The sequence below is a fragment of the Podarcis pityusensis genome (assembly GCF_964106645.2).
Source record: "Podarcis pityusensis genome assembly, chromosome: 13".
NCBI classification, from domain to species: Eukaryota; Metazoa; Chordata; class Lepidosauria; order Squamata; family Lacertidae; genus Podarcis; species Podarcis pityusensis.
In genome coordinates, this window is record NC_138038.1 from 48,165,879 (window position 1) to 48,228,600 (window position 62,722).

At 44.6% G+C, this 62,722-nt stretch overlaps 2 protein-coding genes across 2 annotated transcripts; both read left to right on the plus strand.

The window, feature by feature from the left end:
- Nucleotides 1-24,508: 24,508 nt before the first annotated feature.
- LOC308460940 (uncharacterized protein) lies at nucleotides 24,509-39,143 on the plus strand (the record flags this gene model as incomplete). The annotated part of the gene is made up of 2 exons (XM_080977478.1): nucleotides 24,509-24,830; nucleotides 25,749-39,143. The coding sequence occupies 2 exons, from the start codon at nucleotides 24,509-24,511 to the stop codon at nucleotides 38,810-38,812; spliced, it is 13,386 nt and encodes a 4,461-aa protein (XP_080833604.1). The 3' UTR covers nucleotides 38,813-39,143.
- A 3,876-nt stretch (nucleotides 39,144-43,019) lies between these two features.
- On the plus strand, nucleotides 43,020-53,595 carry LOC308460753 (uncharacterized protein). The gene is made up of 3 exons (XM_080977278.1): nucleotides 43,020-43,378; nucleotides 44,279-44,366; nucleotides 45,313-53,595. The coding sequence occupies exons 1-3, from the start codon at nucleotides 43,124-43,126 to the stop codon at nucleotides 52,917-52,919; spliced, it is 7,950 nt and encodes a 2,649-aa protein (XP_080833404.1). The 5' UTR covers nucleotides 43,020-43,123; the 3' UTR covers nucleotides 52,920-53,595.
- Nucleotides 53,596-62,722: the final 9,127 nt, after the last annotated feature.

Consider the following 62,722-nt stretch of genomic DNA (forward strand, 5'->3'; position numbering starts at 1 on the left):
TAAACGTCAGATAGTTGTTTATCTCTTTGACATCTGATGGGAGGGCATTCCAAAGGGCGGGCACCACTACCAAAACGGCCCTCTGCCTGGTTCCCTGTAACTTGGCTTCTCGCAGTTAGGGAACCGCCAGAAGGCCCTCGGCACTGGATTTCATTGTCTGGGCAGAGCGACGGGGGTGGAGACGCTCCTTCAGGTACACTGGGCTGAGGCCATTTGGGGCTTTAAATGGTGCTCGGAAATGTACTGGGAGCCTTTGTAGATCTTTCAAGACTCGTGTTGTGTGGTCTTGGCGACCGCTACCAGTCTGGCTGCAACATTCTGGATTAGTTGCAGTTTCCAGGTCACCTTCAAAGGTAGCACCACGTAGAGTGCATTGCAGTAGTCCAAGTGGGAGATAACTAGAGCGTGCACCACTCTGGTGAGACAGTCCGTGGGCAGGTAGAGTCTCAGCCTGTGTACCAGATGGAGCTGATAGACAGCTGCCCCGGACACAGAATTAACCTGCGCCTGCATGGACAGCTGTGAGTCCAAAATTACTCCCAGGCTGCGCACCTGCTCCTTCAGGGGCACAGTTGCCCTATTTAGGACCAGAGAGTCCCCCACACCCACCCGCACCTTGTCCCCCAAGAACAGTACTTCTGTCTTGTCAGGATTCAACCTCAATCCGTTAGCCGCCATCCATCCTCCAACCGCCTCTTTTCAGTTGCCTGTTCTCCAGTTATTCTCTTCCCTAGATCCTCTTGCCCCTAAAATACTTAAAATTAAGGCCTATATTATGGGTGGATGGATCTTTTAATTTTGCTGGTCTCTGTTTCTCATTTTTACAATCTTAAAATCAGTTCACCACATTTCCCCAGCAATATGCAGATTTTTAAAAAAGGAAAAATCCTTATGAAAATTCATCAGCATTTTAGTGCAAATTTCTCCTAATATATAAATTTTGATATGCAGTTTTGACTAATGAACACATTTTTGCAAGCAGTATTCTGGTATATAATGCATTTTTGCATATTATTTTTACTAATATAAACATACTATGCACACTTATCTCTTATTACAGCATTTCTTCTTGCAACTAAAATATCTCTTTCTCCTTCCGCAGCTTATATGATGATCATTTCCCCAGTCATTGAATATCCCTGGCAAATTCAAAAGTTGTTTCTTTACCATAATTCAATTTCATTTCTATCAGTTGCATTGTTAACATAGATCTGAAGGATCTTAATTTGCCAAGTAATATTCATCATCAGTCTTTATTACGGTTCAGAGACCCAGCAAATCATTACAAAGCAGTACACAATACACAATTCATACAGCCTACCTCCAGGTTAAACAAGCATTTTGTTCAGAATATAGGGATCATTTGTTCTTGCAACCACCGATAAAAACTTTGCCACTGCTAATGTTCTAGCATTTGTCCGGTCTTCCAATAGGAACCTGACATAGTGAGCCTCTGATTTTCCCTGGAAAGGTACCAGCAAGGGTAGTATCAGTTCAGCCCTGGCTTGCTCATATTTCTAATATTTCTTAGCTGCAGATTGTTCCAATTCTTTCTTCTTTTGTCAAATCTCAGTTTAATGTATTTTCTTCCCTATTTGAGTAAATAATTATACTGTATGAAATAACATCCCATGAAAGTTTTAAAGGTTTATTTCTTCATTTTTATTCATGTGAATATATCATATTCTGGTTCTATTTGTTAATGCAACACATAAATACAAATAATTTAATAGACATATATTGAAAGCTGAGTCCCAGCCTGAGTAGGCCACGAACTCTGCTCACATAACATATACACAAAACAGGAATGTAATATTCTTTAATTCTATGATATCAGATGGAGTTGATTAAAAGCTGAGCTTTTTCCTTATTAGTTGCTTTCTGTTGTTCAAGTCAGGTCTCAGGACAATGATGAAGCTTTTAGGGGCAAAGATGCAGCCCAATAACCCAGCAGTGGAGGCCAAGATGGAGAAGATTTCCACAGCCACCATATATTTCCCCTTGGTGCTCAAGTAGGTTGGAACAAATGACAACCAAACAGTGCAAAACATCAACATGCTGAAGGTGATAAACTTGGTTTCATTGAAACTGTCTGGCAACTTCCTTGCCAGGAAAGCCACAGTGAAGCTGATGATGGCCAGAAGGCCCATGTAGCCCAGAACAAGATAAAACATGGTGACAGACCCTTCATTACATTCCGATATGATCTGTGTAGGTACTGACTGCATGTCCAAATTGGGGAATGGGGGAGAAGTTGCTAGCCACACTACACAGATGCCTGCTTGAATAGAAGAGCAGAAAAGGACAATGCAGTTGGCCAATGTTTTCCCTACCCACCTCCTCATGCTGGACCCTGGTTTGGTGGCCATGAAAGCTACAACCACAGTGATAGTTTTTGCCAATACACATGAAACTGCTACAGAGAAGATGATTCCAAAGGAAGTTTGTCGGAGGTAACAAGTCAACTTCTGAGGTCTTCCTATAAAAAGTAAAGATGAGAGGAAGCAGAGCAGGAGGGAGACCAGGAGAGTGTAGGTGATGTCCCGGTTGTTGGCTTTGACTATGGGAGTGTCTTTGTGCTTAATAAAAGTTCCTAACACCATGGCTGTGATGAAGGAAAAAGAAATAGCAACCAAGGCTAAACTGATCCCTAGGGGTTCTTCATAAGACATAAAGACTGTCAGTTTCGGCATGCACCGATCTCTGTCCTTGCTTGCATACTGATCTTCTGGGCATTTGGAACAGTCACCCATGTCTGAAGCAATAAAGAGCAATCATCACAATGCTAATTTTGCACATGAAATGTGTAGTCCACTTAATTTTTTTAAAAGAAATTCCAAATGGTTTACATTAAATACATGCAGCAACCATTTCGCACCATTTCCATTCACCACCCCTGCACACGTTGGCAGAGTGTACATAAGTGTGCCCTGCCCCCTTCCACCCCACAGTCTGCTCCCGTTCTGCCCTTTCCGCCTGTACTATAACACAGTATTTATTTTTAAAATAAAGAACTAGTCAACAGAATAAAATAATACAAAAATTTCACTACTATTTGTCGTATTATTTTATGATTTTGTACAGTGTGTGATATTGGCATAACACCTAATCAGTTACTGTGTATGTTACTACTATGGAAATTCCAATTTTCAGGTGACATAAGAGACTGTGGCAGGTATATGCAGAGATATCTCCTGTGCAACTGGGGGCGGGGGACATCTTTCAGCATGCAAACACTGTGCTTGGAACCATTTCTGCCTTGTCCCTACAGTAAGCAATTTCTTTTCGGAACAATTTTCCCCATATCAACCAGCCTGAGCCCTGAGATCAGTGGGGAGGGCTGTGTGAGGTCAAACTGAGTAGTATGTGTGAAGTCCTTGCACAGGGCTTTGTTAGTGGTGGTAAACCAGTTTTGGTGCTCTCTCCCCTTGGAGGCACAGATAGGTACATCATCACACTGTTGAAGGCTATCATTTGTTTTATTTGATTGCAGCTGCCTTTTCATCTGGTCTTTGTGAGTTTCTGTTCATAGGTTTTTTATGGAAACCTCTTTGAGAACATAAAATAAATGAAAAGAAGAATGAAAGAAAGTGAAATTAATAAATACACAAATCCTCATTGGGTAAAATAGGTTAACAAGAGGGAGTAACTTGGACAGTACTGAGGTTTGTGGCCTACTCAAAATGGACTAAGCTGCCCTTACTCTCTGTGTAGAAACTGAACCTATGGTGCCACCATAACTTGATTAATTCCCTCTCATAACCAAACATATTAACTGAAAGCATCCAGAAGACAAAGACATTGAGACCTACCCTTCTGGGTGGAAATCTTTCCTTCTGGACAGAGGGCGCAACTGTAGCAGCAAAACTTCACTCCTTCCTTCTTTTTCTTCTGATAACCAGGACAGCAGGAGTCACTGCACACAGAGACAGGCATCACCTGCCCATAAAGGGGAATAAATGATTAGTAGAATGGGAGAAATTGACAATCTCTCTGTTCACTCCGTAAGCACATGATGAACATGGAAGAATTCAGAACACGGTACATGCAATATAAGCATGCCACAATGTGCCAAACAGTCCTGAGCATATACAGTGGTACCTCGGGTTACAGACACTTCAGGTTACAGACTCCACTAACCCAGAAATAGTACCTTGGGTTAAGAACTTTGCTTCAGGATGAGAACAGAAATTGTGCTCCGGCGGTGCAGTAGCAGTGGGAGGTCCCATTAGCTAAAGTGGTACCTTAGGTTAAGAACAGTTTCAGGTTAAGAACGGACCTCCAGAATGAATTAGGTTTTTAACCTGAGGTACCACTATAATGCATTATTTTTGCAGTCTATTGTTTAGAACCACACTTCTGAGAATAGTGTAATAAGGTTCTCCTAACAACTCTCAGCACCCTTAACAAACTTCAGTTCTTAGGAATTTGAGGGGGGGGGCATTTTGATTGAAGTGGTCTAATTGTGGTCATAATGTATAACTGTGGCTTGGTTACCAAAGATTGATAACCTTCCAACTACAACAACAGCAAAGATGAATTCTTTCTCAGAAGAAGCTGTAAATTTAGACAACATTTTCCTAAGGGACGTTCCAGTACATATTGACATTCATTATCCATCTGATCTATGTTACGAACTCCAATCCTTTGGGAGACAAGAATCATTTTGTATCTCCATCCAACATGGCAGAAGGCATAAACGTGAAGCTTATCAAGAATCCAAACCTGGTTAAATCTCCTGTGCCACACAATTATGTCTGTATCAATGATGAACTCTTTTCCTTCCTGAAACTTGGCATCCACCCTTCCAACTTTGACTCTCTGGAAGGATTTGTTTGGGAAAGTGACCATGTTCATTATGTCAAATCCACCTCTCCTCTCCCTGTTATCTTGAAAAAAGATTGCTTCTCCAACTGAGTTATTAAACAAAATGCCTTCAAGAAATGGGTGCAGCTAGTGGGAAAAGAGCAAGGGTGGTTAGGAATGGGATCAAAATGTATTGGAGTAAATATACTTTGAAAATTTGTTGACAACATTGCTTATGTAGTTTCATCCTACAAAAAAATCTGCCTAAAATATAGTTTATATTTAAGGCACGAGAACCAGTATGCCATGGTTGTTATAGTTTAATTTGAATAATAGTGATTATTATTATTATTATTATTATTATTATTATTATTATTATTGAATAAAGTTGGAAGATGCATTATTTTTTATATTCTCTTTATGTAAATGAGATTATTTCATTATGAATACACTACCTTCCAGGGCTGGAGATCTTGAAGACTTTTGCCAGTCATCAGTGGACTGTGTTTGTATCTAGAGGACCCTATGGCATGCAAAGCATGTGCCACAGCATAGACGGCATTATAGATACTGTAGCTGTGGCCAGTCATATACATTTCAAATATAGATGCAGGAAGATTCTCCAACCTCTCCTCTCCAGTACAAGTTCCATCAACCTCTATCAGCTCCTGGGAGTCTGGAAATAAACAGTTAAATGCTTGCTCCCAGAAGTCCTTGAGAAAGCCATCTTCTTGATTCCAGCCAGGTTTTGCGATCTGAAGAAATTCCTTGAATCCTTGAATCTCATCAGAGTGAATTGTGAAGGACAGGGCGCCTTCAAACAATTGAAAATCCCATCCATTCTGAAGGCCTGTTAATGTAAAATCCAGCTGGGCTGTCATAACCCACACCTTTCCAAGTGATGTTCTTTCATTGTAGCTAGGAACTCCTATGAGCACATATGTATTCACCCATAGAATGGTCGTAGAATCTCCATAGATGACAAAGGTAGTGGCTTTGCTCTCTGAGAAAGCTAGATAAATAAGAGAGGCTAATATGTTAACTGCATTGAGATTCAGTGCATTGTTTTGTTTTGGAATCATTTGTGTGAAGGCTGAACAGATTCCATTCTGAAAAAGCAATGGCTCCAGGACCTGTGTGAAATGTTCTCCACTGTCATTGTCCACAGCAAAGAGCCCAATCCAGGTCCAACCAAAATGCTTCAGCAAGCTAATGATCCCAATGTACTGGTTCGCTTCACTTGGGACCATATGGTAAAAGGAAGGCAACTGTGTTGTATGACTCTGCTCTGAGGTGAATGAACCGTATGTGAGCTGAAGGGAAAAACAGAAATATTTTAAGAGGAGCATCTGAGCCTGTCACCCTGTGCAAAACAGGAATATTTATCAGAGCTGTGAAAAAACTCCTTCACAATTTTGGGAGCAGGCCAAAATTGTATTAAAGGTCTCTGAAATGTAGACTTGGGAAATGTGACATTTAGTAACTGGTAAAGGAGGTGTTCTGATGACTAGCACCTCTCATTTAAAATGAAGTCATAGTTCATTTTAAAATGAAGTCATAGTTCATTTTAAAATGAAGTCACAGTTCATTTCCATTTCTTTCTTTTTCTTTTCTTTTTTTAAGGATATTGCAGCTGCTGCACACTTAGGAAATGGCACCACTAAGCTTCAGGGGAACTTAAGCATTAGGGAAGATTTTGATTTTCTCTCATCCATTCCTTTGCTTATTCTGACCCTCAAAATTACTCTCAGCATTCCAGGAGAAGAATGAACTTAGTGACTATCCCCCCTTCATCCATGGATAAATCCTACCTGAGGATACTTGTATAGGCTTAAGAGTTCTGCCATGTGGAAGGAGACATCAGAACCAAGTCCCCCAATGACAGCTATGAGGTTTTTCTGGGTGTTGCATTTGTAACTGGGGACAAATCTTCTGAATTTGAAGAGCAGATCCATAGTGGTCCGATAAGTCATCCTTGTGTCGTAGTAGCTGTCATAGATGTGGAACCCAAGGGTGACATTGGGCAAGATGCTGGGATTCTCGTTGATCTCATTTACGGCAAACACCAAGGCCAGGATGTGCTGGTAGAATTTTAGCACCACACTGCAGAGAGAGATTGAGTGCTCTTTCAGCCAAGAAGCACTTAAGGCAGCCAAACTCTTTAGAACAATTCTGCTCCATCCTGTCCATAACCAAATTGCTTGCCACTGGGACATCAGTCATGGTGATTATGATGATACCTCACAGCGACTGAAAGTACCCTGTTACTGCTGTTCCTGAGATAGTAAAACTCTTCCTTTACAGACAAAATAACATGTGTAAAGCATCATAACACTGACAAAGGTTTTCCTGCCTTGAACCAACAGTGAGTCCTAAGCTTTCCAGTCCAGGAGTTTGCTTCAGAAATTTAATCCTGGGGACATTTTTTCAACCAGAACTCAGTTCCAGCACCTCTTAGGTAGGTGTTCAATGTGAGTTCTGGCACCTCTTTTACTAGGAAAAATAGCACTGGGTATAGTTCTGAAGAAGCCATTGTTTGAAGCACACATCATTGTAATACATTGCTTTTCCTCTCTCTCTAAGGAGCCTAAAAAGAAGAAATACATACATACATGACCATGTACCTAAAGCTGATCTTTTTATTGCAGTATTTTGTGCATTTCTTTTTTAAAAAATTGATAACAGGTTTTGTAATGATTTATTGTATTCATTGAGAGTGGATTTCTATGAAACTATTATTTACTGATATTTGGAAAGTTTGTTTTATTATGTACTATCATATTCCGTATGGATCGTTGAATATTACTTTATTTGATATAACTTTACTTTAAAGTGATCTTTTCTATCACTAATTTGTTTTGGATCAGATTGTTATGAGGTGTGCGACCTTCCTTCTATATTTTGTGTTTTTCCAGCTTGTACCATAGGAAGATGGTATATAAAAGTAAAAGCAAAATCAGATCAAATCCTATCACTTGTATGAGCAACAAGCTCCGATGAAGCAGATTAAGGGGGGAGGGAATGCTTACTTTGGAACCTCGAACAACTCATGATTAGGAAGTATATTGAAGAGTAGTTCGTGGAAATGGTAAGAGATGTGAGAAGTTATCCCACCAATGATGAGGCTCCCGGGCTGATACCACTCATGGGGAACAGGCAGGGGATCATTCATGTGGCACTTTCTGGTATCTGCTTTACATTCTTTGAGACGCTGAAGCAGCAGCAACAACACATGTAGACCCACCATCTTTTCAGCAAACATCCTCTCTAGCATTCTCTTGCTCCAGCATCCAACCTTACATTAATGCCTTACTGTGGGTGGTGCCTGACTCTGCCAATAAAGGAAAACAACACACTTATCTTTAGCGTCAGCAGAATTCAAGTGCCTGCCTCAACAGGCTAGTAGAGACAACCAATACAGACTCTGAAGTTTGCTCTACAAAATGGCAACACACATCGCAGCTCAAACTGGCAGAACCTTACCCGCATTTTGTCACTCATCAGTGACAGGAGGCTTGCTGGTTTTATATATCTACTCATAGAGCTAGTGCTTTTACTAAATGTTATCATTTTCTGAAACACCACTAGGGTTTTGGGCAGGTGAACAAATGACAGTAATTTGGATAGCTGCAGGGGGAGATAACTTAGCAAAGTCACTGTGCCAGAATCCTTTTAGATAGAAAACATGTTTGTCTCTACTTGAATCTGGCCACAAGATTGTTATGCTCCTCAAAGAGACTACAAGTAGATGACAGGTCCCAGATTTCCAAGGCGAGCAAACGCCAACAGGAAAATAATACCTTAAAGTGAAGCCATTGGCTTGACAGGGGGACAGGATGAAGTGCTATGTTCGATCATTTATTGAAACACATTTCTATAATTATGAAAATTATGAGAAGATAATCAGCACTGCCCGGTTCCAGTTTTATGACACACACTAGATACAAGGTTTGCTGTGTAGTTTGGAATTGCCAGTGCAAGTTGCAATAAGACACTGGTGAGGAGGACTTTGGAGGTTTGAAAGGCCCCTCTAGATTTTATTCTTATTGAGTTTTGTTCCTGATTCACTTGCCCCAAACCAAGCTTCCATGGAGGTTAGATTGTATCTGGTCTTCACTGAGCATTCGTTCTGATTAGTTTGTGCGGAAGTTATAAAATCATGAGAATTCATCCTGTTTTGGGATGGATAAGAAATTTGACTCAGTTCCCATTTAAATGCAAAGATAGCAAATCCACACTTTCCAAAGCAATGTGAGAACTAAAACACAGACATCCCCTAAAATTCAGAAATTTATCCTACTTTTGATGCAGTTCTCCAATGAATGTCCAGAAAAACGCATAGGTTTGCAGAAATGTGTATAAAAATGGAAAGACCACTGAAGATAATGCACACAAAATTACTTACCAAAATGTGTACACACAAATTTATTAGCAGAAAATTTTATTAGGAGAATTTTGCACTAAAATTCTGGTGAACTTTCATGAGTTTTTAAGAAAAAAAGATATTTACAAATTACTGCAGAAATGCAAATAACTGAATTTAAGATTGGGAAAATTAACAGATCATTCCGTTCCCAGCCCTGGCTTGCTTGCATGGTGCTTATATATCTACACATTAAAAATTAGTTGATCCCACACTTTTCCATTCATTTCCTTATCACTTTCCTAACAGCCAACAGTACAGGTTTATTTTAAAGTGGATATGTTGCACTAGGGCAGCAGAACACTTTGATCTATTTTAAATGCACAAACCTGTAGTTCTGCAATGTGATGGAATCAATACTGACAGTACCTCATCCCTGTGCCCCCACCACAGTCCTGATGGGACTTAGTGCCCCTGATATTCTCAGTGGGACGAGATACCATATTTTTCCGTGTATAAGACAAGCTTTTTTGCCACGAGCCCGAGATTGTAAGTGGTGATTGGCCGCTTGATTGTTGTGGAGGGGAATGCCGGAAATTGCTCACTCACCAGAATGCAGCACACAACCGCTTGTGTTGCTTACAATTGCTGCTTAGAATCTCAGGCTTGCGCTTCATTCCGGCGGGTGAGCAGTTTTCAGCATTGGCCGCTTGATTGTTTGGGGGCGGGGAATCCCGAAAATCGCTCACCCACCGGAACGCAGCAAACAACCACACACGTCGCAGCTGCCTGATCTCCGCCATTAGCCCTCCTGTTTGCCGCTGTGGCAGCCAATAGACAGCTGCCCTTGTCGCAACAAGCGGGAGTATGATTGGTGGCCGCTGGCAGCGATCAGGAAGCTGATAGGTGGTTTCCGCTCACGTCGCAGAAACCACCTATGAGCTTCCTGGTATTCCCTTTCTATCTGGGCCATCTCTTCAATATCATGATGAAATTGCTGCTGATCTTGTTTTCCTTGGAGGTTATTCAGAAATGTAAGGATGTACTCTCTGGGAAAATCAGAAATGCCAGTTTGGTCAATTAAATGAGTTGCAGCCGACTGTGCCCAATGAAATTTATAGAAGTAAGTTAATCACCCTTGTTAACATCACTGTGTCTATTCTGAGTATGCTTAACCTTAGGCACAATCCAGACCAGATTTTCCCATCCTGGTGCCCTTCAGATATTTTGGATTACAGCTCCTGTCATCTCCAGATGGCCCAGCTGCACCCCTATCTGGACAGAGATAGCCTAATTACTGTTAGGCATACAAGGGAAAAAGAATTGGGAGGGAGGAGGGAGGGAGAAGCTAATTTCAAGTTACAAGCCTGAAGCTAACACACTGTTAGATAGTTTTGTCTTTGCAGATTCTGCCTGTCTAGCAGAAGAGCAACTCCTCAGACATGGTTCTGGTTGTCTTGCCCTTGATAAAGAGCAATGCCTCCCTGCAGCAATCTTTTCCCCTAGATCAGACTTAGAGGCCGAGCAGGTGACAACACCCAGGCCAGGAGGACAGTTCCTACAGCTCTTCCTTCAGACAGCTGTAGTGGCAGTTAAAATACCAGGGGCGGGGCCAATACACAAAGACGTCTCCCTCTCCTCCATATCTGAATTTCTGGAGGGGGCTTGTAAGCCTCTTTTATGCACAGACATATGAAAATACATAGGCAACTTCCTGTTTAAATCTGCTGTATTCACCGCAACTACACAGCCCTGCTTGCCTGGGACCACTTTCCAGACAGTCTGTCAAAACTTATGGGAAGTGAAATGGACATGGTGGCTATAGTTTGTTATTCTTGCAGTCATCTTCAAAGGTATTTTTTCATCCTGATATGGTGCAATAGCAAGTGTGGAGTAGCAAGTGTGGAGTAGTGGTTAAGGTACTGATGGAAGACCCAGGGTTTGAGTCCAGGAGGGAGTGTAAAAAGTCCCAGAGAGACCCTTAACATTTCCTGCCAGGGCTCTGGGTTCACCTTCCACAGCTTCCCCATGCACTGGGTGAGGCGGGCTCCCAGGAAGGGACTGGAATGGATTGCCTTAATATACACTGACGGGAACAAGCAGTTTTATGCCCCCACGGTGAAAGGATGCTTCACTGTCTCAAGGAACCCTTCATGCAAGTTGGAACTGGAGATGAATAACATGAAACCCGACGACACAGCTGTCTATTACTGTGTAAGAAGCTTCCTGCATTACCACAGCAATATATCACCCATCAAAAACCTTAGTGTGGTAGAAACTGGCTTGAATAGGTGAAATGATGGCAGAGGGAACTTTTATATTTACCGTATTTTTCCTTGTATGAAATGCCCCCTTGTATAAGACGACCCCTATTTTGGGGGACTCAAAATTAAGGAAATGTGGGGAGATTGCCCAGAGTTATTCAGCTTTTTTATGGGGGGATTGCCCAGAGTTGTTGAGCTATTGGGGGGGTTGCCAAATATCACTCACCCAACTAACCACCACTGCCAATCTTACAACTCACCAAAGTTACCCATCATTTGCTCACCAGCCACAAGCAACCACCAATCACAGATTGTTAAAGGTATTTAGCTGAATCCCTGATCTGGACCTTGTTTAGCTATAAATGAGCTTTCCATCCCAAGAATAAGTTTCAGTGCTTTACTACAGAACAGTCTTAAAACTATCTACATATAAACATTGCTAAGAACAAAGTAACACATTGCAATCAAGCAGCAGGCAATAAGGTTCAGTCCTTTAATTACTTTTATAAAGTTCAGGAACCTCCCTCTGATCCCAGAGAGAGACTGCAATATGCTGGGAGCTCCTCGCAACATGCTGGGCTGGCAATCTCTCTTCTGGCTTCCAACAACACAGAGAATCTGACTTCTCAGGTTTCAGCTGTCTGCTGACCATAGCTGCTTTACTGTATTCGCTATAATAAAAGCTCCTGCCTAATGTAAACTTCTCTTTACAAGCACTTTAAATACAATGCATTCAAACACACATTTTATGTACATTAAAATGTAGTGTCTTTAACATAGATTATTTGGCCAATTGAGGGCAAAGGGATAAAGCTCCTTATCCCAACACACATACCCTAATGGTACATCAGTCAACAGTGCACTGGCTATTAGTGAAAGATGGCTTGCACCAGTAGCAAACTACATGGTTAACATCACATGTAGTTTTTGCCCTAACTCCCACATGGAGCAGTGATCAGATCTGGAAAAACTGTTTGTACTGAGGGAGATCCTCTGAGACGAAACCCTACAGAAGTAATTATCTTCCCCTGAAATTATCTTAAATGCACTCCCTGTTCAAAGGAGAAGCTTCTAGAAAAGCAACCAGGAAACAAGTGTGAAAGTTATTTACTTATAACCAACCTCACTGTGTGCCATTATGACCGGGGGCGAGAGGCACATGAGGTTTGGTCAGTTTGGGCTCTGATAATCTCCCCCTTTCCTTGTATATTTCTGGCTTGAAATCAATGGACATTTACTGGCACATTCAAGGCACGTTTTGCTAGCCTAACTGATTTTAAAGATAAGGCTGATACACTTAGATATATTTATATATTTAATTAAGGATCTTGGCTGACTATAGCTTTTTCAAACTTTCTGATGCCAACAATGGCATTGTAGATGGACAAAGAAGGACCTGCTCTGGTTTGCCATCAGATGGTGTGGTTAGTGCTGCTGCTTCTGCTACCTCCTCTAGCGTGCAAAGCAAATGCTATGAAGTGCCGTCCAACTGATCCCCTCCCTGTTCCCCATGAGTGGTACCAATCAGGAGACCTCCTCATCGGTGGGATTTCCTCTCAGATCATTTACGTTTTCAACCCAGTTTCCTTCAAGGTACACCCTTCACAAGAGCTGAAATCTGATGTCCCACTGTAAGGATCCCCTCCTTCCTGCGTCATGTGAGCTTTGAAACCTCAGCATTTGTAATGCAAGGAAAGAGAATTTTGGTGTGGCGTGTCCACATCATCACATCTCTTTCTCATGCTGTGTGCATGTGTGAAGAAGAAGCTAGTAGTTAACAGTTGCATAGGAAGCTGTCTAAGTAAACCACTGGTCCATCTACCTCAGTATTGTCTACAAGGACCAGCAGTAGCTTTCCAGGGTTTCAGGCAATTCTGATTATGCATACAGTAGGCCAAAATACGCATTAAAATACACATGCTAATGAAAACGGCATAAAAATATATTGTGTTAGGGGAAATTGGTTTGTAAAATGTGTGCGTTCAGGGAAATTGCATAGAAGATTTTGTACATTTGGATAAATTTGCATCAAAATGCTGATGAATTGTCTTGATGGCTTAAAAAAAAACAACCCATTGCAGACAGATGTGAAAATGTGGAGAAATGTGTTAAAACTAGAAGAAGGAGAAACTGAGAGAAACCAAAATTAACAGCTTCATCCATCCTTATGAGTTGATTATCAACTAAACCATTGCAGAAAGCCTACAGTTGTTAAGAGGGCAGGTGGACTGGATCTAAGGCAGGTGAGGTCAGGTTGATTGTGGGGGCAGACTGAAGCCATGGGATGGACTGGGAGGACTGTGCATAAGCCTTATTTTTATGCACATCTTATCCTAGTAAATGCGTGTTTGTATATATTACATTAAGGAACGCGGGTGGCGCTGTGGGTTAAACCACAGAGCCTAGGACTTGCCAATCAGAAGGTCGGCGGTTCAAATCCCCATGACGGAGTGAGCTCCCGTTGCTCGGTCCCTGCTCCTGCCAACCTAGCAGTTCGAAAGCACGTCAAAGTGCAAGCAGATAAACAGGTACCACTCCGGGGGGAAGGTAAACGGCGTTTCCGTGCGCTGCTCTGGTTCGCCAGAAGCGGCTTAGTCATGCTGGCCACATGACCCGGAAGCTGTATGCCGGCTCCCTCGGCCAATAAAGCGAGATGAGCGCCGCAACCCCAGAGTCGGTCACAACTGGACCTAATGGTTGGGGTCCCTTTACCTTTACCTATATATTACATTGCAAAATTCAGAGAGGTGTGAATTTTAGCAGCATTTTGGTTTGCATATTGTTTCAGATAGTGCAAATAAAGTAAGTTTGCCCTTCCCTAGTCGTGATGCTTGTAGGAGTTTGTTTCAAAAATAGATTGTCTTATTTAAAGCCAATGTTAGCCAAGCTTGCAACATCTGCTTCCAAATAAGCAGGTCTCTCTGTTGGCAGTGTGATAACAAAATTCTACCAGCATGTCCTCGCCTTGGCATTTGCTGTGAAAGAAATCAATGAAAATCCCAGAATCTTGCCCAATGCTACAATGGGGTTCCACATCAGTGACAGCTACTACGATGCGCAGAGAACTTACCGCACCACTCTGGACCTGCTCTTCAAATCACAGAAATTTGTGCCCAACTACAAATGTGGCAGACAGAAAAACCTCATGACCATCATAGGGGGGCTTGGCTCTGATATCTCATACCGCATGGCAGATATCTTGGATAGCTATAAGATTCCACAGGTAAGCTCTGTGCATGGGGATTTACGGAAATTGCAATCGCTTCATGCTATTCTGGAAGTGGTTTTTGTTGTTCAGAAAGGCAGGAAAGCTACACTTAATTTGCCTGATATTCAAAAGTGAAATGAGACTTAGCCCAAGGAAGAGAACAGGATGGGAAAATATATTTATTTATGTAATGCAATTCGTATATTTATTTAATGCAGTTTGTATGCTTGCTCATAAATATCTCAATGCAGTTTACATAAAATATACATTAGAATTAATGATTTAAAAAGTTAGTTGATAAAAAAAACAAAGTATGCATAAAATCAGTTATTATAAATATATTTACATATTAAAATACATATCTGGGTAATATACAGTCAATAATTTCTACCAGATATCTTTCCAATAACTAGTTCAAAAATATTACATTTTCACAGGCTGAGAAAATTCAGACAAAATACGTCTTTAAAATTCAGGTTTTCTGAATTCATATCAGGTTTAGCTGGAAAAATACTCATTGCCCAGACTGAAAGCCCTCATATGCAGATTCATTCAGGCATTCCTCCTAAAAAATCTATTAAATCGCTACATTTTATTTCAGCTCACTTATGGCTCATTTGCCCCAGAGGAGAGTTATGCAATGCAGTCCCACTCCTTCTACAATATGGTCCCCAACGAAGCCCGCCAGTACATTGGGATTGTCCGCTTACTTCAGCATTTCAGATGGACATGGGTTGGGTTCTTCACTGTCAACGATGAGAGTGGAGAGCGTTTCTTGCAGACCCTGGAGCCATTGCTTTCCCAGCATGGAATCTGTTCAGCTTTCACAGAAAGGATTACACAACAAGCCCGGTTAAATGATATGTTTGAAATTAACAACCAGGTCCAGAGTATTTATAAACCTTTCACATTTAACAAAGTCAACACATTTGTTCTCTATGGAGAAACACTGTCCATTATGTGGCTGAGCTATTTTATTCTTCTGGGAAATCCTGAACGTAATAATGACACATCTCACGAAAAGGTGTGGATTCTGACAGCCCAGATAGATTTTGCATTAACTAGCCTTCAAAGAGGCTCAGATCTGCAAGTGTTCCAAGGGGCTATTTCATTCACAATTCATTCACATGAACCACCCGCATTCAAGACATTCCTTCAGACTATAGAGCCTTGCTGGGCAGAAGGAGATGGTTTTATCAAAGATATATGGGAGCAAGTCTTTGACTGCTCAGTTCATTGTCCAAAAGAGGTCGATGAACCATGTACTGGAGAGGCAAGGCTGGAGAGCCTTCCTGCGCCTCTTTTTGAAATGCGCATGACTGGTCATAGCTACAGCATCTATAATGCTGTCTATGCTGCTGCACATGCACTGCATGCCATGGACTCATCTACACCCAAGCACAGAGCAGCTGTGGAGGCTGCAAGAGTTGTACTCCACCCTTGGCAGGTAATGTCTACACTATATAATTGTATTTTTATTTGCCATGAAAAAGCTAATACAATATGCCTTTTTCCTAATGGTAAAATTATGTTAGACACACCAACACATTGATGGAAATTTGTGGGTTCACATTTTCTCCTTTTCATGGGGCTTGGGGAAGGGAAGCCGTAACTTTTGAGCATCCCTCACTGAAAAAAATAGCTTCATTTTCAGGCTAGGTCTTGCTGCATGACAAGAGAAGGTGTTTGCCAAACTGAGTTATCCTGTTGGGTGACCTTTATGGAAGACGGGACAAGGGGAGTGTGACTTTGCTCCTGCTGCTTGACCTTTCTACAGCTTTTGATACCATTGACCAGGGCCAGCTACATGGAATGGGAACTGGGGGCATTTGGTTACTGGTCCTATCTAGAGAGTAGAATTGCATGAGTGTTTTGTGGGGCCCAGGCATTTAAGCTGGGGGGGGGCATGGGGCACTGTTTTATCCTCAATGGTATTGAGATTGGAGGCAAGATGCTATCAGTATGCTGATGATACTGAACTCTATTTCTCCATGACATGGATAAGGAGAGGTCATGAGAGCCCTGTGGTGGGATGGGAAAATAACCTAAGAAGGATGCAATGTGGGTGAGTGGCTACCAGTTGCCATATTTCCAAAATTGAAAATCCAGACAGAAAAGTTGTTAAGGTGGTTATTTTGTTACGCTTGTTGAGTTTTTTTTGCGGTGGGCAAAAGCTCAAAGAAAAATGAAGTTCTAGAATGATTTGCTATGAAAAACATGATCCACAGAGCGAGCATAAGAGGAGAGGAGAGCCCTACACTGCCCCGCCCACGCCCCAGCACTTACCCAATGTAGGCGTGGCTGGGAATGGTTCTCTTCCCTTCTCCAAGTGCACTGCCCTTTTAAGTGACGTCTGTGCTGGCATCTGGCAGCCCTAGGCTACCCTCTATGGGAAATTGGTTGATTGCCTGCCCTTGATGGGGTTACAATCCCCCCAAATGAGCAGGTATGCAGTCAGAGGCGATGAGTGTCTGGATCCAGCTTTGTCTCTGGAGACCCAGATACCTCAGTGGGTAGAAGCACCTTTTACCAACTGTAACTGGTGCATCAGCTAAGACTGTGCCTAGACCAGGAGAGCTTCACCACAATTGTTCAGGCATTGGTTACTTCAAGATTAGGTTACTTCAATGCACTGTATGTAGGGCATCTCTTACTTTTCTCTGGGAAACTGCGGTTGTAAAAGAAGTGAGACCCTATCAGGACATAACATAACATAACATTTGGCAGGTACCATCACTTTGCTAACTATGGCACCTGCTTAAAACAATTTTGTTTAGGCACGCCTATCCAGACCCATTCAATTCATTGGGAATTTTCATGAACTCATGAATTCAATGTCATGAATTTCCAGCGATGCATGTCTAACTCTGGATCTAGCCTATTATTTTGCTCTCCCCTTGTTTCTTTTTCTCTTTCAACTAGCTCCACCTGATTCTTCAAGACATAACATTCAACAACTCAGCTCAAGAAACAGTGTCCTTTAATGACAAAAGAGAAATGGAAGGCGGATTTGACATCATGAGCATAGCCACTTTCCCAAACAACTCTTTCCAGAGAGTTAAAGTCGGAAGTGTGGAGCCCAGAGCTCCTGAAGGAGAAGAACTAATCCTTGATGATGATTTAATTGTGTGGCCCAGTGTATTTAACCAAGTATGGGTGCTAGGATATTGATTTAAGACCTAAGAATTCTCTCTTCTGTATCAGTTGACGATGAATGATCTGTCTCTATAATAAAGACAATACCACCTATTGCATTAAGAAAAAAAAGAGAGCTGTAACCTTAAAGTGCCTAACAGTGGGAAATGTGCAATATTCTGTTCAAGTGAAATAAAAAATAATATCCTCTATAACAATAAACTTTGATAGGGGATTTTGAACCAGTTTTTTGTTTTTGTTTTTTACAAAAGAAAATGAGACACCAATAGACACCCCTCTTCCTATGGAATGAGACACTGGATTAAGTTATTAAAATACCTTCTCTGGTACCCACATTTTGGAGAAGGGCCCTCAGCTAGAGTTGTAAGAAAATACTATGAAAATTAAAACAGAAGTGGAAATAACCAATCTGGACTAATTTATCCTACATCCAAAAGGAAAATAATCCAGGCTTTTATAATATTTGTTTTGTTTTGTTTTCTACTCGGAAGCAATATGTGATTGATTACTTCTGCCCCACTCCATTTAGATTGTGTGTGCCTTGCACTGAAATTAATGGTGTGGAATTAAAAGTGTTTACTTATGTTAAATTCATAACTAGCGTCAATAATTATGTGAATTACATTAAATAGTGGACAGTGTGACAAATAACATGGTGTTTTGTGGAAACCAAACTGCAGTGGAATGGAAATAGTTCCGATTGTGAGATAGGATAGAAAGGAATGGAAATGACTGCCTTATTGCATCCCTAGCCATAGTTCGGTAATAGAGAATCTGCTTTGCATGCAGGTCCCAGGTTAAATTGCTTGCAATTCCAGGTAGGGCCAGGAGATGTCCCTGTCTGAAATCTTGGAGAGCTGTTGCCTGTCACTGTGAACAATACAAAGCTGGAGGAACCAAGGGTTTGACTCAGTATTTAGCAACTTCCTATGCCCCTATGTCAGCCAAGCAATAGATGGCAAAAACAATATATTCTGGAAAGCATTAGCAGGAGATGGGCGGGTGTATGCATGAATGTGTAATGTTCCATTTAAGTTCATTATTCCATGTCAACAGTTTGCTTATTTACTTATTTTGTACGTCAGCTTATGAGCAACAAAACATTTCTTCTTTCTTCTACCCTAAACTCCAATGATGTGTACTGAAAGGTGCCACCCCTTTCTGTGTGTAGTAACTCTTGCCGCCCTGGTTATCAGAAGAAAAAGAGGGAAAAGGAGAAATTTTGCTGCTATGATTGTGTTCCATGTCCAGAAGGGAAGATTTCAAACCAGATGGGTAGGTGATGTATTGCAATTATCCCCTCACTTAATTTTCGTTCAAGCAGCAAATAATCATTTGCCCCTGCAGCAATAATGAAGAAACGAGACATGGGGTAATAGACAACTTAATTCACTGGCAAGATATGTAATAAGCACAGGAATGCTAGGCTCCAATCATTCCTAACCTTGGCTATTCTAGCCAGACTGATGGGAAGTGTAGACCAAAGGCTTCTGGAAGGCACTACCCATAATGTATGTGAGCAGCAGCTTCCATCTTGCTTCCACACATAAGGTTTATTTTATTTATATCTTAAATATTTTTATATTCCACCATTCCTCTCTTCTGGAACAAAGGGTAGCTTACAACCCAGGATCAATAAAACAACCATGCAAAAGAAGAAACCATTAAATCAGAATACTACAATAAAATACAGTAAAATAGCAGTGATAAATATCTGTAGTAACAAACTCCGAAGCCAAAATGTACTCCTCATCAGATGTGAATTCCTATTGAAATGAACCTTTCTTCTTCTTCTTTTTCCAGACATGATTAACTGTGTGAACTGCCCAGATTATCAGTATCCAAGCAACAACCAAGATCACTGCATCCCCAAAACAATCAGCTATCTTTCTTATGAAGAACCTTTAGGGATCAGTTTAACGTCAGTTACTGTTTCTTTTTCCCTTATCACAGCTTTGGCACTAATAACTTTTATTAAGCACAGAGATACCCCCATAGTCAAAGCCAACAATAGGGACCTCACCTATACTCTCCTCATATCCCTTCTGTGCTGCTTCCTCTCTTCTTTGCTCTTCCTTGGCCAACCTGGGAAAGTGACCTGCCTTCTCAGACAACCCACTTTTGGCATCATTTTCTCAGTGGCTGTTTCTTGTGTGTTGGCCAAAACCATGACAGTGGTTGTTGCTTTCATGGCCACCAGGCCAGGGTCCAGCATGAGGAAGTGGGTAGGAAAAAGATTGACCAACGCCATTGTGTTTTCCTGCTCCCACATTCAAGTTGGTATTTGTGCCATGTGGTTGTCTACCACTCCTTCCTTTCCAGATTTGGACATGCAGTCACTGACTCAAGAGATCATATCAAAATGTAATGAAGGCTCTGTCACCATGTTTTATCTTGTCCTGGGCTACATGGGACTTCTAGCCATCATCAGCTTCACTGTGGCATTCCTGGCTAGGAAGCTGCCAGACACTTTTAATGAAGCCAAGTTCATCACCTTCAGCATGTTGATGTTTTGCAGTGTTTGGTTGTCGTTTGTTCCAACCTACCTGAGCACTAAGGGGAAATATATGGTGGCTGTGGAGATCTTCTCCATCTTGGCCTCCAGTGCTGGTTTGTTGGGTTGTATTTTTTCCCCAAAATGTTACATTATTTTGCTGAGGCCTGAGCTGAACAGCAAAGAACAGCTAATGAGGAGACAAAGTTAAGAATTATGTTGCAGTTCCCTTTACAATTTCTTGGGGTAACTCTTCTGGAACACAATGAAGCTTTTTTTCTGAGTAGACATTTGACTGCACTTTAGCTGTCATGTTAGAATCCTAGAACTGTAGAGTTGGAAGTCCACTAGAAGTCCATTCCTCTGCAATACAGGAATCTCAGCTAAAGCATCCATGACAGATGGCTATCCAACCTCTGCTTAAAAACCTCCAAGGAAGGAGAGTTTGCCACCTTCCGAGGGAGTCATTTCACAGTCAAACTGCCCTTACTGTCAGAAAATTCTTCCTAAGGTTTAATTGTAATCTCCTTTCTTATAACTTGATGCCATTGGTTCAAGTCCTACTCTCCAGAGCAGGAGAAAACAAGCTCACACCATTTTATGCCCTTTTAAAATGTGGGGTTTGGGGAGGGTTGGGTTGTTTTTATTTTGATTATGTATTTTGTAGTTTTATGTTTTGATTTTATTCTGTGAATCACCTTGAGACCTCTGGGTATAGGGTGGTATATAAATTCAAGAAATAATAAAATAATCTTCCATATGGCAGCCCTTTATATAAGTGCAGATAGCTATAATATCTCCTCCTAGTCTGTTCTTTTCCAGGCTAAGCATACTCAGCTCCCTCAAGCATTTCTCTTAAGGCTTGGTTTCCAGATCATCTTGGTCATTCCACTCCACACATGTTGCAGGCAGCTTCTCAAATTTGTCTGCTCCATTCACATAATGCTTGAGTTCATTATCCTGCAAGAGAGTCACACTGCTCACTTATCCCAGAATGAAGACATTAGAGAAATAGAATTGTTATTATTATTACCTGTGTAATGCCACACAGGAACCATGAATGTATGAAGCAATTGCATTCCTGAAATTAAGATAAATTACCACAGAGCCTAGGGCTTACCAATCAGAAGGTCGGCAGTTCGAATCCCCGCGACGGGGTGAGCTCCTGTTGCTCGGTCCCAGCTCCTGCCAACCTAGCAGTTCGAAAGCATGAAATGCAAGTAGATAAATAGGTACCGCTCTGGTGGGAAGGTAAACGCCATTTCCGTGTGCTGCTCTGGTTTGCCAGAAGCGGCTTAGTCATGCTGGCCACATGACCCAGAAGCTGTACGCCGGCTCCCTCGGCCAGTAAAGTGAGATGAGCCCCACAACCCCAGAGTCATCCGTGACTGGACCTAATGGTCAGGGGTCCCTTTACCTTTACTTACTACAGCATTTTACAGCAATACATGCAGCTGAACTACACACAGTCTTTCCTATCCTAAGTAAATAAATATTAAGCTTAGATTACAAGTTTCTGGGTTGTGTCCAATACTAATCCACTCAGAGCAGAGCTGTTGATGTTAATGGATATGACTAACTTAGGTTTATTGATTTCAGCGGGTCTACTCTGAGTAGAACTAACTTTAGATGCAAACATTGTTCATCTCTCTGGTAGTGTCTATCTAGTTCTTTAAAAAAAACAAAAAACCATAGACTCATGTGTTTTTGTATGGAGGTGTATCACTGTGGCTTCCAGAATAACAAAGAAAAAAGCATGTTCTGAAGGACAGTGAAGAAGGAGGCAGCAGCAGCATCCATGGCTGGAGAAAACCCAGGGTGTTCCCAAGGTTCTTTTGTTAGTTCTTTGTGATATTCTTTGGAATGCTGCTCTAAACCACTGCTAACTGCCACTGCCTGGGGGATACATACCATCTCTTGGGTGCAAAGACTGCATTCAGGTCAGTTTCACAAAGATGGAGCTGATTTCCCTCATCAATCACTTTTCCCTTTTGGACTGCTACTTCAACTTGTACACTACTCTAGCCCTGGCTCTATTCATCAGCCTCTTCCAAATGATCCAATGTAGCACCTTTGCATAGTACAAGAGACTTGACCAAGCATAGAGAAGCATCTTGTCCTTTTCAGTCTTACCTGAAGTCGCTGAGAATCCCCACTCGCTGGAGGAACAGCTGGGCAGTTGGTTCCCCTTTGAGACTGGCACACCAATGGTGAGTTTCAGTATCCCCTTTGTTCATGTCTGAATTTGACTCAGCCCCCCCCCCCACCACATTTGGTTTTCTCAACTTACAACAGCAATATGTACTTACAAATTTATTTACTTTATTACAAATTGACTCGCGACGAGACGATGGCGAAGAATGAGGCCAGGGAGAGGCTGGCGCTGCAGCATAAGGCTGCTGAACACGCCCCCTCCGAGGCACCTGGTTGGATGCCTGCAGAGGGGGCGTGGGCGCCAGCCAGGTGAGATGGAGGCAGGGGGCAACCGCCCCCTGCTAGGGGCGGTGCTCGGGCTCCCGCCCACAACCACTCCCCTCTCTTCCAGGGAGGAGAGTCTTTACAAATTTATTTAAGAGATTTCCTACCTTTCCTTCAGCACAAAGTCAGGGCAGGTTACAGCCATGTAATCAAATAATTTGTTGTTTAGTCGTTTAGTCGTGTCCGACTCTTCGTGACCCCATGGACCAGAGCACCCCAGGCACTCCTGTCTTCCACTGCCTAATCAAATAATAGCAAAATCCAAAATAAAACAATTATATGACAATACAGATGATCTCACAGATATGGTGCAGAAAATGAGAAAATGATCATTCATGGGGATGGATTTTCATGCTTTAGGGAAGAAAGCACCAGTGTGGTGCCATGATCATAGTGAAAATGGCGTTTTAACAGCCTCTGTTAAACTTTGATATTGAATGAACTTCTAAGTGAGATGGGAAGAGTAAAAAATGACCTGAGAGTATTGCATGCTTTGGCCACCAGGAGGAAGTAGCCTTATAAAGATCCAGACTGCTGGTCCATCCAGCTTGGTATACTCGAAGCAGACCAGTGGCAGCTCTCCAGGGGTTCAGACAGGGATTTTTCTTGGTCCTACTTAGAGATACCCTGATGAAACTTGGAACATGCCTCTTTCTGCCTGGTGGATCTGTTCCCTGTTTCGTAAGGTGGTATTTCCAACTGGTTGTTCTTCCTTTTGAATAACTTTGCTGCCTCCTCTCTTCCTAGAAGGAACATGTGGAACACAGAAGTCATCTCCAAGCAGCTGTTGGAAAAGAAGAAGGCAAGCCATCGAGACAGGAACCAGCTCATTCCGGTGATTTATTATTATTTTTAAGAGCCAAGCTCAATGTTGACATTTGATCATTCACATGGTCTTTCATGGCATCCATGAAAGTGTACATACACACATTTGTTTGTTGGTTGGGTTCATTCAATAAGATAAGTTCAAGATAATAAAACCCAGATCCAAAATCTTTTAAAAAACAAAAGAAAATGTATTCAAAACTTAAAATTATAGGAGGAGACAGAATACACACAGGAAAACTAGCCGAGAATCATCTAACAAAAATACTTAGAGTTGAGTTGAGTTAGTCAATGCAATGCAATCTAGAAGTTGGCTTACAATGCCCATATAATCCCTGGTCATTGGACATGCTTGCTAGGGCTGATGGGCACTGCAGTCCAACTACATTTGGAAGGCCACAGATTCACTGCTGTTCTGAAATAAAGTCAGTGCCATTGAGACAGGAACCAGCTCATCCCGGTGATTTGAGAGAGAGAGAGAGCGTAAGAACTACTGCTGACATTTGATAATTCACATGGTCTTTTCTTAGCATCTATGAAAGTGTACATACACACCCTTGTCATTTGTTGCTTGGGTTTCTTTAATAAGATAACTGCAAGATAATAAAACCCAAATTAAAAATCTTAAACAACAGCAACCTTATTTAAAACTGAAATACACCCAGGAGAACTTGTAGAGGATCGCCTAACAAAAGTACTTAGAGTTGAGTTAGTAAACGCAATCTAGAATGCTTTCAATGCCCATTACTCCTAACCATTGGACATGCTTGCTAGGGTTGATGGGCACTGGAGTCCAACAACATTTGGAAGGCCACAGGTTCACCACTGCTGCTCTGAAATAAAATCAGTGCCTCTTGGGTCTCCAAATTGGTATATATGTTTTCTAATACTTCTAATAAATATATAAATGTGCCATGAGTGCTGACAGGGAAGTATCAGGCCCCTGCAGGTCAAAAAGAGACAGGACCCTTGGAATGCAACTGGCTTTTTATTCACAGAAAGTAACAAGTGAAGTCTTCCCTGCTCAACTCCTTCAGCTTGAGAAGTTGCAGGAAACTGAGCTTCGGATCTGCCTTTCCCCTCTACAGCTCTTCCCAACAGATGGGGACTGCAATGTGGCAGTGAGCTCCTCCTCTGCTTCTGCCAGACTCATTGCTCGACAACATGTAGGACACTCCAAGAGGGGGTGTGAGAGGAGGAGAACCAGCAAGACTGGAATTGTCCTGCTGTGGAATGGTCAGTGTACCCTCCATCCCTTCTCGCCTCCCCTCTTTCTCATTTTGCTTTGAATGTGCTTTATTTCTAAGTTTAAATTTCCTCTTCACATTTCACAAATATTTTCAACAGGAACAAAAACAAACACTTTACAAATCCAGTGTACTTTCCCCTTGACTTCCTTCCCCTCCTTTCTAGTTTTATTTATTTTTATTACTGCATATCCAATTCATATCTATTTACTAATTTCCCCTTATGTTCTCCCTAGCTTTCTCTTACTGCACTTGCTTATGTCAGTCCTGATAATTTTTTGATTTCTTTACAATGTATCTTCAGATGGTCAATAATTCCCCCCAATCCATTTTAAAAAGTCTTTATTCTGGGTTTCTTGTTCTTCTGGTAAGTTTCACCATGTCTGTGTACTCCATTAGTTTTAATTGCCAACCTTCCTTTGTTAGAACTGTTTCTTCCTTCCATTTTTGGGCATAAATTATGGAAGGGCCTTCTTCCTCTGACCCGCTCCCTCCCTTGATTACTCCACCCTCCTGCTTCTAGCACCTCCCACCACCAGGACCCAGGGTCTAAGTCCTCGTCTTCTCTGTCTTCCCTGGGCAGCTCCTGGGTGGGAGGCTCCTGCCACCAGTGGCGGAACTTCATGCTCTGGCACCGGTGGGTGGAGAGCAGGCAGGAGCAGGGGCAGGGCTGGTGCGTGTCCTGGGGGTGCCCAGCACAGGCAGGGGGGCAGCCACAATGGCACCCTACTGGGATTGCGCTGCCAGGGGTGGTGCCCCCCCCCCGCACACCTCTTCCTCCGCCAGTGCCTGCCACTCCTCCTCATCCAGCCAGTTCCTGACAAAATATAATTGTCTCTATACCAATTGGTTCCATACCATCCTGGAGGTGAAGGAAAGGTCACCAGTGCCTTCATTTGTCTTACAGGTACCAAACACCAGGAGATAGACCCACAAAATGGAGGCAGTTGCCATTCCTCCATCCGCAGATTGCTATGTGACAACGTGACCTGTGCCATATGTGACAGGGCAGCCAAGGAGGCTGAGGAAGTGCTGCGTGTCTATGCATCAAAACCTGGGCTTCCTGCTTTGCAAATGCCATCACTTCCCGTTGCCTCTTATGTGGGGAGCTCCAGCCTACCAGCCATTTCTGCTCAAAGAGATGACACAATTTTTCCATGGAGCAGCAGTAAACCTGCCACAAACTGTGGCCATCCAGAATTGGGCCCAGAAACAACACCTTCATCCAGAAAGGATCAACACATTCCCAAAGGCAAGAGGCAGAAGGAGAAGCCACTCCATTCTGCTCAGCAAGATGTTCCCATCTCCAGGGAGAATGACATAAGTCCCAGCTGTTCTGACAGCCATTCCATGTTTAGTATAAATGAATGTTATGACAGCTCTGAGGACAGCAGTGGGGAAATGAGTGATCCCTTTTGCTTCTCTTCTAGCACATCATCAGAGCAGTCTTTCAATAGTTGGGAAGATTACAGTCCCCTTTCTGACCTGTCCGAGTTATCAAATTTCAGCAAAAAGAACCACATGCCTTTGAGGCAAAAGAAAAATGAAGGGTCCTCTCTTAATGAGAGGAAGAACCACCAAGGCATGAGATTCCACCAAACAGGAACAAGGCATTTCCCCAGTTCTTTATCTGTGATCTCCCAAGCAAATATGAAGTCTCCTAGGATTGAATTTGCTACCGAGGACACTCCCTTTGTGGCTAAGGCTGTGAGAAAGACTTTGGAGTGGCATTTGGTTGTGAAAAGTATTCAACACAAATTGGGTCTTCCATCAGTCATCACCAGGTCACTCAGGGCCTTTTTGCCTCTTGGTATGGATTTCACTTGCCCATACCGTCCAAAGAGGGAGCTTACTGTGTTGATGAGGCCTCGGCTTCTTCCTTTCATGAGTGGGGCAAAGAGGAGGACACTAGAGAAACACATGAAAAAAATGATTCACATGCAATGCCGGGTGTTGCCAAAGCAAGTCCAAGAGGCCCTCAAGCACATGAAGCTAGATTATCACCTCACCACAGATATAGCATCATCTGCAAACAGGAAAGGAGGCCGAGGAGGAGTCGTCAAGGGTGAGAGGGAAGGGAAACTTCATAAGCATGTTCTACATTTGGAATCCACAGCCAGGGAAACAGCCCTCAAATCTCCCCCTCCTTCCAAAGCAAACCCCCAGACTACAACTGGGAAGAAGTCATTTGAGGCCAGACATGAGATGCTACTTCAGTCGCAGCAAAATGTTGCGTTTGTCCAAGCAAGGACAACTTTTCTTCCTGCTAATGAGCAGCAGTGTTTGGATTCCCATGTGCTTAAAAAGAAGGTGCAGCACCCATGGGACCAGCCCATACTGATACAAGAGATCCCATTCATTGAGCAGGAGACTTGGGAGGATCTGGAATGGCACGTGAGAAAAAAGAGGTTGCAGCATGATTGGGGGTTGCCAAGCCTTGTCCAGAGATCTCTCCATTCTGTTTTCCCAATTGTCCCCCAATCACAGCAGCACCGGACATTGCAGCACGTGGAGGTGAATGTTCTTCTGGCTGAGCTCTCCTTCCTTAGTGATGCCATCATCCAAGAACTAGAGCAGAACTTGCTGAAAAGAATCATGCTTCACCGATGGCACTTACCCCCAAGGGTCCTTGAGTCCCTCAGGCTACTTTCCCCAGAGATGGTGACTGTTGCAGGGAGACAGGATGGAACTAGGATAGGGAGGAGGACAATGCCAAGTCAGCCTTTGATGTACCCCACACTTCAGTCTGAAGCAACAGAGAATAAGATACTCCACTTGGATGAAAAATGGCTGGATGGTTCCCCAACCTTGGCCATGAGTGCAATGAAGCCCAAACTGCTGCCCGCGTTTCCTAGAGCTAGAGAAGTTGCTGTTGAGTTCTTGGAAGTGAGGACAGAGTTTCTCTATGCTCAGGTCAGAGAGAATCTGGAACTGCACATTAGAAAAAAGAAGCTGCAACATGAATGGGGCTTGCCTAGTCTTATTCAGAAATCCTTGCATGGCTTCAAGTCACAGGCTCCCCCACCGCCCAGTCTCCAAAGGACAAAAGCCCATGTCTACATTCTACTACAGAAACCATCATTCCTTCCCCAAAGCACCTACAGTCAGCTGGATTTCCACATTCAAAGGATGAAGCTACAGAGACAATGGAAGTTGCCTAAGAGGGTTTTGGAATCTATCAAGCTTTTCTGCCCTGTGTTTGGGACAGGTCCCTTGGAACCACAAATTGCAGAGTACCAAAATAAAAGCTGTGACTCTCTGGGCAGATTCTCCTCTCCCATCCCAGTAGCCAGAGAAGAGCTGGTAGAGGCAAGGCAGGCGACATTTGTGGGTGAAAACATCTTCACACATGGACCCAAGGCTTACAGGGCACAGCAAATGGTCAGCCCACACCAGGATATGGAGGCAGGAGAAGTCCCTGAGGGACCTTTTTCTGAATCATCAGCTGCCTCTACAGATCACCATAGCCTCAGGAGAAAGTCCACAGAAACTGATCTCCAGCCCATGGGAAGCTTCAAGATCACTCTTGAAGACTCTCTCCAGAAGTTTGCCCCTCTTTATAGCCAAGTGAAGCCCAGAAGCACATTTCTGCCCTTTCTGGAGGGTGAAGCAGTGGATAAGGGGGAGCTGAACATCAGGCACGAGTTTCCAGAGCACCAACCTAGTCAACAGAGTGAAATCTTGAATAGGAAATATGCCATAGCCAGGGCAGCAGTGGAAGACCGCTACTTCTACTGCCCTTGCTATTGGATAACATACAAGCACCCAGGATTGAGTACTGTACACCAAGAAGTAAGCAACAGAAAAACATTTGGGTTGATGCCTGCCTCCCCACAGTCAGCTCAAGTTCTTTCTATGCTGAAGCCCCATAATTTGGACAAGATGAACCACCACTTGGCCAAGAAGCACAGGGAGATGCAGTTGAGAGATATTCCAAACGTTGCCACCTCATCTTCAACAAGGGAACATTTCACTTTCTTGGGGGAGTTGCCCAGCATGCACTTGGAACCTTTGGCTACAGTGTTCCAGGAAAGATGCTCCCCATCCCAAATCAGCCAAGTGAAGATTGGGGTCCAGGAGCTGGAGCCCCCAATATTCCAGAATGAAGCAAGGGAGTTGCTTATGACTAGATCCCCACAGCCGATATTTGCAGACACTGCACACAAACCCTCTTCAGAGACATCAGCAACCCGTGCTTCAAATATAAGACTTCCTAAACATTCAAATATGAATCTTTTGGAAGACCATCTCAAGAAAAAAAATATGGAGGCTAAATTCCAATTGACGGAAGTATTCCAGGAGCCAGTGCCAACATTTCTTACAAAGGAAGCCTGCGATCTTCTGGAACTTCACATACAGCGCAAAAGACTCCAGCATGAGTGGGGGCTGCCATCTCTTGTGCAGAAATCTTTGCATGCCTTTGTCCCTCTTCCACCTGAGCTACAGAGGAGTAAAAAAGTAGGAGCATCAACACATGTCACTGTTGAGAAACTGGGATATCAAGAGAAAGTGACTGCCCATGTACCACAATCTGTGTTAGAGGCCATCCCCCCTCAAAAGGCCCTGCATGTTGTAAGTCCAGATGTCAAGAATGGCCTGGAAGCCCACGTGAGGAGCTGGGCCACAGAGCACCAGTGGGGACTTCCCAAACTGATTCAGGATTCTCTGAGGGCAATTGCTCCCACTCAACTTGAGTCCCATTTCAAAGAAGAAAAGCATCATACACCACTCTCAGAAGATCATCGTAAGTCCTACGAGCAAGATGAAATCCCTCCTCTTTCTGAGGGAAGAGAGCCTTTGAAGCAACTCACACCCGAAGCAGGAGCCAGGGGTCATCCAAAAGCTACTATCCACCAAGGACATGGAGTGGCAACCACAGGCACAGGTGTGGAACTGACTACATCTGAATCATCTGAGGTGAAGCCGCCTTTGCTCACAGAGGAAGCTTGGAATCTTCTGGAATTCCACATTGGAAAGAAGAAAATCCAGCACATGTGGGGTCTTCCCTCCACTGTCCTGAAGTCCTTATGTGCCTTTGCCCTATTTCCCCCTGATCCAGAGAACCATCGGGGAGAAAGCATAACAAATATTCACCCATGGGATTGGGTAGAAGTGAGAACGATAATCAATAATCTTACGTTCATCAGCTTGGATATGAAGGAGACACTAGAGGCTCACATGAGGAATATAACCACAAAGCACAGATGGGAAATACCAAAGCGGGTACAGGAATCACTGAGGGCATTTAAACGGCCCAGATCACTTCCTCAATCTGATCCATTATCTTGTCAATACAAATCTTCCCAGGGGCATACTAATGGTTCCCAGACTGACGATGACAATGAACACTCATCAGAAGAAGCCAAGAGAAGGGTAAAAGGAAAGCAAGAGAGGACAGGAACTGTACCATCAAACTTTAAATTAACTGCTTTCTTAAGCCTTGAGGTGAACCTAAATTTTCTCACAAGGGTCACCCAGGACCTGTTGGAATTCCACATCCAGCATAAGAAGATCCAGCATGCATGGGGCCTACCATCCTCTGTGTTGAGGTCATTGAAGGCCTTTGGCCCATTCCCCCTTGAGATACAGAAACAGATGCAACACACAGGAAGGAACATGACAACGGCAACCCAATGCAATGGGATGCAGGTACAAGTAATTATCCCAAGTCTCTCCTTCCTGAGTCCCAACACAAAAGAGCACCTGGAAGCTCACATGAGGAAGAGGGTAGTACAGCACAGGTGGGGCCTTCCAAAGCAGGTTCAGCAATCACTGGGAGGACTTCTTCGTCACAGACAACCTTTCGGATCAGGACAGGACAATGTGCGGCCTTACCCGAGCAAATTCTTCCAAGTCCCTACAGCTGATTCCCAGACTGAAGATGACAAGGAAGACTTGGTGAAGGAGGAAATGGGCAACAGAAGGACAGCAGGGAAGATATGGGGCTTTCCTCACGGGAAGCAGGGAGCAACCACAGCTGTGAACTTTGAAGAAACTACTTTGTTATGGTCTGGGGCAAAGCTTGCCTTCCTCACAGATGAAGCGCAAGATCTTGTGGAATTCCATATCCGACAGAAGAAACTCCAGCACACATGGGGCCTACCCTCCTCTGTGCTGAAGTCCATGCATGCCTTTGCCCCATTTCTCCATGGGTCTCAGACGCATGTGCAAAGCTTAGACAAGAGAATGACTAAGGCAAACCAATGGGTTAAGATAGAAGTGAAAGAGATTGTCTGGGATCTCTTCTTCCCAAGTCCAGACACAAAAGATCTCCTGGAAGCTCATGAGAGGAGGAGGGTGGTTAAGCGCAGATGGGGCCTTCCAATGAGGGTTCAGCAATCACTGGGAGTATTTCTACATCCCAGACATGCTTTAGGATTGGAATCGGAGAATGCACAGTATTTGTCTCCTCACTACAAATCCTCCCAGGTGGCTAGAGATTACTCTGAAAGAGAAGGTGACAATGAAGACATGAAAGAATTCAAAGTCAAGAGAAGAACAACAGGGAAAATGGAGGTCTTCAATCAATTGAAACAGGGAGCAGACTCATCTATGAACTTGAATGTAACTGCTTTCTTATGGCCTGGAGTGAAACTTGGTTTCTTAACCAATGAGACCTGGGAAATTCTCGAATTTCACATCCTGCGCAAGAAACTCCACCATACTTGGGGCCTACCCTCCAATGTGCTGAAGTCCCTGCATGCCTTTGCTCCATTTCACCTTGAGACAGAGAAACACAAGCAAAGCATGACCATGAGATACCCATGGGAGATAGAAGAAGCCCCTATTATTTCAAGGAGTCTTACGTTCCTCAGCCAAGACTTACAGGAGAACCTGGATGCCCATGTGAGGCGTATGACTACACACCATAGGTGGCAACTTCCAGAACAGGTTTCACAATCGCTGAGGGCATTTCAGAATCCCAGAGCATTTTCCCAATGTGAGTTGGGTGAAGCAAGGTCTCGAACACCTTTTCATGGCAAATTTCTCCAAGAGCATACTGTTGATTCCCAGACTGAAAATGAAAATGAAGTCTTGGTGGAGGAGGAAATGGACAACAGAAGAACAGCAGGAAAGGGATGGGTTGTTCCCCAAGGGAAGGAGGGAGTAACTGTACAATCAAACTTTAAATTAACTGCGTTATCAAGCCTTGAGGTGAACCTAAATTTTCTCACAAGGGTCACCCAGGACCTGTTGGAATTCCACATCCAGCATAAGAAGATCCAGCATGCATGGGGCCTACCATCCTCTGTGTTGAGGTCATTGAAGGCCTTTGGCCCATACCCCCTTGAGATACAGAAGCAGATGCAACACACAAGAAGGAACATGACAACGGCAACGCAATGCAATTGGATGGAGGTACAAGTTGTTATCCCAAGTCTCTCCTTCCTGAGTCCCAACACAAAAGAGCACCTGGAAGCTCACATGAGGAAGAGGGTGGTACAGCACAGGTGGGGCCTTCCAAAGCGGGTTCAGCAATCACTGGGAGGATTTCTGCTTCCCAGACAACCTTTCAGATCTCGACAGGATAATGTGCAGCATTCCCTAGGCACATTCTTCCAAGTGCCTACAGCTGATTCCCAGACTGAAGATGACAATGAGGACTTGGTGAAGGAGGAAATGGGCAACAGAAGGACAGCAGGGAAAGGATGGGAAGGAAAGCAGGGAGCAACCACAGCTGTGAACTTTGAAGAAACTACTTTCTTATGGCCTGGGGCAAAGCTTGCTTTCCTCACAGATGAAGCGCAAGATCTTCTGGAATTCCATATCCGACAGAAGAAACTCCAGCACACATGGGGCCTACCCTCTTCTGTGCTGAAGTCCATGCATGCCTTTGCCCCATTTCTCCATGGGTCTCAGACGCATGTGCAAAGCTTAGACAAGAGAATGACTAAGGCAAACCAATGGGTTAAGGTAGAAGTGAAAGAGATTGTCTGGGATCACTTCTTCCCAAGTCCAGACACAAAAGATCGCCTGGAAGCTCATGAGAGGAGGAGGGTGGTTAAGCACAGATGGGGCCTTCCAATGAGGGTTCAGCAATCACTGGGAGTATTTCTACATCCCAGACATGCTTTAGGATTGGAATTGGAGAATGCACAGTATTTTTCTCCTCACTACAAATCCTCCCAGGTGGTTAGAGATTACTCTGAAACAGAAGGTGACAATGAAGACATGAAAGACTCCATGGTCAAAAGAAGGACAATAAGGAATATGGAGGTCTTCAACCAATTGAAACAGGGAGCAGACTCATCTATGAACTTGAATGTAACTGCTTTCTTGTGGCCTGGAGTCAAACTTGGTTTCTTAACCAATGAGACCTGGGAATTTCTCGAATTTCACATCCTGCACAAGAAACTCCACCATGCTTGGGGCCTACCCTCCAATGTGCTGAAGTCCTTGCATGCCTTTGCTCCATTTCACCTTGAGACAGAGAAACACAAGCAAAGCATGACCATGAGATACCCATGGGAGAAAGAAGAAGCCCATATTATTTCAAGGAGTCTCACGTTCCTCAGCCAAGACTTACAGGAAAACCTGGATGCCCATGTGAGGCGTATGACTACACACCATAGGTGGCACCTTCCAGAACAGGTTTCACAATCACTGAGGGCATTTCGGCATCTCAGACCCTTTCCCCAATGTGAGTTGGGTGAAGCAAGGTCTCTAACACCTTTTCATGGCAAATTTCCCCAAGAGCCTGAAGCTGATTCCCATTCAGAAGAGGGCAAGGAAGACTTGGTGGAGGAGGAAATGGGCAACAGAAGAACAGGAGAGAAAGGATGGGGCTTTCCACAAGGAAAGCAGGGAGCAACCACAACTGTGAACTTTGAAGAAACTTATTTCTTATGGCCTGGAGTGAAGCTTGCTTTCCTCACAGATGAAATGCAAGATCTTCTGGAATTCCATATCCGACAGAAGAAACTCCAGCACACATGGGGCCTACCCTCCTCTGTGCTGAAGTCCATGCATTCCTTTGCACCAATTCTCCATGAGTCTCAGACGCATGTGGAAAGCTTAGGCAAGAGAATGAGTAAGGCACACCAAGGGGATAAGGTAGAAGTGAAAGAGATTGTCTGGGATCTCTTCTTCCCAAGTCCAGACACAAAAGATCGCCTGGAAGCTCATGAGAGGAGGAGGGTGGCTAAGCACAGATGGGGCCTTCCAATGCGGGTTCAGCAATCACTGGGAGTATTTCTACATCCCAGACATGCTTTAGGATTGGAATCGGAGAATGCACAGTATTTTTCTCCTTCTCACTACAAATCCTCCCAGGTGGCTAGAGATTACTCTGAAACAGAAGGTGACAATGAAGACATGAAAGACTCCATGGTCAAAAGAAGGACAATAAGGAATATGGAGGTCTTCAACCAATTGAAACAGGGAGCAGACTCATCTATGAACTTGAATGTAACTGCTTTCTTGTGGCCTGGAGTCAAACTTGGTTTCTTAACCAATGAGACCTGGGAATTTCTTGAATTTCACATCCTGCGCAAGAAACTCCACCATGCTTGGGGCCTACCTTCCAATGTGCTGAAGTCCTTGCATGCCTTTGCTCCATTTCATCTTGAGACAGAGAAACACAGGCAAAGCATGACCATGAGATACCCATGGGAGAAAGAAGAAGCCCATATTATTTCAAGGAGTCTCACGTTCCTCAGCCAAGACTTACAGGAAAACCTGGATGCCCATGTGAGGAGGATGACTACACACCATAGGTGGCACCTTCCAGAACAGGTTTCACAATCACTGAGGGCATTTCGGAATCCCAGAGCATTTTCCCAATGTGAGCTGGGTGAAGCAAGGTCTCTAACACCTTTTCATCGCAAATTCTCCCAAGAGCCTGAAACTGATTCCCATTCAGAAGATGACAAGGAAGACTTGCTAGAAGATGCCAAGGTAAGAAAAAAGGCAATAGAGAAACTGGAGAGGAAGCTCAATTGTGTTCAAAAGGCAGCAGCTACACCTGTATTGGCTCAAGCGACTACTTTCTTATTGCCTGAGGTGACTCTTCCTTTCCTCACGGATGAGGCCCAGAACCTTCTGGAATCACACATTCAGCACAAAAAACTCCATCATGCATGGGGCTTACCTTCCTCTGTGTTGAAGTCCCTGCATGCCTTTGCTCCATTTCTCATTGAATCAGAGAAGCACCCACCATACATGGAAGGAGAGAATATAGCCAACAGAGTTTCATGGGACAGAGGGGAAGTATACATTATTACTCCAACTCTCTCATTCCTCAGTCCAGACACAACAGAGTGTCTAGATGCTCATGTGAGGAGTATGACTGCAAAGCATAGATGGGGGCTTCCAAAACATGCTCAAAATATGCTTAGAGCATTTCTACTTCCTGTGCCACCTTCTCAGTTTGGGGAAATCAGGCCTCAAACTCATCCCCACAACTCTACATTTTATCAAGACTCTCATACCCAACTTCTGGGGGAGAATGAGGAGGAGAGACTTCTGGCAAGAACCTCATCTATTACCCATTTTATAGACTGTGTGGCAGAGTTGCCTTTCCTCACTGATGGTGCTCAAGATGTTCTGGAAGTCCACATCCAGCACAAGAAGATCCAGCACCAGTGGGGCTTGCCAGCCATTATTCAGAAATCGGTGTGTGCATTTGCTCCACCCCCCTTGGAGCCACAGGAGAGCCCCCAAACTTCAATGGGAGTGAGCACTGATGGAAGGAGACAAAAGAACTTTGTTGATGAATGGAGAGCTGGTGCCAAGGAATGGCCTGAGGCAAAGGAGGTTCCTGTTTCTTCCCAGCACTCGCATTTCTTACATTCAAGATCAAACGAACACCAGAAAAAACACATCAAGAACCTCAACATAGAGCACCAGTGGCACCTCCCTAAACTGGCTCAGAAGTCAAGGAGGGCCTTTATCCCAGAAGCTGATGAAATGGAGGAGGAGGAGGAGCCTTTGACTTATTCTGGCGCTCAGACCCTCCAAGTGCCAAACACTCCTTTTCAAACAGGAGCAGAAAAGGAAGCCAGCTCAGGGTCAGAAGATCAACCCACATACACCTCAGAGCTGTTTTGGAAAATACAGCATAGGATGGTTTCCTGGCCAGATGCCGAAAAGGATACTGGATCTCTCTATCCTCATACAAAAGTTCAGCATTTCACAGTAATCCAAGGGACAAGCAGCAGCTCGGAGGGTGAACGAGAAGCTCCGCAAGTGAGTACATTGCAGATATTTACACTGAATCTACATCATGCTGCGCAGTATCCACAAATTTCTGGCAAGGCAGAGGAGTCTTGTGAGATATTCAACTGTCCCTGCTCATGCCATTCATCAACATCCACAAAAGGCTCCGCTTCATCATTACAATTACTTGCAGAGCAAAGGTGGAGGCAGGAGCAGCAAGAAAATTCCCAGGAAAATGGAAAGGAGACAGAGGCAGGGTCCTTTTCTCAGATATCAGAGAATAATGGGCCCCAGGACTCTGATTCTTTCCCAGGAGAAAGTAGAAAAGATCCTTCCATTTCAAAGGAAGCCGAGGTGGATTTTTCTGTTCAGACATCAGCTAATATTGAATGTCAGGACTCTGATTCATCCTCGGGAGACAGAGATAAGAATACTTCCCTCTCAAAGGAAGGCAAGGCTGACTCCTCTTCTCAGCCATCACTGAATACCGAATTCCAGATTCATCCTTCATCCTCAGGAGATAATAAAGATCCTTCCCCCTCACAAGAGGCAGAGGCAGATGCCACTTCTCAGATATCACATAATATTGAATCCCAAATCTCTGGTTCATCCTTAGGTGAACGTATGAAGGATGCTTCACTCTCAGAACATGAATTTTCCCAGGCATATTTTGGGCCTTTGAAAGCAGATGACACTCAACAGTACAACACTCTTGTCTCCCGGCAAGCCTTGGATCCCACCACACAGCCATCCCATACCCTTGATTCTCAATGTTTCCATGAGCATGTGGTGGGCCCTGTGCATTATAGCCAGGCAGATCAACAGCACCAGGCAAAATGGGGCAAACAAAGCTGTGACAGTGAGGAAAGGAAGCAACTAACCAACCAAATTATTGAAGATACAGCCACCAGCAGTGACAAAGGGGGCCAAGCACCTGGACAGCTAAAAGGGTGGTCCTCTGAATCCCCTTGCTGTAATCTGAAACCTCACCCACCCACCCCCAAAAGTGAGGACCCCATGGAGCACCAAGATATCCAAGTCTCTGAGAATAGGGAGACCTCAAGTGAAGACTCCCAAGATCAAGAACAATCCAACCAGCAGGTGTCGCATTTATCTCAAAATCAAGATTCTGCAAACACAGAAGTTGAATTCCAAATGCAGCCCACAGATGGTTCCCTGCTACAGACAAGTGATAATATGGGGAAAGAAAGGGAGGAAGGTGGTGCCTACTCATCTTCTGAGTACAGCACAGAATGTGAACTGGAGAGAGTCGGAGACTGGGATGGTGGGGAAGAAATAGGTGAGAAGAGCTCATGTGTGAGAAAGGAGGAAGGAGTCAGTAGTGAAGATGCAGAGGAGATGCCCATGGTGGAGCCCAGAAGCCTGAGATATGCAGATTCTCTGACAGCAGGAGCACCCCAAGTTTCTCCAGAGGATGTTGTGCCTTCCTCAGAGACCTCAGATGAAAGGGCCAGCCTAAGCAAAACAAAGCTGTTTGATGTGGCAAGGCAAGCAGTTTCTGAACAATTTGAACACCTCCGTACACCTCAGTCAGTTGCAGATGAAATGACTGAAGCTCTGGAGCTGTCCAGGCAACTCTCTGTATCTCACAAAAGAGTGGCCTTCTGGGAGGAAGATCATGATTTTGAACAGACAGAGATCTTGGGGAATGACAGGGAAGAAGAAGGAAATGCTGATGGAGAAGCATCCACAATAGATCCTGGAGGTGGGGAACACCAAGGAGCTGGGAGGAAGGATGAGGAGGAAGAAAGAGGAGAAGCAGAAGAAGTAAGAGATGGAGGAGGTGAAAGAGAAGGAGAAGTAAGAGATGGAGAAGGAGAAGTAAGAGATAGAAATGGTGAAGAAATTTTGGGTGGGAGAAGAAAGGCATCCCATAAAGAAACTATTGGAGAAAAAGAGTTATCAACCAAACATGAGAGCAAACAGGTAGCTAAGACAACAAGAGGGGAAGAGACCCCCAGGTTAGAACAAAGGATGGGCAAGCAGCCGGTGCAAAAAGGCTCCCACCCTCACTCTGTAGGTGGCATATCTTCAAAACACACTGTGAAAACAGATGGGAAACTGTCTATACTTGGTAAAATCCTGGAGAGAAAAATGCATCTGCGGGATGGGATGAATATCTGGATGCAGAATACTGAAAAGCCGGGGGTCATTTCAGAAGGGAAGTCAAAGAAAGGAGGCCATGCAACGAGCGGTATGGGAAAACACCCTGGAGAAAGTCAGAGAGAGAGAAAGGATTTGGCCCAATCCAAATTTAGGAAGAAAAGTGAAAGGAAGATGACTCAAAGCATGTTGTACAAGAGGAAGCAGAGTGGGGGTGCTGGTGAAACAAGGCTCCTTGAGAAAAGAGAAGGGAGATCAGTCCGATGGGATCATGAATCTAAACCCAGAAAAGGGAGAACAAGTTTCAGGAGCTGGAAGCAGAGCATAATGTCAAGGCTCAGAGGAAGCAGCAGGGATAAAAAATCAAGCAGTGGATCGAGAAGCAGGTCAAGCAGTAGGGAACCAAGATCAAGCAGCCAGACAAGGAGCAGGGCAAGTAGCAGAAATCTAAGATTCAGCAGCTGGTCAAGGAGCAGGGGAAGCAGCAAGGGCCGAAATTCAAGCAGCAGGTCAAGAAGCCGGGGAAGAAGCAAGGACCCAAGTTCAAGCAGTAGAAATCCGAGATTGAGCAGCCGGTCAAGAAACAGGTCAAGCAGCAAGGACCCAAGTTCAAGCAGCAGGTCAAGCAGAAATTTAAAAAGTCCAGAAAGCACTGGGACAAGCAGCAAAGATGGAGCAGCAGTTGAGTGAGTGGCAAGGTGTGCACTAAGGACTGAAAACTGAGCATCAGCAGGGCAACCTGCAAGATCTAGTCCCCTTGACAAAGAGGCCAAGGGAAAATGATAAGCTGCTCTGGTGGAGTGTGTAGGATGCCTTGATGACAAGGATTTTTTAAAATGCCGCACCATGAATATCAAATGGTGGTGACAGGAAAAGAGCACAAGGCTCCACCTTCCACTGATGGTTGTCGAGATGCTGAAGGCTCAGCAAACCTATCACTTACCTTTTTTACCGCGTATGAAGCATTCTTAAATTGTTTTGTAATGTAATACGTTTTTGTCAATAAATCTCTATGTTAGCAGCACTGTGTTGGGGGGTTTGCAGGGCTTAAATATAATAACCACCGGTGGGGAACGGAGACAAATGCAGTCCGCCAAGAACCTCTATCTGGCACTTGCAATCCTTACCAGGTCACACACATGTCCTTCATCGGCCCTGCTTCACACAACCCTTAAGTGTTTTCGTCTGGTTTTGTTTTCCCCAGTACAATTTATTTTTTGTAAAATACATTTTCTAACAAATACAGTACAAATACTAACAGTCCCCCAGAAGGGAATGCAGCCATTGTGATGAAAAAAGTTCCCCAATCCTGCCTTAGATGACCAGTCTGACTTTACTGGTGGTGCTGTGGGTTAAACCACAGCCTAGGCTGTGGTTTAACCCACAGCACCACCAGTAAAGTCAGACTGGTCATCTAGGGCTTGCCAATCAGAAGGTCGGCGGTTCGAATTCCTGTGACAGGGTGAGCTCCCATTGCTCGGTTCCTGCTCCTGCCAACCTAGCAGTTCAAAAGCACGTCAAAGTGCAATTAGATAAATAGGTACCGCTCTGGCGGGAAGGTAAACGGCTTTTTTGTGCACTGCTCTGGTTCGCCAGAAGCGGCTTAGTCATGCTGGCCACATGACCTGTACACTGGCTCCCTCGGCCAATAAAGCAAGATGAGCACTGCAACCCCAGAGTCGGTCACAACTGGACCTAATGGTCAGGGGTCCCTTTACCTTTTTAACTACTGTAGGCAGCTCTAGGGGAGCAACTGCACATTCACTCCATTCAAGTCTAACCTGGGTGCTCACCCATCTTCTACTGGGACTGGCCCATGTGCCTCCTGGTCCTGGTGTTCACCATCATTGGTTCACAAGAAGTTATTAGTACTCTGGCACCAACCCATTGAGAGGTGATCCGGCCCTTGGGAATCTTCAAAGACCACACAAATGGCCACACAAATCCCTGGTCTTACTTCACCTTCTTAGCTGGTTTTTGTTCGCTTGTTCATTGCCTGGTTGGAATGTGTCATTGAACTGTACTGATACCTCTTTGTAGCCTGGATGGAGAGAGGTACCCCTGGCTTTTGTGAGACTTGTATGATTTCAGCCAATTGTACAAATATAAGAGTTGCATCCATTGTCCTACCCACCACAGGCATGTGGACCCCAGAAGATTGCCCACTAGGCCCTCAAGCTAAAAAAAAAAAATGTTCTCCCCTGTCTTAAATCCCTATTATGTCACAATGTGCTCAGGGGTAGGTTTCATCTGTGCTTTTTCTTAGCAGGGGGTGGGGGACACACAGAAATAACCATGATGTGCTGGTTTGGCTCAACCATAGTGTTCTGTGACCCATGGAAATAATGCACAAGAAGTCAATTCAGTTCATAAATAGTGGTAAAATTGACAGATGATCCAAAAGTCCTTGAAGCCATTTTTCAATCAGGTGTAGTTTGTGCAATTCATGTATAGCTTATTAAACTTAAAGATCTCTTGGTGTTTGGGATCTTAGTACTGTTCCTTTGCATGAAATTTAAATTGTAGCCCATTTTGTTTGAGGATAGATAATACTGCCATAGATCTCGGGTACCAGAGTCTGCTAGAGAATGGTAGAAATTAATAAACAGTAGTATTAAGATGCTATTTAGGATATGAAGGGAAAATACAAGCTGCAGAATTGTGCCAGACAAGAAATTCCTGGATTAGTTTACGCAAAAAGGCCTGGCTAAATGCAGAGACATCAAGGAACAATGGAGACCCAAGTACTGAGTCCTTAAGAGTCATTAGAAATGCAAAAGCACTCCCTCCCCTCCCCCCAAGGAGTGGAAAGAGACAGAAGAGTTGGCAGGTTGCCAAGATGGTGGGGAGGGGGTGATGTCAAAGGAAAACTTGTCCCTTTTGAAATCTAAAGGTGTTCTGGGAACAAAAAGGAGGAAGTAGGCAGAACTCCATGCAGTGCTGGGTGGAGGAAGCTGCGCTGAGAGACCAGAAACCATGACTGAACTGCTACTCTCAACACAACCTTGAAAGGAGCAATGAGAGACACTTTTGAAGCATAATGTTCTTCATGGAATATATGTAACATAAACCATATTTCTTAAAGACACTAGCCTCTGCTAGTGCCTGTCACCATCATGCAGTTGGGAGAGATCCTTTTGATTTGTTTATAACCCTGAATAATTTGGCACGATCCACAAAACTGGCCACCTCACTGTTCACTGCTAACTCCAGGACATTTATGAATAAGTGAAAAAGCAGCAGTCCCAGTATAGATTCTTAGAGATCCCAATCCCATGGAAGTCTATACACAGCTGACTCAGGCTGAAGGTGGGCCTGGAATCTGACATTGCTGGGCTCTAGAATCTTGTCATGTAATAAGAACAGCTCTGCCGTAAGGAAAGCTGAAACTGTAAATTTTGGGTTTTCTCAGTATGCAGTTTTCCCAACTTTAAGTGTAAACTTTTGGGTTTGAAGAAAAGCATCACAAAAATCAGAAAAGGGTAGATTTCAAAGGACATTGTGTTTCAGCTCACTTATTGGTTGAGGAAGTACAAGTTAGGCAAACAGCCCAACTGTTCAAACTGTTCAAGTTAGGCAAACAGCCCAAATACAGGGCTACAAATATGTGTAAATTAGGTATACCTCTAGAGCTATACAGGTCATTCAAAGCTGACTGGTTTCTGTAAACTAACCTGAGAGCTTCAAATGCAGGTAATAACTGTTGTACAGTGGTACCTCTGGTTACAAACTTAATTCGTTCCGGAGGTCCGTTCTTAACCTGAAACCATTTGTAACCTGAGGTACCACTTTAGCTAATGGAACCTCCTGTTGCTGCCATGCCACCGGTGTGCAATTTCTGTTCTCATCCTGAGGTAAAGTTCTTAACCCGAGGTACTACTTCCAGGTTAGCGGAGTCTGTAACCCAAAGTGTTTGTAACCTGAGGTGTTTGTAACCCAAGGTACCACTGTAATTACAAATTCCTAGCAGCCCCAGTAGCCACCATATTCAATGGCCAGAGATTATGGGAGCTGTTGTACAACAATATCTGGAGGACCACAGGTTCCTGAATCCCTAAGAAACCCTCTTCACACTCCTATTTCCCTTTGGAAGGCTCCAGATGAACATTTTGATGCAAGGTTTATTGGAGGCTAATGGTTTTATTTATTATTTATTTATTTATTTAATCAATTATTTTATTTATGGCATTTTCATCCCACCTTCTTCCCCATGGGCATCAAAGTGGCATAAATTGTTTTCTCCCTCCTCATTTAATCCCCACAGCAACCATATGAGGCAGATTAGGCTGAGAGGCAAGTATTAACCCAAGGTCACCCAGTGAGCTTCATAGGTGAGTTGGAATTTCAATCCTGGTCTGACACTCTAACCACTACACCACACTGAGGAGAGAGCATGGAAGGAGAGACTAGGTTTGGGCTATCAGTGGGTTACCACCACCCACCCATTATTTTAAAGCTTCTATTGCTATCCAGAAAAGCTACAACTTTGAAAATGAAAGCTGAGATTAATAGGGTAGTAAATTCTGTGCCAGACTATCAGATTCCATCCAATGGGGATGTGGATGTAGGATGCATGCATAGGACTCTGTGGTGGGCTGAATTCCATTTGAACTCACAAGCACCAAGCCGCAGTGTTCAGTTTGACTGCTCCATCGAGAATTGAATGTATTGGCTTGATCTGGTTCATTGCTAATTTCAGGTTCATAGCAAAAGCTGGGGCGGCAACATGGAATCATCACCTGTGCATTTTGACTGCCAAATTTGCACTGATCATAAGACTGCTGGAACCTGTTTGCCCACTGCTCTGATGGAATGCAATTAAGTCCAAGCAGGCGGCAGCGGCATCCATGACTGGAGAGAACCCAGGGTGTTCCCAAGGTTCTTTTGTTGGTTCTTTGTGTTGTTCTTTGGAACGTTGGAACGTTGCTTTAAAACACTGCTAACTGCCACTGCCTGGGGGATACATACCATCTCTTGGGTGCAAAGACTGCATTCACAAAGATGGGACTGATTTCCCTTATCAATTGCTTTTTCCCTTTGGACTGCTACTTCAACTTGTACACTACTCTAGTCCTGGCTCTGTTCATCAGCCTCTTCCAAATGATCCTATGTGGCTCCTTTGTGTGGTGCAAGAGAGTTGGCCAAGCATGGAGAAGCATCTTGTCCTTTTCAGTGGAACCTGAAATCACCGAGAATCCCCACTTTTTGGAGCAACAGCTGGGCAGTTGGTTCCCCTCTGAGACCAGCACACCGATGGTGAGTTTCAGTGACACCTTTGTTCATGTCTGAAGTTGACTCACATTGGGGGGGGGGGGGTTTCAGTTCCCAACAGCAATATTTACTTCCTCATTTATTTAAGAGATCTCCTACCCATCCTTCAGCAGAAACCTTCCCAAGGCAGGTCACAGCCATATAGCATCAAAACCCAAAATAGAACAACTATGTGAGAATACAGACAAGCTGACTCATCCCCACCACACTTGGTTTTCTCAGCTTACAACAGCAATATGTACTTACAAATTTATTTAAGAGATTTCCTACTTTTCCTTCAGCACAAAGGTTCCCAGAGCAGGTCACAGCTATATAATCAAATAATATCAAAATCCAAAATAAAACAATTATATGACAATACAGAATTCGCACACATGTTAACTGGCAAAAGGCAATGCTGAGAGAATGATAGAAACTACTTAATGAGCATTCATGGGGATGGGGTTCCATGTTTTAGGGGCCTTCAATGGGCAGAAAGCAGCAATGTGATGCCATGGTCATAATGAAAATGGCATTTTAACGGGCCATTTGAGTCTTGCATTGACACAAACTTCGACATTGAATGAACGTCTAAGTGAGATGGGAGGAGTCAAAAATGACCTGACAGTATTGCATGATTTGGCCACCAGGAGACAGGAATGCAGGAAGTAGCCTTATACAGATCCAGACTGTTGGTCCATCCAGTTTAGTACTGTCAAAGCAGACCAGTGGCAGCTCTCCAGGAAATCAGACTGGGATTTTCCCCAGTCCTATTTAGAGATACCAGGGATGGAACTTGGAACATGCCTCATTCTGCCTGATGGCATAGTACCCTGTTTAGTAAGGTGGTATTTCCAATTGGTTGTTCTTCCCTTTGAATAACTTCGCTGCCTCCTCTCTTCCTAGAAGGAACATGTGGAACACAGAAGCCATCTCCAAGCAGCTGTTGGAAAAGAAGAAGGCAAGCCATCGAGACAGGAACCAGCTCATCCCGGTGATTTATTATTATTTTTAAGAGCCAAGCTCAATGTTGACATTTGATCATTCACATGGTCTTTCATGGCATCCATGAAAGTGTACATACACACATTTGTTTGTTGGTTGGGTTCATTCAATAAGATAAGTTCAAGATAATAAAACCCAGATCCAAAATCTTTTAAAAAACAAAAGAAAATGTATTCAAAACTTAAAATTATAGGAGGAGACAGAATACACACAGGAAAACTAGCCGAGAATCATCTAACAAAAATACTTAGAGTTGAGTTGAGTTAGTCAATGCAATGCAATCTAGAAGTTGGCTTACAATGCCCATATAATCCCTGGTCATTGGACATGCTTGCTAGGGGCACTGCAGTCCAACTACATTTGGAAGGCCACAGATTCACTGCTGTTCTGAAATAAAGTCAGTGCCTCTTAGGCCCACAAATTGGTATATAAGTATTCTAACACATCTAATAAATATATAAATATGTCATGAGTTCTGACAGGGAAGTGTCAGGCCCCCACAGGTCGAGAAGAGGCTGGATGCTTGGAATGCAACTGGCTTTTTATTCACAGAAAGTAACCCAGCAAAATTTCCCTGGCTCGACTCCTTCAGCTTGAGAAGTTGCAGGAAACTTAGCTCCAGCCCCACCTTTCCCCTCTACACTCTCAATCTGGAGCCCTTCCTAACAGACGGTGACTCCAATGTGGGAGTTAGGTCCTACTCTTCTGGTTCTGTATGACTCATTGCTTGGCAGCAGGCAGGACTTCCAGCACCACCCAACTCAACCCTTCCCCACTGTCCCACCACCAGGACCCGGGCTCTAAGTCTTTGTCTTCCCTGTCTTCCCTGGCGGGCTCCTCATCTGGCCAGTTCCTGACAAAATATGAGAGTCAGTGGGCTCCATACCAACCTGGAGGTGGAGAAAAGCTCACCAGTGCCTTCATTTGGCTTACAGGTACCAACCACCAGGAGAGAGAACCACAAAATATAGGCAGTCGCTGTGCCTCCATCCGCAGATTGCTATGTGACAATACAGCCTGTGCCTTATGTGACAGGGCAGCCATGGAGGCTGAGGAAGTGATGTGTGTCCATGGATTAAACCCTGGGTTTCAAAGAGATGACATCATTTCCCCATGGAGCAACAGTGAACCTGCCCCAAACTGTCACCATCCAGAATTGGGCCCAGAAACAACTCCTTCATCCAGGAAGGAGCAAGTTCTTCCCAAATGCAAGGGGAAGAAAGAAAAGCCACTCCATTCTACTCAGCAAGCTGTTTCCATTTTCAGGGAGTATGGCATGAGTCCTAGCCATCTCAACAACCATTCCATGTTCACTATGAATGAACGTTATGACAGCTCTGATGACAGAAGTTGGGAAATGAGGGACCACTTCTACTCCTCTTCTAGCACATCTTCTGTGCTGTCTTTCAATAGCTGGGCAGATCACAGCCCCTCTACTGAACTGCCGGAGTTATCCTATTTCAGCAAGAAGAACCACATTCCTTTGAGGCATAGGAAAAATGAAGCATCCTCTTTGTGTGAAAAGGAGAACTACCAGGGCATGAGATTCCACCTTAAAGCAGCAAGACATTTCCCCACTTTCTTACCTGTGGTCTCACAAGCAAATACAAAGTCTCCTAGGGTTGAATTCGCTACCGCAGACACTCCCTTTATGGCTAAGGCTCCAAGGACCTTGGAGCAGCATTTGGTCATGAAAAGAGTTCAACACAAACTGGGTCTTCCATCAGTCGTCCTCAGGTCATTCAAGGCTTTTTTGCCTCTTGGTATGGATTCCACTTTCCTGCACCGCACAAAGAAGGAGGCTGCTGTGTTAATGAGGCCTCGGCTTCTTCCTTTCATGAGTGTGGCAAAGAGCAGGACACTGGAGCAACACATGAAAAAGATGATTTGCATGCGGCGTTGTGGGCTGCCAAGGCAAGTCCAAGAGGCCCTCAAGCACATGAAGCTGGCCTCTCACCTCACCACAAATATAGCATCGTCTGCACACAGGAAAAAAGGCCGAGGCGTCGTCAAGGGTGAGAGAGAAGGGAAGGTTCACTGGCACGTTCTACACTGGGAATCCACAACCAGGGAAACAGCCCTCAAATCTCCCCCTCCTTCCAAAGCAAACCCCCAGACTACAACTGGTAAGAAGTCATTTAAGGCCAGACACAAGGTAATAGAGAATTCCCAGAGAATAATTGTCCCAGAGGAGAAGAAAGCCCCCTTGCCCAAGCTGACCCTACCGCACAGCAGTTACACTCAGCGACTCAGCAGGCCAAGGCCAAGTCTCCGGGGGAAGGCAGATTGTGTGGATATGAATGTTAAGTATAAAGGCATTCAATTCCTATGGGCCCCCCCTACACTGTACATTCAACCCCTGAGCAATATAATACCCAGTGCTTCCGAGTTGCTAGCTCCCCCATCTTGGTCGCATCACACCACTGAGTTTGTCCACGCAAGGACACCTTTTCTTCCTGCCAATGAGGAGCAGTGTTTGGAATCCCATGTCATCAGAAAGAGGGCTCAACACCCGTGGGGCCAGCCCACAGTGACACAAGAGTCTTTGCAAAAGTTCCACCTGCCTACAGCACCCCATGCTTCCTCCAAATTGTACTCGGGAGGGGAAGTGAGGGTATCCCCTAGGAGCTCCTTGCCTTTTGCCACCTTGGAGACCAAGAAGCACCTGGAGGGCCACATCGAGGGTAAGGTAATAGAGCAGGGGTGGGGCATCCCCAAGCGAGTCATGGAGTCCCTCCACCACTCCACTCCACTAACAAAGGAGCCCAAAGGCAGTCAGGAGATGTCTGCATCCCACAAGGGGAAGAGGATTCTGGGGAGCCTTCCATTGGGGAAAGCACCAAATTTCTCTGGGATGCCAAAGCCACAGTGCAACCAGCATCAAGTGCTGAAAAGACCCGTGGACCAAGAGACTCTTGAAATCTCACTGGAGCTTGTTGACCCCATGTTTCATTTGCCTCAGTCAGCTGGCCACCAAGTCAAGGAACATGACCTTCCTAAAGTTGCCCCACTTGGTTTGAAAGCCCAGCAGCCTCAATCCCACGAGGTTCCATTCGCAGAGAAAGACATCACCGTTCATATCAAACTCAACATTGCAAGCAAAGGTTTGGCTCACAGGCAAGGATTGTCCACACTCTACAGAAAACCTTTATCCTATTTGTACAAGGAGGACACCCTTCAGGTGCCCTTTTCCACCTTGCCCAGAAAGGATACCATATTTGACTTCACCTCAGCAGAGATCCCATTCATTGAGCAGAGGACTCGGGAGGATCTGGAATGGCACGTGAGAAAAAAGAGGTTGCAGCATGCTTGGGGGTTGCCAAGCCTTGTCCAGAGATCTCTCCATTCTGTTTTCCCAGTTGTCCCCCAATCACAGCAGCACCGGACATTACAGCACGTGGAGGTGAATGTTCTTCTGGATGAGCTTTCCTTCTTCAGTGATGCCATCATCCAAGAACTAGAGCAGAATCTGCTGAAAAGAATTACACTTCACCGATGGCGCTTACCCCAAAGGGTCCTTGAGTCCCTCAGGCTGCTTTCCCCAGAGATTGTGGCTGTTGCAGGGAAACAGGATGGAACTAGGATAGGGAGGAGGACAATGACAAGTCAGCCTTTGGTGTACCCCACACTTCAGTCTGAAACTATAGAGCATAAGATACTCCACTTGGATGAAAAAGGTCCAGACATTTCCCCAACCTTGGCCAGACATACTTGGCAATGCATGTCAACTTCACTGAGTCAGTTTCTCCCCAAGACCCTCCATAGTCATGGGCTTCTGGAGCCACACAACGACATCCAGCCATCTGATTGGACAGAAAGCATGGACCAGGTTGAGTCGGCCATGCAACATGACCATTTGCTGTCACTCTGGGGCATGAAGGGTCTGGGTGGAACAAGGCACATGTCACCACTGCAGCCTTCCATTCCTAGAACAGCAACCACCTTCATGTTTTCAGAAGCAAAGACACCATTCCTCTTGGAGCAAGAAAGGCAAGCCTTAGAACTCCACATTAGAAAAAAGAAGCTACAGCATGAATGGGGCTTGCCTAGTCTTATTCAGAAATCCTTGCATGGCTTCAAGTCACAGGCTCCCCCACTGCCCAGTCTCCAAAGGGCTGAAGCTCATGTCTACATTCTACTACAGAAACCATCGTTCCTTCCCCAAAGCACCTACAGTCAGCTGGAATTCCACATTCAAAGGATGATGCTACAGCGACAATGGAAGCTGCCTAAGAGGATTCTGGAATCTATCAAGATTTTCAACCCTGCATTTGGGACAGGTCCCTTGGAACTACAAAATACAGAGTACCAAAATAAAAGCTGTGACTCTCCAGGCAGATTATACCCTGTCATCCCAGTAGCCAGAGAAGAGCTGTCCTCTTGGGAAGAGGCAAGGCAGGCGACGTTTGTGGGTGAGAACATCTTCACACATGGACCCAAGGCTTACAGGGCACAGCAAATGGTCAGCCCACACCAGGATACGGAGGCAGGAGAAGTCCCTGAAGGAGCTTTTTCTGAATCATCAGCTGCCTCTACAGATCACCATAGCCTCAGGAGAAAGTCCACAGAAACTGGTCTCCAGCCCATGGGAAGCTTCAAGGTCACACCTGACGAACCTTTCCAGAAGTTTGCCCCTCTTTACAGCCAAGTGAAGCCCAGAAGCACATTTCTGCCCTTGGTGGAGGGTGAAGCAGTAGATAAGGGGGAGCTGAACATCAGGTACGAATATCCAGAGCATTTACCTAGTCAACAGAGTGAAATCTTGAATACGATATATGCAGACTCTGCAGCCTGGCCACACATGGATGAATGTTTCACAGGAATAGACTCAATGAATGTTTCCCTGGATGGAAGTGAGGCTAGAGAGAAACCAGGAATTAACGTCTACAAGGAGCATTCGGTGGCAATGGCATCAGTGGATGACAAAATGATTGACCTTGCAGCCTCTCAAGATGAGGCTCAGGAGCAACTAGAATCCAAACATAAGAAAATCTTTCACCATTGGGGCTTATCACAAGTTGTGCAGAAATCCATGAGAGCATTTTGCCCACCTCCTCCTGAGTCCCTTCCTCCTATTTGTCCACAGGTCACCAAGGAAATCATTAGCATGGATCCAGACACTGAAAAAGAAGAAAGTGCCACGGGTGATAGTCTCTTTGTGGAAGATGAAAAGGTTCTCTATTGGGAAGAGCAAAAGGCAGTGGAGCAAGTTGATGTTAGTACCAAGAAAACACAGAGAGACAAGAAAATGAGCACCATTGATGGAATCCCACAGGAAATTGAGAATGGAGTTCCTACTGAGATAAGCCTATACTCCTCAAAGGACACCACTGGTGAGAGACCACAAATGTCAGCAGAAGATTCTGTGATAAATGAGCCGCTAGAAGTCATGAAGGAAGTTAATAACAGCCCACAGGCCACAGATGCCCTGAACATTTTAGGACCTGAGGCTGCAGATAATACTTATTTGGAGATTCTGCAGGGCACAGAGGAAGCAAATTATATGGGGGAGACCCCACAAAGAGTTGAGGAACTGGTATTTAATACAAAAAGCCCACACGTAGTTAAAGAAGAACTATCTACCAGTGAAAGCTCACAAGCCACAGAAGAAGCAAGGTTCATCAGACTGGAAGCCACAGAAGATACTGCTTGTGAGATACCACAAGCTGCAGACACTGTATCTGGTGAGAGAAGTCCGTATAACACAGAGGAAGAGAACCTCACTTATGAGAACACACAAGTAGCCACTAGCCCAGAGAGCTCAAAAGAGGATGAAGAAGTGGCCATTGCTATTGGGAATCTAGAAGCCACTGAAGATGCAAGAGCTGCTGAACAACAGGCTAGTCAGGTTTCACAGGTCACAGGGGAGGAGGTGACCATTGCTGGTGAAAGCCCACAGGATCTGGAGAGTGAGAGTGTGACTTCCAGGAGCTCACAAGCATCAGAGGAAATGGATGTCGCTCCTGAGATCCGAACTGATGTTGCAGAGGATGAAGAAGCCCCGCAAGCAGAAGAGGAAATTATTGATGAGATTCCCTGGAAGCTACAGGAAGCTCCCAAGACTACAGGAAGCTCCCAAGAAGATGATGAAATTGGCCTTATGGGTGAAAATCCACAAAATAGAGAGAAAACAAGCATAGATCCTGGGAGCCCACCAATACCAGAGGAGGAAGCAGTTGCTGGTGAAAGCCGAGAGGCCACAGATGAAAGGGATGAGAGCTCAGAGATTGCAGAAAAGCAGAGCACTCTGCCTGAGTGCCCATCATCCAAAGAGGAAGGAACTGCAGAAAGGGAAAGTCCCCAAGCAGAAGAGGGTGTGCCTGGTGAGCACCCGCCAGTCACAGCTACAGAGAGTCCACAGGGAGAAGAAGGCGTTAGAGTTGCCAATGAGAGGTCTCAGGTGATAGTTCCTGAGGCTGAAGAGGCTGGGTGTGGTAGGAAGTCATTTCAAGACACTAAGCAACATGGGGAAGCCCACTCCAGAAGGCAGGCTGTGACCTTCAGGTGGGGCTTTCTGAAACGAATCCAAGAATTCCCACAGGCATTCTTGCTTCATCTGCAGCCCAGATACCACAGGGGCTATAAACTGACAGGAGGACTTGGAGACCAATCCCAAGCCAAAACGAAATCAGGCCTGCGGAAGAAGCCACCAGTCTTCCGGACGGAACTGCGGCTCCAGGTAGAGCGTGGTGGAAAAATCAGTATTTGTGGGGCTACGAAGAAGCCCCTTCCTTTATTTTCTCCAAAAGCCCATCCCTCTATGGTGATCCCAGAGGGGGGAGGCAAAGGAGGCAGCCAGGAGATGAAACCTGGGAAGCGCCTGGGCAGACCTTCCCATCTTAAAGGAAGGGCATTGAGGCACAAGGCGGTACTGAAATCCACTCTGCATGTACATATGCAGAAGATGGCACCAGAACAGGACTCGGAGATTCATCTTGAGCCAGAGAAGCATGAACAGAAAGTTCTGTTCCCTGGTGCCACACTGCTCAGCGATTACAATGCAAGCCCTAGATCCAGCCAAGTTCCTGAATCCCAGGGGCTCAGGTCTCTAGACAAAAGCAAAGAGCCAGTTCCATGTACTTGCATTGAAAGATTTATTGGGGATAAATGCAGTATTTCGTGGCAGCTCGACTCCAGCCTCCAGGGGATGGTACAGAACAACCAACATCCAGTAGGACCGAGGAAACCTCAGCCTCTAGATATCTCACATGCTACTGCTTCACCCTGTGTGTGCCATACTGCAGTTCTTCAAATAGACACCAAATTTCCATGTGTAATGGGTGCAGATCAAAAGTGTCAGCAGCAACAGGGGGTCCCAAGGGGTGCAACGACCTTCCAGTGTGGGACTGCAGTAAATTATGGAACTCAGGGGTATTTGGATTTGCCTCCTGTGGAAGGCAAAATGGGTATTGATTGCCCCAAGCAGGAAGTCTCAGGGGACAATCTCCTTAAGCCTTCTGAAGTAGCAAGAGATCACTTGCTCAGGACCCACATTGCCCAGAGAGCCTTGGGGTCCTTCATACTTCCTTGCCTTGTCATCTCCTCACACACTGCCTATGAAGACATGGTGGCTGAACTGGTCAAGAAGGCATCCAAAGAACGTCAGGAGAGACTCAGCAGCCAGTTACACAGGAGGAGGGTCAGTTTGGGGATGCCCAAAGAGGAAAGCCAAGGGCTGCCCTTACAGACCCAGGGACATAGAGCTAATGCAAGGGGGCAGCAAAAGACATCTGCAGTGGCATATACTCAAGAACCAAGGAGCAGACGGGCCAGCAAATACTCTCATGATATATGTTCAGGCATGGCACCTGCCCCATCTCTCAACACCAATAATAGCTCTCGAGTTCTGCAGGACCAGGAAGACATCCAGTCTGCTGGAGAAAGTAGCAGTGCTTCAAGTGAGAGCTCTGAAGTTTCAGGAGAATCCGAGGCCTCTGGAGACTCGTGTGCATCTTCTTTGGATGCAAACAGTGAATTGCCAGACCCTCCTTCGGATTGGATTCACTTGGAAACCAAAGGTGAGGGTGTAGAAAGAGAGTCTGGGAGCATCTCCATCTTGGTCCCTAAGGATGCTTCTCAGGTGCGGCCAGAGACCCCCTGCAAGCAATGCTACCCGCAAATAGAAGGCCAGTCCCAGTTCAGGAACATATGTGAGTGGCAGAAAGCAGGAGACTGGGACAGCGACAATGTCCAAGTTGAAGAAGACAATAGAGATCAGAAGGTGGGACAGAGGCCTAAAGATAGATCTTGCCTGAAGTCTGGAGCCATCTTGAGACCCCAGGGAAGGCGTGCCTCTTCCAGTTCCCACAAGGATTCTGACAAGAGGATGTCTATTATTGGCTCAGTCCTGGAGAGGATATTGCACCTAAAGTATGGGATGCACATTTGGTTGCAAAGCCATGGCATAAAGAAAGCTGCCTGGAGAGAAAAGAAGAGGCAAACATTCACCACTGCCAATTGCCCTGAGAAAGAGGACATGTTAAAAGGGGCCGAAGAGTTCAGAGATGCTGAACCTGCTATGGAAGGAGGTGCTGTGCGCTAGACAGGTGGGTGTACACATATTCTGTAGCTCAAACTGATGAAGAGGCCCACAGACCAGAACCCATCTTCCAGAAACATGGTTCATTTCTGGCAGAAAGACAGAGGATCCCATTACAGCCCTGGTATTTCAAGAAGCATCTTCCAGAAGCCCTCCAGAGCACACCATAATGGAAAGAAGAGTATGAGGTCAGAAGAGAAGTTGACGGGGTTGGAACAGGTATGTGGAAACTCCAGCCCATGGGCCTAATTAGGCCAAGCATGTGTACATGCCATTTCCCCCAATCCACATATCAGGTGTGGGGCAGGTACTGGCATGTCCCCACATCTGCTTCCACAACCCTCATTTGCAGTTGGACTGTGACATTCTGTGGATTCCCTCCCAACACACAACCTACAAGAAGGTCCTTTTGAAGGTCAGGGGAATTCCAGGGCTTGCCAAACCCTGGTGAACAGTTTGGGTTTTGTTTTGTTTTTTATTTAAGTGTTTTCCCAAGGTTTAAAACATATAAGTTTTAATTACCAGCAGCTGCACCCGTCCAAGGTTTTCCAATTTATCCTTATTCTGCTGCATAGCATTCTTGATTTGTGTTGTTTTTAATGAGCTGTAGGGGAGTTTCTTCTGTAAGGAATAATGTTGGTTGCTTTCTTTGCTTTAATAAACCTCCATTTTGTTAACATGGGATGCCTTGGCTAGTATTCTTGGGAATGGTCCTGTAGTGGTAGCTCAACCTTCTCCAACCAGATGACCTTCAGTTATTTGGACTACATGTTTGTGCTGCCTGAAGATGATGAGAAATATAGTCCAAGCCATATAGCAGACATGAGGCTGTTCTCCAAGGTAGCCATTTTCCCAACTGACTTTCATCATACCTATCCATTCTCCTAAATTCAGGCGTACTTTTTATCTCTGCCAATGTTTCCCAAGCTTGGTTCTCCAGCTGGTTTTGGACCACAGTTCCTATCATCCCTGACCATTTGTCCTGCTAGCTAGGGATGGTGGGAGTCGTAGTCCAAAAAACAGCTGGAGACCCAAGTTTGGGAAACCCTGATCTGTGCGCAGAGATATAGATATACAGTGGAGGCTCGGCTTGCAAACGTGAACCATGTGGGATGCACGTTTGCAACCTGTAGCATTCGCAGCCTGTAGCATTCGCAACCCGCATGTGCGTAGATGCGGGTTGCGACTCGGCACTTCTGCACATGCGCAAAGTGTGATTAAGCGCTTCTATGCATGCAAGACCGCCGAAACCCAGAAGTAACCCATTCCGGTACTTTCGGGTTTCGGCAGTCCGTAACCTGAAAAAACACAACCTGAAGCATCTGTAACCCACTATATCTGTAACTCACTATATAGAAGGATCTGGCAACTTCTGTTTCAGTGTATCTGAAGAAGTGTGCATGCACACGAAAGCTCATACCAAGAACTAACTTAGTTGGTCTTTAAGGTGCTACTGGAAGGAATTTTTTTATTTTGACTATGGCAGACCAACACGGCTACCTATCTGTAACTGGAACCAAGGTATGACTGTAACTATAAATATCCCCAATGGTAGAAGCACATAGATACAGAAAGAAACATATTTTCAGCATTTTGTTTTATTTATTGACTTCAAACAACAAATGGGAATGAAATGTACTGACACCCCAATCCTCAAAAAAGTTGTGTTCTGCATGAGGAAGATCCCGGGTTCAAGTCCCAGCATCTCTAGGTAGAACTCGGAAAGGACTCCTATCTGAAATTCTGGAGAGCCAGCTGCTGGTGTTTAGGGTAGACAATACTAAGCTAGATGCACCAATGGACCGACTCAGCTTCCTAAGTACAGTGGTACCTTGCAAGACGAATGCCTCGCAAGACGAAAAACTCGCAAGACGAAAGAGTTTTTGGTTTTTTGAGTTGTGTTGCAAGACGAATTTCCCAATGGGCTTGCTTCGCAAGACGAAAACGTCTTGCAAGTTAGTTTCCTTTTTCTTAAAACAGTTGCGACTTGACTTCGAGGAGCAACTCGTGCTTCGCAAGACAAAAAATTCACTAGACGGAAAAACTCGCAGAATGAATTAATTTCGTCTTGCGAGGGACCACTGTACCTGCATTTGTGCCTTGGACTTAAGCTGAATAAAGACATCTCTGCCTTGACCCATCCCTTCCTCTTGCTCTCAGTCGCTCAGTAGATATCACTGGCAAAGATCTAGAGCAGGGAGATTTTTGTAAGTGTCTGTATCATTGTGGGAACTACGCACAGTGATTTCCCTCCATACCAATACCACCGTCAGCCACTGAAAGCTCTGTGTTTCGCTTTTGAGCTCAAAGAGGTGTCTCACATTGACAGAACATTTTGAACACAATTTGAAAAAGAGCTTCTGCAAAACAAAGAAAAAAACTTTTTATTTAAAATGTACAATCTCTTATTAGACTGGGAAACAAAAGACAAGCTTGTCAAAGCCTCTTTGACACACTGGGCAATAGATATAGGACATAATACAGATTTTAATCTCTGGGGGGAAACTTTGGGAAAACAATTTGAAGTTTACAGCATATTATTCCTTGAAGGAGAACTACTTGCAAATGATTTGCAGATGGCCTTTAACTCCAAGTAGGCTTGCTAAGATGTATAAGACAGAATCAGATAAGTGCTGGAGATGCAATGAGATTGAGGGAATGTTCTTTCATATGTGGTGGACCTGTAAAAGGGTAAAATAGTTTTGGGAAATAATTCATAATGAATGGGGGGGGATATTTAAAAGTACCTTTCGGAAAAAACCAGAGTCCTTTTTGTTGTAGGTAATTCAGAGTGAGATTCCCAGGTGTCAAAAAAGGTTATTTATGCATGCTACTACTGCGACCCATGTTTCGTTAGCCCAAAAATGGAAAACAGGCAAGGTCCCAACTAAAGAATAATGGCAACTTAAGCTGATGGAATATGTGTATATAAGTTTTGATGGATGTAATAATGGGATACTGAACTGAACTGGTTTAGTTTATGTAAAATATGCAGGTTTTTATGATACGCAAAATGAACTATAGAAAGAGAAGAAGGGAAGTCATTGATATTTAAGGCTGTTTAAATGAGTATTTTAAACTGTAAAACAGAAAACTTCCCAGAATTATTTGGGGAAAGCTACAGCTGTTTAAAGTGGCATGATATAGCTTTAAATATACAGTGGTATCTCGGGTTAAGTACTTAATTCATTCCGGAGGTCCGTTCTTAACCTGAAACTGTTCTTAACCTGAAGCACCACTTTAGCTAATGTGGCCTCCTGCTGCCACCGTGCTGCCAGAGCATGATTTCTGTTCTCATCCTGAAGCAAAGTTCTTAACCCAAAGTAATATTTCTGAGTTAGTGGAGTCTGTGACCTGAAGTGTATGTAACCTGAAGCGTATGTAACCCAAGGTACCATTGTATAGTACAGATGGGGCCTAAGATATAAGATATCACCTTTAAAAGGGAAATGCAATGTTGGATGGATGAGAACAGACTAGGAAAATGTGATTAACAAAAAACAAAAACAAAACCTTGAGAGCTGGGGAAAGACATGTGACAGGAAAATATGATATCTGACAATACCTGGAGATTAGATTCATTTGAGAGAGAGAGAGAGAGTCTGCACAATTCAGTAAAAACCTGAAAGGGTTTTGAGTTCACTGTAGACAAAAGTTTGTGATTTCCCTGAGAGACTTTATCCCATTATTCAGTGCAGTGAATGACTGCATTTTATTTCTATCAGAACTGCCCTTCTTGTTATGTGCCAGCAGGTGGCAGCATTTCATAACAAAAGCATAGTTTATGGCGCTGTATTTCCACAGAGGTCCAGGTAGATTGTGAGTCCATTTGCCCTATTCCCATAGCTGCTTGGAAGCGATGCAAAAGTCCTTGTAGAAGCTCCTATCCATGTCAGCCTGTCCCAAGGCCACCGTGCAGATGACTGCCAACCACGGAAGTCAGCTCTAATGGAGCTTTTGTCACACATGCACCAACTCTTCCCATTTACCTGAGACTGGTCTGCTTTCTCATGCTTCTCTCTAGTAAATCACTGTCCCAATCCTGCCTAAGGTGACCTGGGCGATGCCTCATAAATGGAGATATATGCACCGAAGTGAACCTTGGCTTCCCTTCCTTTCTTGGAATGTGTTTGTTTCTTTTATTCATATCGCAGAATCATAGAATTGCACAGTTGGAAGGTACCTTGAGGATCATCTTGTCCAACTCCCTACAGGTAAAAGGTAAAGGACCCCTGGACAGTTAAGTCCAGTCAAAGGCGTCTATGGGGTTGTGGCGCTCATCTCACTTTCAGGCCAAGGGAGCCGGCGTTTGTCCACAGACAACTTTCCAAGTCATGTGGTCAGCATGACTAAACTGTTTCTGGTGCAATGGGACACCGTGACGGAAGCCAGAGCACATGGAAATGCCATTTACCTTCCCGCCAAAGTGGTACCTATTTGTCTACTTGCAGTGGTGTGCTTTCGAACTGCTAGGTTGGCAGGAGCAGGGACAGAGCAACGGGCGCTCACCTCGCCGCAGGAATTTGAACTTCTGACCTTCTGATCAGAGGCTCAGTGGTTTAGACCACAGCACCACCCACGCCCAATGCAGGGATATGCAGCTGTCCTCATATGGGGATCAAATCTGCAACCTTGGCGTTATCAGCACCACTCTTTAACCAACTGAGCTATCCAGTAACATTGAAATTTTAAAGTTGCATTTTTTATATATATTTTAAGTAAGAGGGTGGGTGAGGGGAGGAGGTATGGGGTGGCATCATGGGAAAGGAGTAAGCAGGGCAAAGGGTAGGGTAGGTTCAGAGACAACAGGTAGATATCATCTGGACAGTGCCAGGAGTCTCCTGAAGTCTGGTACCAGCCCTGATTGTAGCCAACCATGTCACACCCTCCAACATTCCTCAGATGAAAATAAGGACATTTCTCAATCCCCCACAAGTAACCCTCCTCAAGCCCACATTCCACTCCTGCCCCCAGAGAGAATTTCATTTCCCCCTCCCCCCTTTTGATAATTTTATTTATTTGGTTTTTCAAATTAGAATTTTACAATCACATATCCAACATACAACATAAAAACAAGATTCCAAAGAATCTCTTGGACTTCCCTCCTCCCCTTTGTGGGTCCTATTATTAATCATTTCCTCCTGCATCTTTTATAATAATCCAGACCTTTTACATCTCTATTATATCCAAAATTCACCATTTCTCTACAAGTGTTATTCCAATCCTGCTGACGGTTTTAACTGTTTACAATGGTTTTTAAGGTAAGTTCTAAATTTCCCCCATTCCTCATTAAAAGTTTGGTCTTCCTGATTTTGGATCCTTCCAGTCGTTTTGGCGTAGTCCAGCAACTTAATCTGTCATTTTCTCTGGTCGGGTCCAGAGAGCATTTCCTATCAGAAGAGGGGCGAGTCCCACTACCACTACCTCAATGGGACCCAGCACACACACCCTCCACCATCTTGAGAAAATCCCTTAATCCTGATTTTATTTTATTCTTTGGTAGATTTACAAAAAGAAAAACACACACCAATCAATGGATTTTAGAAAGGGGCAAGATTAGACGTGTGCGCAGCAGCAGAGCAAGCTGATTGGGCGGCTGGAGCGGCGTGCGTGCCCTGCGGCTAGGGGCGGAGCCAGCTGCCGTGGGGGCGGGGGCAGCCAGGGCAGGATGCTCCATAGGGCCTCTGAGGAGTCTGCCTGCCTCCTCCCACTTGGCCGCCCTACAACTGAGGGGGAGGCGGCAGGCGGAACGTTTGGGGCAGCGTGGAGCCTGTGGCCGCCCAAACCACTGCGTCACTCCCAGGAGAGATGTGTGGCTCGGGTGCGCTGGGGGCCCCATGGTGAGTGCCGCCCAGCATTTTGTCATACCCCTCAGTGGAGACACGTGGGGTGGACTGCCCCCCACTGCAGCCCCCTTCCTCCGCCCCTGCGTGTAGGCACAAAACATTTTTTTAAAGGCTCCTTGCGCTCCGCTCTGCTTCCCCTTTCTTCCTGCCCAGGGCAGTCTTGTCCTCTGCCTGTCCCTCTTCGCCTGCTCTCCAGAAACCACTACAAGGGAGGAGGCCAGCAGCAGTAGCCATGGAGAGGCAACAGGATGGTCCTTTGCTGGCCATCACCACTTGGGACAAGCACAGGCTCATCCTACTCCCTGAGCTTGGCAGTAGCAGCACTGGCAGGGGAAATGGGGACATCCTGGGGTCAAATCAGAAGTCAGGGTGGCTTTTGTAATTCCAGGCGGGATTGTCCCTGGAAAATGGGGGCAATTGGAAGGCACGCGGTATCAACAGGAACAGAGTGTGCACCCCATGCTTACACTTAGTATTTCCCACAAGATCATTGGACGGTAGGTTTTTGTTAAGGCTTCAGTGACTGTGGATGGGGTGGGAGCCACAGTGCTATGCACCCATACGAAAACCAAGATGGGAAAACTGCAGATTTGCACAGTGGGCTGGGCCAAAGTTTAGAGGTCTCAACGCAGAGTGAATTGGTTGATGAACTTCCATCTGTCTTTGTGTTGGGTTCTGATTGCCCTTTTTGGTGCAGCCACCTGTTTCCCTTCCCTCTCCCTCTTAAATTAACTGTTGGCTTCAAGTCTGTGTTGCTTTTGCTTCCTCCCACCTAATCGGGGAACCTGGTCAATGTCACCAAGGTTGTATGGTCAAACAGGAGGAGCTGGAGGAAATAATGCACCAAGTGATTGTTGGAGTGAATAGTGCAAAAGATACAGAGACCCTTTCCTCTCTATATATGACAGTGCACACTCATTTGCATTCTCCTGGTGTTCTGTCTGTCTGTCTGCCTGTCTGTCCATCTCTCTGAGACATCTAGACATTGTTAAAGTACATTGTAAAAGATGCAGTATTTTTCAGCCACCAGGAGTTGAGGTCCAACATCTGAATACTGACAGATGACACTGATGGCATGCATTTGACATATCTAGTTCAATAAAATCACCCGTCATTAGCTTCAGAACACTTCCTGGTTCAGGTACCATGATTCCATAACATCCCCTCAATTTGAAATGTTGAGTGCCCTGTTTTTTCTTAGCTTTTTACTATGCTGAGTGTTAGGAGACCCCTCCCATTCCCCTCACGAAGCTACAAGGAAAGGGAAAGGGAGGGATGTCAAACCACTCTAGGAATTGTATCTCTGTGAGGGAAGAGGTGTCTCCAGACTACTCTCAGCATCTTTAATGAACTACAATTCCCAGGATTCTTTGGGGCAAACCGTGACTGTTTAAAATTGCATGACCCAGCTTTGAATGTACAGTGCAGACAATGCCTTAGGTACCTTTTAGGGGGACGGTGGACATGATTTTCACTGCTCGACAGCTTCAAGAAAAATGCAGAGAGCAAAATGAACCCCTGTATATGAGAGCTCGAACACAGAGGGCACTTCGCGGCACCCATAGAGGAGGTGATGATGATGACTACTGAGGAAGTGGGAGAGACGGGCGGGTGTTGTTTTTTTGGAGATTCACTCATTATCCAAGAAGCTGGGTTCTATAGCCTCTCTCCGTAAGGTTTGAAATAAAAAAGGACTGTAAGAAATTTTTCCTTGTCTTTACACTTTCCTGGGCAACCAGCCGGGAGCCGCTGACAGCATCTTGACACAACTGTGGAAGGACGTGTAGATCCAGAATTGGCCTCCACAGTTACTTGAAGACTCACAGTTAAGATCGTGTTCATGGAAGAAGATCTTACTCGGCTACGAGTGATCGCCAAAGAACTATAGTGCAGACAATGCCTTAGAGATAAGGGGCCTCTGGGTTACAGTTAGAAGGGAATTGTCATATGGGATGGAGGAGAACAAAGCAGGATGATGTGGCAAACAAAATGAATTGTTGATCATTTGATTTTGAACTTTTCTGTTCTTCTCCCAGAATGCCTGGCTCTGAAAAAGAACACCTTTGGCCCTTTCTCAGGTGCCAAGGTGCAAACAATATTTAGAGAAAGAGAGAGGGTGGGGGGAGGGGGTTCTGCTAATGCAAACAGAAAGATGGGGGTGCATTTGTCTCTAGTGGTTGGGTACCGACTGGACTATCCATATCACCAGGAACAGAGTGTCGGTTCCACACTCCCACAAGCTCATAGGATGGGATGTTTTTGTCAAGGGTTCAGTCATAGTGGATGGAGTAACAACCACAGTGCTAATCACCCATACAGAAACCCATTTAGAAGTCAAGATAGGAAAACCACAGATCTGCACTTTTGACTAGGGCAAAAGTCTCAGTTCAAACAAACTGGGTGATGAATTTCCATCTGTCTTTCTGTTGCGTTTCTGATTCTCCCTTTGGGTATTGGCAGCCACAGTTGGCCACCGGTGTTTATCCCTTTCTTTCTCTTCCATTGAATCCAAATTTAACTCTCAGCAGGAAGCCTGTGTTTCATTCTGTTTCCTCTCCCTAGAAACTCGCCCATACTTTCACTTGACTTGAATTTTGATTGTGTTGTGTACCAACTAATCCCCCCGGGTTCAAGAGCATTTCTTGTTGCTCCGTGGCTGTGCCTTACGGAAATCTGATCATATCCACTGAATCGAGGCTTGGTTAAGAAACTATCTCTCTGAATTTTCCACGCATCTAATAAGATCTGATTCAGCAGCCTATTGCGATCACTGTACTGCATAATATAACAAAAAGAGTTATTCCCAAAATAACTTTTCTTCTTCTTTTTTCCTTTTGGGAATTATAGGGACAGAACTACCTAAATTGCATAGAAATTTATTTATGTATGCAAGAATGCTACTCGCCCCCAAATGGAAAGAAGCAGAAGTCCCAGCAAAAGAAGAATGGATACAAAAACTTATGGAATATGCAGAAATGGCGAAACTCGCCGGAAGAATAAGAAATCAAGATAACAAACTTTTTATAAAAGAATGGAAATGGTTTATTGAATATTTACAGATAAATTGCAAACAGATAGAAACATCAGCATGATTATTATAATAACCTGCAGTTTCATTTTTATATTTAAAGTTTATATTTAAAGCAGATAATTAAATGAGCAAATTAAATGAATTTGGATATGCAGAAGATATTAAAAAATAAATTTAAAGAACCGCAGAAGCAGGGGGAAGGACGTCAAACTTTGAAATGTTAAAATGTTAATGAAATGTATAAATTTGAAAAGTATTAACAATATAAACAGTAAAGAAAGCATATCAAAAAGTATACAACCAGACTGAACAATTCCCACATTAAATCATAAGATTTAAAAATAAAGATACAATAAATTAATATCAATAACAGCAACAACGTCCACCCACACAACAACAGAAAAACCCTAAACCTAACCCAAGAGTCTGTTCAGCAGCCTCAGCTTTTGTAGCTGGAGTCAGTCCGGGCCCTGCACACCCAGCCCAGGTGGAAAAATGCATGCAAGACAGAGAGCAGGTCAAAACTCACAGTCAAAATTCACATGTGTATACACAACATATACACAATGGGACTGATTTTTGCTTTCATCTCTGAAAAGTTGGAGGGTATGGACAACCATCACAAAGAAGACAGTGCTTGTCATAGTGTACTTGTCAGGGAACTGCCATCGGAAGGAAGGGAGGTGGAAGGGCTCACACAGGTTGGGAGAGACTCAGCAGCTGAAGAGGGAACCAGTAGGGGGAGAAGAGCTGAGCTGAGGGAAAGTGAGCAGGAGGGATGGCTCCGAGACACTTCCAGCGAAAACAGTGGGGAGGTTTCAGGACCTCCTGTAGGGACACCCACTCCTCGCCGGAAACTGTCACGCAGAGAGTCCAGAAGACGTGTTTCCGTTAAGGAGCTTTTATGTTGGAAGCGATTCCGAAAGCAA

Bases quoted from the DNA above. Each gene is read 5' to 3' on its own strand.
- LOC308460753 (XM_080977278.1), top strand. From the start codon at position 43,124: ATGGGACTGATTTCCCTTATCAATTGCTTTTTCCCTTTGGACTGCTAC. The intron at 43,379-44,278 runs GTGAGTTTCAGT...CTCTCTTCCTAG, and splicing joins CTGAGACCAGCACACCGATG to AAGGAACATGTGGAACACAG. The intron at 44,367-45,312 runs GTGATTTATTAT...TTTGGCTTACAG, and splicing joins ACAGGAACCAGCTCATCCCG to GTACCAACCACCAGGAGAGA.